The 72,089-nt window shown below is 43.0% G+C and overlaps 3 protein-coding genes across 5 annotated transcripts; all 3 read left to right on the top strand.

The window, feature by feature from the left end:
- The first annotated feature begins 20,554 nt into the window (after positions 1–20,554).
- Positions 20,555–22,576, top strand: LOC125521599 (7-deoxyloganetin glucosyltransferase). Of its 2 annotated transcripts, none has more exons than XM_048686659.2 (2): positions 20,555–21,216; positions 21,405–22,576. In XM_048686659.2, exons 1-2 carry the CDS (start codon positions 20,685–20,687, stop codon positions 22,337–22,339), a joined length of 1,467 nt encoding a protein of 488 aa, XP_048542616.2. In that variant the 5' UTR covers positions 20,555–20,684; the 3' UTR covers positions 22,340–22,576. The 2 variants fall into 2 exon arrangements, with proteins under 2 accessions (XP_048542616.2, XP_048542615.2); XM_048686658.2 differs by having other exon boundaries at positions 20,563–21,216; positions 21,402–22,576.
- A 24,207-nt stretch (positions 22,577–46,783) lies between these two features.
- On the top strand, positions 46,784–48,988 carry LOC125524429 ((R)-mandelonitrile beta-glucosyltransferase-like). Of its 2 annotated transcripts, none has more exons than XM_048689484.2 (2): positions 46,784–47,639; positions 47,884–48,988. In XM_048689484.2, exons 1-2 carry the CDS (start codon positions 47,099–47,101, stop codon positions 48,816–48,818), a joined length of 1,476 nt encoding a protein of 491 aa, XP_048545441.2. In that variant the 5' UTR covers positions 46,784–47,098; the 3' UTR covers positions 48,819–48,988. The 2 variants fall into 2 exon arrangements, with proteins under 2 accessions (XP_048545441.2, XP_048545440.2); XM_048689483.2 differs by having other exon boundaries at positions 46,789–47,639; positions 47,881–48,988.
- Positions 48,989–51,533: 2,545 nt separating this feature from the next.
- On the top strand, positions 51,534–57,094 carry LOC147957416 (uncharacterized). Its single transcript, XM_087531688.1, has 3 exons — positions 51,534–52,217; positions 52,575–52,874; positions 56,924–57,094. The coding sequence occupies exons 1-3, from the start codon at positions 51,534–51,536 to the stop codon at positions 57,092–57,094; spliced, it is 1,155 nt and encodes a 384-aa protein (XP_087387814.1).
- The last annotated feature ends 14,995 nt before the right edge of the window (positions 57,095–72,089 follow it).

Genomic DNA, 72,089 nt, shown 5'->3' with positions numbered 1-72,089 from the left:
AAACAAATTAAAAGCAGCTGAACACTGATAGTCATAATAGGTATGCACTTTGAAATGACGTTTTCATCATGCCAACGCTGCTAGTTATGTTTATGTACAGAGACAAATAAGACTTACTAAGGTCCGATTTGAAAGAGCAAATTGCAAACACGCACTACATCCTACATCATGATAACCCACAAGTATAGGGGCTCGCAGCAGTTTTCGAGGGTAGAGTATTCAACCCAAATTTATTGATTCGACACAAGGGGAGCCAAAGAATATTCTCAAGTATTAGCAGCTGAGTTGTCAATTCAACCACACCTGGAAACTTAATATCAGCAGCAAGGTATTTAGTAGCAAAGTAATATGATAGTAATGGTAATGGTAGCAAAAGTAATATTTTTGGTTTTATAGTGGTTGTAACAGTAGCAATGGAAAAATAAATAAGCGAAGAACAATATATGAAAAGCTCGTAGGCAATGGATCAGTGATGGATAATTATGTCGGATGCGATTCCTCATGCAATAGTTATAACCTAGGGTGACACAGAACTAGCTCCAGTTCATCAATGTAATGCAGGCATGTATTCTGAATATAGTCATACATGCTTATGGAAACGAACTTGCATGACATCTTTTGTCCTACCCTCTCGTGGCAGCGGGGTCCTATTGGAAACTAAGGGATATTAAGGCCTCCTTTTAATAGAGTACCGGACCAAAGCATTAACACATAGTGAATACATGAACTCCTCAAACTACGATCATCACCGCTAAGTATCTCGATTATTGTCACTTCGGGGTTAACGGATCATAACACGTAGTAGGTGACTATAGACTTGCAAGATAGGATCAAAAACTCACATATATTCAAGAAAACATAATAGGTTCAGATCTGAAATCATGACACTCGGGCCCTAGTGACAAGCATTAAGCATAGCAAAGTCATAGCAAGATCAATCTCAGAACATAATGGATACTAGGGATCAAACCCTAACAAAACTAACTCGATTACATGATAAATCTCATCCAACCCATCACCGTCCAGCAAGCCCACGATGGAATTACTCACGCACGACGGTGAGCATCATGAAATTGGTGATGGAGGAAGGTTGATGATGACGATGGCAAAGGATTCCCCTCTCCGGAGCCCCGAACGGACTCTAGATCAGCCCTCCCGAGAGAGTTTAGGGATCGGCGGCGGCTCCGCATCGTAAAACACGATGAATCCTTCTCTTTGATTTTTTTCTCTCCCCGAACACGAATATATAGAGTTGGAGTTGAGGTTGGAGGAGCGTCAGGGGGCCCATGAGGCAAGGGGCGCGCCCCCACCCTCGTGGACAGGGTGTGGGCCCCCTGACGTGGATTCTTTCGCCAGTATTTTTTATATATTCCAAAAAATTTCTCTGTTGATTTTTAGGTCATTCCGAGAACTTTTATTTCTACACAAAAATAACACCATGGCAACTCTGCTGAAAACAACGTTAGTCTAGGTTAGTTCCATTCAAATCATGCAAGTTAGAGTCCAAAACAAGGGCAAATGTGTTTGAAAAAGTAGATACGTTGGAGACGTATCAACTGCCCCAAGCTTAAACGTTTGCTTGTCCTCAAGCAATTCAGTTGATAAACTGAAAGTGATAAAGAAAAACTTTTACAAACTTTGTTTGCTCTTGTTGTTGTAAATATGTAAACCGACATTCAAGTTTTCAGCAAAGATTGTGAACTAACCATATTCACAATAACATTTAGGTCTCATGTTTACTCATATCAATGGCATAATAAACTAGCGAGCAATAATAATAAATCTCGGATGACAACACTTTCTCAAAACAATCATAATATGATATAACAAGATGGTATCTCGCTAGCCCTTTCTGAGACCGCAAAACATAAATGCAGAGCACCCCTGAAGATCAAGGGCTGACTGGAAATTGTAATTCATGGTAAAAGAGATCCAGTCAAGTCATACTCAATGTAAACTAACAATAATACATGCAAATGACAGCGGTGCTCTCCAATTGGTGCTTTTTAATAAGAGGATCATGACTTCAACATAAAAGTAAATAGATAGGCCCTTTGCAGAGGGAAGCAGGGATTTGTAGAGGTGCCAGAGCTCGGTTTTGAAATAGAGATGAATAATATTTTGAGCGGTATACTTTCATTGTCAACATAACAATCAAGAGATCTCGATATCTTCCATGCCACACACATTATAGGCGGTTCCCAAGCAGAATGGTAAAGTTTATACTCCCCCACCACCAACAAGCATCAATCCATGGCTTGCCCGAAACAACGGGTGCCTCCAACTAACAACAATCCTGGGGGAGTTTTCTTTGCAATTATTTTGATTTGATTTGAGCATGGGACTGGGCATCCCGGTGACCAGCCATTTTCTCGTGAATGAGGAGCGGGGTCCATACCTCTTGAGAATAACCCGCCTAGCATGGAAGATACAGACATCCCTAGTTGATACATGAGCTATTCGAGCATACAAAACAGAATGTTTATTTGAAGGTTTAGAGTTTGGCACATACAAATTTACTTGGAACGGCAGGTAGATACCGTATATAGGAAGGTATGGTGGAGTCATATGGAATAACTTTGGGGTTTATGGAGTTGGATGCACAAGCAGTATTCCCGCTTAGTACAAGTGAAGGCTAGAAAGAGACTGGGAAGCGACCAGCTAGAGAGCGACAACAATCATGAACATGCATTAAAATTAATCAACACTGAATGCAAGCATGAGTAGGATATAGTTCACCATGAACATAAATATCGTGGAGGCTATGTTGGTTTTGTTTCAACTACATGCGTGAACATGTGCCAAGTCAAGCCACTCGAATCGTTCAAAGGAGAATACCACCCTATCATACCACATCACAACCATTTTAATAGCATGTTGGCACACAAGGTAAACCATTATCAACTCCTAGCAAATTAAGCATGGCATGAGCAACTATAATCTCTAATTGTCATTGCAAACATGTTTCATTCATAATAGGCTGAATCAGGAACGACGAACTAATCATATTTACAAAAACAAGAGAGGTCGAGTTCATACCAGCTTTTCTCATCTCAATCAGTTCATCATATATCGTGCATTTCACTTGCATGACAGAATGGTGTGGATAATAATAATAGTGCACGTGCATTGGACTAAGCTAGAATCTGCAAGCATTCAATTCAAGGGAGAAGACAAGGTAATATGGGCTCTTTGTTAGATCAACAATAATGCATATGAGATCCACTCAACATTTTCATCGTGGTCTTCTCCTCTCGACCCCCAAAGAAAAGAAAAGAAACAAAACTGTTTACACGGGAAAGCTCCCAACAAGCAAAAGAAGAACGAGAAATATTTTTGGGTTTTCTTTTTAATTACTACTACAAGCATGGAAAGTAAACTAAATAAAAGCTATAACTATTTTTTTGGTTTTTCTTAAGGTTTTTTAAACACACAAGAAGAAAGCTTAAAAAGAAAATAAACTAGCATGGATGATACAATGAAAAAGTATGAGCACCGACAACTGGCATGAGTGTGTGAGCATGAATGTAATGTCGGTGAGAAATACGTACTCCCCCAAGCTTAGGCTTTTGGCCTAAGTTGGTATATGCCCAAGGATCAAAGTTGTAGCTGGGGTCGTACTGAGAGGCAGCGGCAATTGCCTCATGAGCTGCAGCTTGGAGGCGAGCTGCCTCCGTCCTCCTCTCATACTCACTCCCTCCTCCCTGGTTATAACATATCTCCCTTTTGCCTGAAAGTCAAAGAAAGAAGGAGCAGGGAGAGCAACGTGGAAGGTGCGCCATCTGTCAAAGATTAGTCGGTACTGGAGGAACTGATCGTTCCTCTCAACAAACTGATGACGAACCATAGCATTATAATCTAGAAAAGCAGGAGGCAACTCAATATCATCCCCACGTATGGGTATACCAAGAAAGTTAGCTACACGAGTTGCATAAATTCCACCAAACAAATCTCCAGTTAAACCATTAAGATGCAACCTACGTGCAACAATAGCCCCAAGTTATATTGTCTATCTCCTAATACAACACTCTTGAGAACACTAAGATCTGGAACATACATATGGCAAGCCTCATCTTTACCGTTAATGCATCTACCCACGAAGAGAGCAAAATAATGTATGGCAGGAAAATGAATGCTCCCTATGGTAGCTTGTGTTATTTCTCTAGATTCCCCCACAGTGATACTAGCAAGAAATTCTTTAAATTCAGATTTGCGAGGTTCACTAGCACTACCCCACTGCGGGAGTTTACAAGCAGTATTAAAATCTTCTAAGTCCATAGTATAAGATTTATCATAAAGATCAAATAGGACAGTGCGAGAATTGCGCGAGGATGTAAATTTAAACCTTCTCACAAATGAATCAGTTAAGTAGAGGTATTGCCGGCACTTATCTGCCTCGAAGCTCTCGAGATTAGCGTTACACACATATGCATCAAATTCTTCCTTGATGCCTGCCCGAACCATGAAATCCTCTGACGGCCATTCACAAGGCCACACTTGAGCCTCCCTTGGTAGTTCATTGTCCGGCTCGCGTATTGCAGGCCTTGCTTCCTTGAGGAACCACCTTGGTACATTTTCCTAAACATATTTCTTCCTCTGAAAATTTTCTGAAATTTTTAGTGACTCAAAATAAAAGTGAACCAAACTCAACAAAATTGATAGCAACTACTCCTACAAGTGCCTAGAGGCCATATCATGCATTAAAAATACTTTTGACCACATAAATTTGACATACAAGCTCAAGAACAGGGTCACCTAAGCAGCAAAAATTTGCAATAAATAAAGCACTAGAACAAAAACTAATTGGACCATTGGAGGAGTCACATACCAAAGAACAATCCCCCAAAGCAGTTTTGTGAATGGAGCTTTGAGCAAGGAGATCGAAAATGGCAGCAAGATGAGCAAGAACTCGGGTTTGAGCTGGTGGGTGATTTTTTCTGGAGCAAGACGAAGTGTGTGGGTGCAAGGATAAGTGGAGGGGACCCACGTGGGGTCCATGAGGCAGGGGGCGCGCCCTCCACCCTCGTGGGCACAAGGTGGGTCCCCCTGGTGTGTTCTCAGTGCCAAAAATTCATAAATATTCTGGAAAAAAACATATTTCATTTTCAGGGCATTTGGAGGACTTTTATTTTCGGGGTATTTTTTATTGCAAGGATAATTCAGAAAACAGACAGAAAATACTATTATTGCTTTATTCAATATAAATAACAGAAATTAAAAGGAGGGTACAGAAGGTGGTGCTTTCTAACTTCATCCATCTCATGCTCATCAAAAGGAATCCACTAACAAGGTTGATCAGGTCTTGTTAACAAACTCATTTCGAATAACATGAAACCGGAGAAATTTCGAATAACACTAGGTTACCTCAACAGGGATATGCACATCCCCAACAATAAGAATATCATATTTCTTCTTGACAGTAGGAAGAGGAAATTCAAAACCTCCAATAGTGATTGTTGAAAATTTTCCAATATAATTGATACTGTGGACTTGAGGTTGTTTCCTCGGAAAGTGTACCGTATGCTCATTACCATTAACATGAAAAGTGACATTGCCTTTGTTGCAATCAATAACAGCCCCTGCAGTATTCAAAAAGGGTCTACCAAGGATAATCGACATACTGTCGTCCTTGGGAATATCAAGAATAACAAAGTCCGTTAAAATAGTAACGTTTGCAACCACAACAGGCACATCCTGACAAATACCGACAGGTATAGCAGTTGATTTATCAGCCATTTGCAAAGATATTTCAGTAGGTTTCAACTTATTCAAATCGAGTCTACGATATAAAGAGATAGGCATAACACTAACACCAGCTCCAAGATCATATAAAGCAGTTTTAACATAGTTTCTTTTAATGGAGCATGGTATAGTTGGTACTCCTGGATCTCCAAGTTTCTTTGGTATTCCACCCTTACAAGTGTAATTAGCAAGCATGGTGGAAATTTCAGCTTCCGATATCTTTATTTTATTAGTAACAATATCTTTCATATACTTAGCATAAGGATTCATTTTAAGCATATCAGTCAAACGCATACGCAAAAAGATAGGTCTAATCATTTCAGCAAAGCGCTCAAAATCCTCATCATCCTTTTTCTTGGATGGTTTAGGAGGAAAAGGCATGGGTTTCTGAACCCATGGTTCTCTTTCCTTACTGTGCTTCCTAGAAATGAAGTCTCTCTTATCATAACGTTGATTCTTTGATTGTGGGTTATCAAGATCAACAACAGGTTCAATCTCTACATCATTATCATTGCTAGGTTGAGCATCAACATGAACCTCATCATTAACATTATCACTAGGTTCATGTTCATTACCAGATTGTGTTTCGGCATCAGAAATAGAAATATCATTGGGATTCTCAAGTGTGTCAACAACAGGTTCACTAGAAGCATGCAAAGTCCTTTCATTTTTCTTTTTCTTCCTTTTAGAAGAACTAGGTGCATCAACAGTAGTTCTCTGAGAATCTTGCTCAATTCTCTTAGGGTGGCCCTCAGGATACAAAGGTTCCTGAGTCATTTTACCCCCTCCAGTCATAACTCTAACATCATTATCATTTTTCTTATTATTTAATTCACTGAGCAAATCATTCTGAGCCTTAAGTACTTGTTCTACTTGAGTGGTAACCATAGAAGCATGTTTACTAATAAGTTTAAGTTCACCTTTAACTCTAGACATATAATCACTCAAGTGTACAAGCATATCGGCATTGCGTTTCAATTGTCTACCAACATAAGCATTGAAGTTTTCTTGTTTAACAATAAAATTATCAAACTCATCTAAGCATTGGCTAGCAGACTTATAACGAGGAATATCACCTTCATCAAATCTATAGAGAGAATTTACCTTTACTACCTGTGTCGGGTTATCAAAACCATGTATTTCTTCAATAGGTGGTAAATTCTTAACATCTTCAGCTTTAATATATTTTTCTTTCATAGATTTCTTTATCTCTTGCATATCTTCAGGACTGAGGAATAGAATACCCCTTTTCTTCGGAGTTGGCTTAGGAGTTGGTTCAGGAAGTGTCCAATCATTTTCATTACTCAACATATTATTCAATAGCAATTCAGCTTGATCAACAGTTCTTTCCCTGAAAACACAACCAGCACAACTATCCAGGTGGTCTCTGGAAGCATCGGTTAGTCCATTATAAAAGATATCAAGTATTTCATTTTTTCTTGAGAGGATGATCAGGCAAAGCATTAAGTAATTGGAGAAGCCTCCCCCAAGCTTGTGGGAGACTCTCTTCTTCAATTTGCACAAAATTATATATTTCCCTTAAGGCAGCTTGTTTCTTATGAGCTGGGAAATATTTAGCAGAGAAGTAATAAATCATATCCTGGGGACTACGCACACAACTAGGATCAAGAGAATTAAACCATGTTTTAGCATCACCCTTTAATGAGAATGGAAACAACTTAAGGATAAAGTAATAGCGAGTTTTCTCATCATGAGTAAACAGGGTGGCTATTTCATTTAATTTAGTAAGATGTGCCACAACACTTTCAGATTCATAGCCATAAAAAGGATCAGATTCAACCAAAGTAATTAACTCAGGATCGACAGAGAAATCACAATCATTATCAGTAATAAAGATAGGTGAAGTAGCAAACACAGTGTCATATTTCATTCTAGCATTCAAAGACTTTTCTTTAAGCTTAGCTAATAATTTCTTAAGATCAGATCTATCATTGCAAGCAAGAAAGTCTCTAGCAGTTTCTTCATCCATAACATAACCCTCAGGCACAATAGGCAATTCATATCTAGGGGGAGAATCTTCATTATCACTTTCATCAATATTATCAGTTTCAATAATTTCATTCTCTCTAACCCTAGCCAGTTGTTCATCAAGAAATTCACCTAGTGGCACAATATTATCAAGCATAGAAGTAGTTTCATCATAAGTATCATGCAAAGCAGAAGTGGCATCATCAATAACATGCGACATATCAGAATGAATAGCAGGTGTAGGTGTCACAAGTTTACTCAAAACAGAAGGTGAATCAAGTGCAGAGCTAGATGGTAGTTCCTTACCTCCCCTCGTAGTTGAGGGAAAAATCTTGGTTCTTTGATCTTTCAAGTTCTTCATAGTGACCAGCAGATATAAATCACAAGTGACTCAAAGAATAAAGCTATGCTCCTCGGCAATGGCGCCAGAAAATAGTCTTGATAACCCACAAGTATGGGGGATCGCAACAGTTTTCGAGGGTAGAGTATTCAACCCAAATGTATTGATTCGACACAAGGGGAGCCAAAGAATATTCTCAAGTATCAGCAGCTGAGTTGTCAATTCAACCACACCTGGAAACTTAATATCTGCAGCAAGGTATTTAGTAGCAAAGTAATATGATAGCAATGGTAACGGTAGCAAAAGTAATATTTTTGGTTTTATAGTGGTTGTAACAGTAGCAACGGAAAAGTAAATAAGCGAAGAACAATATATGAAAAGCTCGTAGACAATGAATCGGTGATGGATAATTATGTCGGATGCGATTCCTCATGCAATATTTATAACCTAGGGTGACACAGAACTAGCTCCAGTTCATCAATGTAATGTAGGCATGTATTCCGAATATAATCATACGTGCTTATGGAAACGAACTTGCATGACATCTTTTGTCTTACCCTCCTGTGGCAGCGGGGTCCTATTGGAAACTAAGGGATATTAAGGCCTCCTTTTAATAGAGTACTGGACCAAAGCATTAACACATAGTGAATACATGAACTCCTCAAACTATGGTCATCACCGGTAAGTATCCCGATTATTGTCACTTCGGGGTTAACGGATCATAACACATAATAGGTGACTATAGACTTGCAAGATAGGATAAAGAACTCACATATATTCATGAAAACATAATAGGTTCAGATCTGAAATCATGGCACTCGGACCCTAGTGACAAGTATTAAGCATAGTAAAGTCATAGCAACATCAATCTCAGAACATAGTGGATACTAGGGATCAAACCCTAACAAAACTAACTCGATTACATGATAAATCTCATCCAACCCATCACCGTCCAGCAAGCCTATGATGGAATTACTCACACACGGTGGTGAGCATCATGAAATTGGTGATGGAGGAAGGTTGATGATGACGATGGCGACGGATTCCCCTCTCCGGAGCCCCAAACAGACTCCAGATCAGCCCTCCCGAGAGAGTTTAGGGCTTGGCGGCGGGTCCGTATCGTAAAACACGATGAATCCTTCTCTCTGATTTTTCTCTCCCCGAACACGAATATATAGAGTTGGAGTTGAGGTCGGAGGAGCGTCAGGAGGCCCACGAGGCAGGGGGCGTGCCCAGGAGGGGTAGGCGCGCCCCCCACCCTCGTGGACAGGGTGTAGGCCCCCTGACATGGATTCTTTCGCCAATATTTTTTATATATTCCAAAAATATTCTCTGTTGATTTTCATGTCATTCCGAGAACTTTTATTTCTGCACAAAAATAACACCATGACAATTCTGCTAAAAACAGCGTTAGTCCGGGTTAGTTCCATTCAAATCATGCAAGTTAGAGTCCAAAATAAGGGCAAAAGTATTTGGAAAAGTAGATACGTTGAAGACGTATCACATCACCATCACAAAGTTGTGTGTCCGTCCTTGGCAACATAGGTTAAGTTGGATTTTTGTGTGCACGGCATATGGAATTAGATGGGTCATTAGCATTGTAGTTAAGAACCAACGATAGAGAACTTGTACGCCTTGAAGAACTACAACCTTACTTGTGAAATCTCATGCGTGGACGTATGCTTAGTTGCTTAACAATGCGTCCATCGTTTAACATAAAACTGATGCACATATGTCTTGTCATTTTATGTACCTTGGGACTACGCTTGGACACATGGGTCTGGAATATGGAGATACGATGCAACACATCTGCAGATTATTTTTGTCAAGCCGGTGACTCCAGTGATTGGCCAAAGTAGACTCGATTACCAAATTATGTGGCGCCGCAATCAGTGTATACTGGAGACAAATTGGAGAAGATGAGAGGATAATAAGCATATAGTACTAACTAAGGAGAAAAGTAATCATGACCGAGTTGCTATTTTCACCATAATTTTATTAACCACAAAGATTGCTTATTCACGTGATCGTTCTGAGGCGCCAGATTGATGTATTACCCCACCATCAGTCTGCATTGGTCATGGTTTGGATACATTCTTGAGAATGGTTCCATGTATAGGTACGTGAGACATGAAGGCCATAATCCGAAAGAGATGGATGCACCGTTGAAGAAACCCTAATAAGAAGATTGTTTTTCTCTAGATGAATAAGATTTCTACCTTCACCTGTGATGTTGTTCTTCGAGAACGCCACGCTGATGTACCATAAGGGCAGGTCGACCGCCATGGTTGCCGATGGACGTGAGACATAAAGGTTGTATTATCTGAAAAGAAAAGTATGCACCGCTGAAGAAACCCTAATAAGAAAATTCATTTTTTTCCCAGATGAATAAGATTTCTACCTTCATCTATGATGTAGTTCTTTGAGACAAGCACGCTGCTGTACGATAAGTGCAGTTCGACTGCCGTGGCTACCGATGGATCAAACCTCCCGCAAGGCAGCGCCCCCGGCAATGCGTACTGGCTCGACCTGATGGTGGATAAGGCCAAGAGAGCACCTGAGTTGCCAGTAAGAAATTTCTTGGGTGAGCTGGTAAAAAGATGGAAGCTGATGGGATTCAATTGCACTATCCGCAAGCTTTAGGAGGAATTGGTTCACATGAGATGGACGCTGGCTAGGATCGTACCCTGTTTTTAGGTTGATTTTCATCGAGCTCTCTCAAATCACGATGATGTGCCAGTCAATAGGAGGTGGTGACGTGAAGCCTACTTTGGGAAGGAGAGCCAACAGTTCTTCTAGGTAGCCTGCGGGGGAGCTGTTTCCACGATTGGTTTCTGTTTGTTTACGTGATTGACTTTTGGTTTCAATTAGTTGGAACATACAGATCTCATGCCATGTGATTTGATTCAGTTTTTTTAACGGCGGTGGATAGGAGATGGCCTTATCTCTTTATAGGCTTGTTTTTTAAACATGTATATACCCTTCAGCCTGTAGACAGATGCGTGAAAGGATTATGGGCGCTGAAAGAAAAAAAAACTAACTATAGGTTAATCAACACCGTAAGAACTTGGTCCCACCAGATTAACGGCTCATAATTATTGATTAACGTGGGAATTTCTAAGAAGTCTAGAATTAGTATAGGTATAGATAGATAGATAGATAGATAGATAGATTTTTCTTGTTAATTCTGGTCATCCACATGGGCGAGGGCCCTACAATTCGGCCTTTTTATTCTTTGGGCTGTGGCCTTTTATAGTCTATTGATTTTCTATTTTCAGCCATTATATATTCAAACTGGCCCCACTAATTAGATGGGTCCCACTTGTCATGTTAATCTCTCAAATTGGTCCCACATGTCAGAAATGTAAAAATTTGACAGATTATTTTCACAAGTGGCCCCACTGGTCAGGTTTTCGTTTCACAAGTTTTCAAATCACATACATAATCAATATTTCAAACAGAACAAAGAACACATAAAATTTATCAAATATACCACTCAATAAATCTATTACAATCTTTACAACACAGATATGCTACAATATGCTACTCTTTACTGAGTAGGAGTTCACAGCTTCACACTTGGCTTCACACTTCACGGCTTCACACTTGCTTCACACTTCCCATTGGAGCTTCTGTAAAAGAGGAACCACCACAATTTTATGTATACACATTTAACATTTTCCTAATACACGTTTTATGTATACACTTTACACCGAAGCTTCTGTTTTTTGTAAACACGTTTAACATTTTCCTAATACATGATTAGAAGTTTTTAAAACATAAATTTTTTTATGTCCACATTTCCATATGAATTCTACTCCCTCCGTTCCGAATTACTTGTCACAGGTATGGATGTATCTAGATGTATTTTAGTTCTAGATACATGCATTTCTGCGGCGAGTAATTTGGAACGGAGGGAGTACATTTTTTGTATACATAAGGAACATTATTTATACATGTTTAACATTTTTAAAATACATGATTAACATCTTTGATATAGATGAGTAACTTTTTTAAACATATATATTTTGATGTCTAGTTTTTTCCAAAACACATTGTACTATTTGGTATACATCATAAACATTTTATACACATTTAACATTTTTAAAACACACAATTAGCATTTTTAATATACATGATCAACATTTTTAAAAACATATATTTTCTTTGTCTAATTTTCCATATGCAATGTACATTTCCTATATACATAAGAAACGTTTTTTTATACATGATTCTAATTTGTAAAATGCATGATAAATGTTTTCCATTTTTGTATGTAAACTTTTTTATAATAATATATTTAGATATTTTCGGAATATAAGCAAAAGCAAAAATGTGAAAAAGAAGAAATAAGTACCTACCTGGGCCGGCCTAAGGCAGTCGTGAGGATGGCCCAGTCTCCCACGGAAGTCGAGGCCCAACAGATGACTAAGTTACTATAAATCCATTTGTGTGAGAATTCAACATATGTGGAGAGCTGATGGTTAGCGCAAGCTCTGCCCACGGCGAGGTCGCGGGGTCGAATCCCAGCGCTTCCTCTTTTTATTCTCCGCCTACAAATATTTCTGTTGATTGGAGCCCTTCCCCATTCAAGTATGGCCGGTCCCACATGTCATTGGGAGCCTTAGTGTTATTGGTCCCACACGTCAGGTTGGTTCGGCGGACCCACACATCATTGGTGGCCATTGAGAGATGTTGGTCCCATGCGTTAGGTCAGTGGGCCGGTATGCGTTGTAGGCCCCACACGCCAGGTCGGTAGGGTGGGTCCTACGCGTCATTGGGAATCTGTTAGTGGTGCGGGTCCCATCGGTCAATGGGGCAGGCCCCATACGTCATTGTGAGTCTGTGGGTGGTGTTGGTCCCGCGCGTAAGGTCGATGGGTCCTACCTGTCAATGATAAAAATAAAGTGCTAAATAGTGACATGCAAGTGAGAATGACACCTAAATACGCCATGTAGATGAAATTGCTGAGGTGTCTGCCAAGTCATGCCAAATCAAATCATCGTAGAAATTACGACTAACTAAATTGGTCATAAGTGACAAGAAATAAAATTGTAAATCATGTTCATAAATTTACGACCATTTCATGTAAGGCAATTACGACCTTTCTGGCCAAAATGGTCGTTATGGTTTAGGGTTTGGACCTCCCAAATAGCTCATGACCAATTGATTTGAAATGGTCATGGATTTACGACCAATTCACCCACGGTCACTGAGAGAAGGTCACAAGTTGACATATTTCTTGTAGTGTCTTCTCTCTCACAATCTCGATCATCTCTTTTAGCTTCTCTCACCACACAAGAACACACATGCATACACACATACACCAAGAGATAAAACACTCTTGCTTTGCAAAGAGACACTACTCCTTGATGACTACAGAAACTACATCGCTATTGCAGCCCTCACAACTTATTCCCATTCATCTATTCGAAGAGACTCGGACACACACACTAACCCAACCACCACACTCAGCCACTAACCCAACTAATTCCATGCACTAACTAACTACGAGGTACATGCAACATGTCAGCCGCTCTGCAACTGCACCGATGCTAGCCAAAACCACCCTGCAGCCCTCGCCAGCACCCCCTCCCGTACCGCAGACCCCGACTTCACCCAGACCCTCTCCCAATCGACCGTCAGCGCCTGCCTTCGCCCTGATTGGGTGGATCTAGCTGTCAGCCTTTGCTGCACAGAATCAATGAGGACGCAACCATAGGGCCACCCAGCCACCCCGAGCATCCATCGGCGTGACCCACTCATGATCCATGTCCAACTTGACTCCGCTAGAGAAGAAGTACCATAGTGTGCGACAACGGGTATGGAGAACGTGGGTGTCTGAGCTTCGCGATCTGAACACGAGGGACAAACATTGGCTCATGCCTACGACGTGGCGATGGCCTGCATCCTCAGGGGCCAGGCGAAGGTCAATTTTCCCTTGGGCAGCCACGATGTCCCATACCTCATTGTTGTTGACCGCCAAGTGGTCTCGTGCCACCAGGTGTGGCAGAATCGAAGGACATCGAGCAGATCGAGGCCGAGTGCATCGACGAGGCCTACATGGCCAAGCTCTGAGCGAAGCACTCGGAGCTTGTTAGAGAGGAGCTCCAAGTCCATGAGGCCTACAAGAACCATGCCGATGAAGCCGGCCCCTCCGTGATCGAACTTTTGTCCGGCGACTCAAGTGACGACGACGTGGATTAGAACAAGCTCATGGCGTAAGACGATTAGGACTATCTAAATTTATGTTAATTTAGTCCAAATTATCAAATTTATGTTATGCAATGTATGATGTGCTACCTTTTTTTTAAGTTTGAGTTTGAATAGAGTAGTTTCAATTTATGTGTTTGTGCGTAATTCTTTTAGAGAGTTAAATTTAAGACTTCGGCTAGAAATCATTTCTTTTCTTAAGGTTCAAGGACACTTTTGAGGGTATAAATTATAGGGTTCAGCTAGAGATGTTGTAAGCTTGTGTGGTATCTACAGCCAAGATCTAGAGTCCGTCAACCTTTCTAGTAACCATTACTTTTCACCTCTTGTCACTTACCGTTGTTGTCGCTGTTTGAGCTGGATGGTTGCTGCGGCATGTATAGCCTCGAATCCCACAGTCCACAGGTCTACCCATTGTCCAGGTATGATATACTTTTCGCCCGGAACCGGACAGAGAATTTCCACGTTGATGTGCGTACTCTCTCCGGCGGTTTTGATGCTGACAAACATGAGCATGTGGAGTGGTTTACTAGTCTGAGGTTCTCCCTTTTCAGTTACGTTCTTTTTTTGGTATCTGCGGATATGGCTCGATCCTCTCGGTTCTTTTGGTTGGATTAGCGGGTCAAGTAAACACGTCTCTATTTGATGTATGCCAACTTGACTTTGAGTGGCTGATATGTGAGCTTTCTACCCAGCGGGCCACATGTCAGCTGCACTAACTCAGGTGGGGTACGATTCCAGCCGGGATAAAATGTCCACAATACCAATTGTAGTAAATAAATTTTGTGAAATATCATATCATTGCCATGATAAAAAAGAAACAAAATAACAAGATTATAAAAGGAAAATACTAATCTAGAATGATAATGTAATGTAAAACTTAAATTACATATAGTACACGACGCGCGACTGGGCACGGCGAGGCGGGCTGGCGCCGGTGGAGGCGACGGCAGCGCGTGGGCTCGTGGTGGCGTGCGGTTGGATGCGGCGCGGCGAGCTAGGCGGGCGCGCGTGACCGGGCATGGCACGGCGAGCTTGTGCCGGTGGAGGCGGCGGGCGCCCAAAGGCGCGCGGATGGACGCGGCGCGTGGGAGCGCTCGGCTGCAGGAGAGCACGGCGAGCGGTGGTTGCGACATGGCGCGGCAGCCAGATCCGGGGAGTCGCATGTGCATGGTGCTCGAGCGTCGCCCCCGTGCGGTTCTGTGGCGCGCCAGTCGCGGGAGGAACGCGGACGGCGCCCCCAGCGCAGATCAGCTGGGTGGTGGCCTGATGGCGCCAGTGGACTGGCTGGTGGCTCCGATTGGCGGTCCGGCGGACGGGCGACCGGTATGTTGCCGCCTCCAGTGCGTGCTTGGGGGTGCCCTGCGTGAGGAGGTGCCTGCGGTGGCTCCGGGGCCGCCAGAGGTGTCAGATCCATAGGTGGCTTGAGCAGCATGGATCTGGTCTCCAGCGAGATGTGTAGCCCGCATGGGACCCGAGGATGCGTGGAAGGTCGGCTACGTGCGGCGGGCAAGCGCGGGCGGTGCTGGAGCAGAGAGGCTCCGGCCGTGGTTGGATGCGGGGTGCAGGACCGATCTGGTCTCTGCAGACCCGCCGGGGAGGCTTGGTGGTGGCCCTGCGCAGTGGTGGCGCGCTTGCTGGGTGGGGTGCGCGATTCAGTGGAGGCACAGGTCGACCTCGACTTGCTGCGTGGGAGTGGATGTCCCGGGTGAAAGCCTGGTCGGTGCTGGCCGGCCGGCGGCGACGGCGCCTGTGGGCGTCGCTATTCTCCTTGGAGGCGTCGTTGGGATTCACACAGCTAGATCTCCCGGATCAGGTCCTTCGGGTGAAAACCCAGATCCTGCTACAGGATCGGGCGGTGGCATCGTCTTGAACGTCGTTCCCCTCTTTAGGGCACTGTCTTGAAGACTTTGATCCCTTTGGTACTTCCTACAACTGGTCGTGCAGGGTGGCTTCTGTGGCAACGATGTCGGCGGTGTGCAATGTCGGAGGTGTGGCCTTGGTCGTGGTAGTCGGCTCTTCTTCTTCGACGTGTCCGTGGTTGTGCCTCGACTGCCTGTTGCTGCGAAGTTGAAGCCGCGGTGGGGGGCTGGTGGTATACGATGACGCGTGACAGATGGCTCGTTCGGTGATCCTTCGTGACGCCACCCCTGTCTAGTTTCTTCAGTAGTACATCGTCGGAGTTGGAGCTGTGCTACCTAGTGTGGATTGTATGGAGTGTTGTGCTGCAGCTATTAGGGCTGTTGTTATTTTTTTTGTTTTTCTTTGATCTTCGGATATGTTCTTAGGACCTTTACCATCTTGTTGTCTTCCGATACTTCCTGCTATTATCAATGAAATGCCACGATGCTGAATCTTAAAAAAAACAGGATGCAATTAACTTATTTTTCGAACACCGTACAGACACACACGCTCATGTATCTATATCTATCTATCTATACTTATACTAATTACAGACTCTTAAGAAATTGCCACGTTAATAGGAATTTATGAGCCGTTTACTTTGGTGGGACCGAATTATTACGGTGTAGATCAATCCAAGTAATCCTATGTCATACCTTCAAAGCCTTAAATTCGATTAATACTGCAAAAAAAAAACAGATACAATCCAATCTCTTAAAAACAAAAAAATGTCATCTCTTTTCTCCCGTACAATAATAAATCCCATGTCTTTCCTCCCGTAATGAAAATCTCATCTATTTCCATTACTATTCCACCGTCCCTTCTAATCTCTCGACTCTCTCTCCCTCTCTCTCTCGCTCCCCCAATGGAAACCCCTCCCTTCGTCTCTCTCCATTCTCTCTTTCCCTCCATGGAAACCCGTCCTTTCCTCCCTCCATTATCTCTCTCAACATCAGCATTAAAGAGCCCCCAGTCGGTTGTCAATCGTCGCCCCTGGTTCGTGTATCTCCTGCCAATCTGCACTCCAATGTTTGTCCTGATCACATCGATCCCATGGCCTCCATATGAAAAATAATGTCAATTGCCTCGGCTGGGAGGGAATACGCATATTCCACCTGATAAATAAGTCCAGGTGCTCACCGACCTCAGCCTAGGCCACACATGTTCAAAGACATTGATACCAGCACTGTAAGCTGTAAGTACGATGACCTAGGATTTTGGTTTTACATGTCTTACATGTATTTTCTTTTGTTATAGATCTGGTGAGGATGAGCATCACAATGATGGTACATACCTGAGGCTACATATATGCTCAACACAGCTGCATATTAGATTCCGTCAATAATGTAATTAGATGACGAGACCCGGTAATCTTTCTATTTCTTCTATATTGTGTTATTTTTTCCGTCAGTTCTTCCAATCTTTCTAAAGATGGCAGGTTTAATTGGTTCCTTGTTTGACCATATATACTATATAGGAATCTTTTGGATTCTCTACAAACTTGATCTGCTTAATCAAAACGATATTTTGTTGTATACCAATTTTGGATCCATAAGGGCATCAACATCGCCTTGCTTTTCCCAAAGAAACCTGCTGGCACCGACTCCATGTCGCATGGCTGCATCTGCATGCTAGCTAGCCGAGATCTGCTCTTCGGCCATGCCCATGATATCAACTAGAAATCTCATTACATGTGTCACATAGGCTTGAAGATCGGATAAAAGCAGTGCTCATCTTTTAGGTTCTCCAAAATGACTGATAAGTTGGATCGGGAGGTGTTGGAATGCTGACCCTGGTCTTTGGTGATTTATTTTCTTTGCCTTCATTGATGATGTTAATTATATATGTATCTGATCTATATTTCTCTCCTTAACAACCCAGTTTGTCTTGAATATTTTTTTGCTGATGGCTGGAGATATGGGTATCAAGATGGTTCGGTGTCCGGAAGTAATACCAGAAAGTCAACAACGAAAAAACAACTCCAACAGTAAAAAGTAGTTCTTCTAAATAAGTAGTAAAAAGTAGCTAATCGCGTATTAAAGGATCCTCACAAATTCTTCTACCGTCCCTTTTGTACTCCCTCCGATCCTTTTTACTCTGCATATTAGGTTTGTCCGAAGTCAATCTCATCCAACTTTGACCAAGTTTATATAAAAAATTATAGACATTCACATAACAACACCAATATCATTAGATTCATCTTGAAATATATTTTCATATTATATTTATTAGATATTATAGATGCTAATAATTTCTAATATAAATTTGGTCAAACTTAGCAAAGTTTGACTTTCGGCAAATCCAATGTGTAGAGTAAAAAGAACCGGAGGGAGTATTTTTTTTCTTCCATATATACTGTTATATATGCAGATCTCAGACCCACCTTAAAAAGGCATATGTGTTCAGTAGACCAAGGAGAGGATCATGTTGTAAAAAACCAGCACCCTGGCCGCAAGAGGGAAATTGTGAAGACCACAATCAACTAGGCTGATTGGCGAGGCAATTTCTGAAAGAAAAAAGACCTACTAATTGGGATTAAGATTGTATTCAATGGGCAACGGCATGGACCGGCACCATGACGAAGATATCTAGATCCCTAATGAGGTTAAGTTGCTTCTATCGCCCTCCTATATATATATGGCGGTTCAATCCCTCGCCCCATGCATCTGATCGCAGCTAGCACCCAAGCTGCATTGGAGAGATATCAAATCGAATAGTGAAGAGCAGATAGCCAATAATACGATGTTCGCCTATGTATAGGTGTTTCACTGAACACTTTGTATGCATGTGTAAATTTTGCTCTTTATGCCGCGAGATGGAATAGAAAAGAGATGTAGAAGAAGATGGAACATCAAAGGGAGGATGCTGTCTGGAAGATGAGCATCAGGTATTTTTGGGTTGGCGGTTGTTGTCTACCGTGATCAGTAGGTTTCGCTTTCATATATGTGGGTCGTAAATAAACATAGTTTCCCATCTAATTTTCTAACTGTGCCATGCAAGTTGTTGTCCTTTGAGATTTCCTATTCAAACTTTTCTGTTCACCGAGATTTCTCATCCGCCTTTACATGAATTTCTATATGTGAATGACCTGAACTCTAGGATTTAAAGATTTAGATATTTATGTTTCATCTTCAGAATAGAGAACTGCATGCAGTACATTACTGATATTAGAAAAATACACTGTGTTAGAACTGCATCATGCCGAGGTACAGTGATGATTAGGGGTGCTTCAAATAATAAAAATAGTGATGGACAACAAGTGGGAATTAACCTGCTTTCAAAACAGGCCATGTATCCTGTGTAAGTATAACATGGATGCCATGAAGAACTGTGTTCATATATAGGAAGTAGAATTATGTGTTAGCACAACAATACTATGTTAGGTAGGATACAGATGAGATAAGAAAGTGTGTATGTTATTCTTAAATACATGCAATGAAACTTAAGTTAGTAGTTTAAGTTTAAAAAAAATTAATTCAGGAGAATATATGTCTCAGTATCCACTAGCATAAGAAGTTTGCTACCAGCGTGCAACTATATGTTGCTACTGTTTATTGTGTTTTTGTTCAGATGATATACAAACTGATGAGACAGTTCGTATAAAAGAGACTGGTAGTTGCATAATTTATTCTATAATGATCTAGAAAACTTGATGGTTAGTGCACATTAGATTTATGCTGGCCACATTTTTGTCATGATGCGAAGTGTTCTGTCAATAGGATTATTATTAGATCGTGCAATATACTTTATATGCAGTGCCACCACTCAGTAGACTCCCACATTATTAAGATTCTGATAAGGTTTACTGTTTGTTAATTAGTACTGCAACAGTAACTTTGTAAGAGCTATGGTTTTCAATATCTTAGCCAGCAACAGAAACAAAAAGAAAATTATTTATATTACTTGATATCTTCAAATTGCATGTGAAACGGCTAACGTTGGGTGTTTTATGTAATGTAGATCATATCGATCATTCTTGGTACTACTTTGGTAGTATTTTACGGCATAGTACTATGACATTATCATTTGTTTTGGAGTATATTTTGAATGATATTGTTACTTTAAACAAGTCAGTTTATATAAAAGATATTATATACTAGCCCGTGTGAATGCACGAGTTGACGGCTAGTGCAATTAATTTATTGGAGTTGAGATTAGCATGAAATGACGAGTGATCAGAAATTAGCAAATCCACCAAACTATTCGCCCTAAAAAAACGAATGGACGTGCGGATCTCATGCATGGTCCCGTCGTCCTCCCAAACATCAATAATTCATGAAGCCAACGACAGCAACCAGGCGGCCATTGAAGTGGAGATGGACTGATCCAACAACCTGTGAGCACGCCGAGCACGCCTCCAGGCCCGCCAGCCATGTTATATACCAGCACGTCAGGAGCTCATGGCCGGGAACACGGTCACACGCACAAACACAGCGTTGCGGCCTCTGAGTAAGAACTGAAGCAACAAAGGTGAAGCGAGCTTGCTAGGGAGGAAGCCATGGAGATCGGGTCGCTGGCGCCGGGTGAGAGGCCGCACGCCGTGATGATCCCCTACCCGGCGCAGGGCCACGTCACGCCGATGCTGAAGCTGGGCAAGCTGCTCCACGCCAGGGGCTTCCACGTCACCTTCGTCAACAACGAGTTCAACCACCGCCGCCTGCTGCGCTCCCAGTCCGCCGACACGCTACGTGGCCTGCCCGCGTTCCGGTTCGCCGCCATCGCCGATGGCCTTCCGCCGTCCAACCGTGAGGCCACGCAGGACATCCCTGCGCTGTGCTACTCTACCATGACCACCTGCCTCCCCAGGTTCAAGGAGCTCATCGTCAAGCTCAACGAGGAGGCCGGGGCCTCCGGTGGCGCGCTGCCGCCTGTAACCTGCGTGGTGGCGGATAGCGTCATGAGTTTTGGCCTTCGAGCGGCGCGGGAGCTCGGCCTCCGCTGCGTCACGCTCTGGACCGCCAGCGCATGTGGTTTCATGGGCTACAACCACTACAAGGATCTACTCGACCGTGGGCTCTTCCCTCTCAAAGGTATATATGCATGTCTCTCTCTTTATGTATTATACACAAGAAAATCAAATTTCTTCAAGTAACCCATGTTCTTTGGCTGCCTGTGTGCACGTCGAAATTAAAATGAGGTAACATTTCTTTTCGACAAAGGGTGAATTTTATTGACTCAGAGGCCACATGCTCTAATTTATTTGCTGTTGGTGCAGAAGAGGCGCAGTTGAGCAATGGATACTTGGACACGACCATCGACTGGATACCGGCGATGCCCAAGGACATGCGGCTACGTGACCTCCCGACCTTCTTGCGTGCCACGGACCCCGATGATATCATGTTCAACTTCTTCGTCCATGAGACGGCGGCCATGTCACAGGCCTCGGCGGTGGTCATCAACACATGGGACGAGCTCGACTCACCCCTGCTCGACGCCATGTCCAAACTCCTGCCGCCTATCTACACAGTGGGGCCGCTCCATCTCACGGTCCGCAACAACGTACCGGAGGAGAGCCCCCTCGCCGGCATTGGGTCCAACCTGTGGAAGGAGCAGGACGCGCCCCTTCGGTGGCTCGACGGCCGGCCGCCGCGCTCCGTGGTCTACGTCAATTTCGGGAGCATCACGGTGATGTCCAAGGAGCATTTGCTGGAGTTCGCGTGGGGGCTGGCCAACACAGGCTACACCTTCCTGTGGAACGTGCGGCCTGACCTCGTCAAGGGTGACGACCAGGCCGCACTTCCGCCGGAGTTCTCTGCGGCGATCGAGGGGCGGAGCATGCTGTCGACGTGGTGCCCACAGGAGAAGGTGCTAGAGCATGAGGCCGTAGGGGTGTTTCTCACACACTCCGGTTGGAACTCATCGCTCGAGGGCATCTGCGGCGGCGTTCCGATGGTGTGCTGGCCCTTCTTCGCGGAGCAGCAGACCAACTGTCGCTATAAGTGCACGGAGTGGGGCATCGGGATGGAGATTGGAGACGACGTGAGGAGGACCGAGGTGGAAGCCATGATACGGGAGGTCATGGAGGGGGAGAAGGGCCGAGAGATGCGACGACGCGTGATTGAGCTCCAGAAGAGTGCAGTGGCCTCCGCACAGCCTGGCGGAAGGTCCATGCGCAATGTGGATAGGCTCATCCACGAGGTGCTGCTGGCTTGAAATAAGCAAATTAAAGTGGTAAATAAATGTTTTGGAGAGCCTGAAGCACGAGCGACTCATGTTGTTCACCCGCTCACAACAAAATAATCAATCCCAAGCCAATGAGCATGGTCATCACACTCTAGCACAGGGCTTTCATGGGCCCCTCCCTACATCATCTTGTAATTCTGTGGACTTGTAATGATGATGAGCACCTCCGTCTCATCTAGCATATAATACCCATGTGTTGTTGCTACAGGGAAATGGTGAAGAATGCCTCCGCATGTCTGTTGACCACTATGTGATTCACCAATCCACCAAGGTCGGCGGCGGCGTGCACCTTAGAAAATCCAATATGGATCAATGACAAAGAGAAATCAAGTCATGGTCCCCTTTTCTCTCTCTTATTGAATTAACTAATTTATTTTATTTTTATTACTTAGACCATGGATTTTTTTTAATTAGATCATGGTAGTTTTATTGTTTGTGGCATGGCAAATTTATTTTACACACCATGGGAAATGTGCTTCCCACTACATGACAAATGTACATAATTTTACTTCATTTTACAAGGCAAAAATATACCTTTTCGTGTCCAAAATTATGGCATTCTTATAAGAAATATTTTCTGCTCACATGGCGAATTCATATTTGTTTTGCCCCCGCAAAGTTGTGTGAACTATTTACAAAGGTGCAATGTCACATGGAAAATTTATGATTTGTTTTTTTCAAAATTTTGGCAAAACTTATTTTTGTGTAATATGTAACTGCAACATGTCAAACTTTTATAATTTTTTGTACTGTCACATGGCATTTTGTATTGCTTCATGGAAAAATGGAGAGAAAATGTAGTCACAAACATGGAAATTCATGAATAATGGCATATGGCATGAAACTTTCACTGCAAGATTTATAAAGTCTTTTTTAAATCAAATATGTCACTCGCAATTTTTTGAAAACTTTTTGAAGAATAAATGTGTTTTTTGGTGATGGCGATTATTTAGAGTAAAATTAGAAAACTTTATTTACATATCTGAAAGTTGAATCTTGTGATATTTCAAATTAGTTGTTGTTTTTAAGATGGAAAACTTTTGGAATATTTTGCAATCTTGATCGTGCTGGGAGGGATACTAAATGGGTTTTCTCGGCCTAGTTTGGGGTGGTTCTTCTAGCGAACAAAACAGTTCGGTCGACCCGTGGGAAAGATAGTTCACAGGTGCCTATTCCGAGTTTGGGCCGGACCACAGTCGCTTCGCTGTTTCTTCCCCTTTTTGTTTGTTTTTCTCATTTTTTGTTCTATTTATTTTCCTTTTTTATTTTTATTTCCTTTTTTCTATTATATGAAGTTCATTGTATGTTACAAAAAAAAGGTCATCGTATATACATGAAATGTTCACAGTATACTACAAAAAGTTCACCATGCATTATAAAATTGATCATCCTATATTTGAATTTGATTAATGAACATACAATTTTTTGCTGTGTGTTTTTAAATTTGTTCAGGTATGTCACTCGCATTTTTCAACGTGTACGTCACACACAGCAAACGTCCAATGTGTATGAAACAATTGTTCAACGTATATTACATAATGTTCAATAGGTATAAAAAATTGTTCAATGTATATATTCCTATTTTATAGAAAATGTTAATCACCTGGCATTTGGAATAGGTTCATGGAGAAAATAGAGAGAAAATGTAGTCACAAACATGGCATAAAATTTTTTACTGCATAATTCATAAGTTCTTTTTTGTAATCCAATATGCCAGTCACAATATTTGAAAACATTTTGTAGAGTAATATTTTGTTTTTTGGCGATGGTGATAATTTCGAGTAAAATTGTGACACCTTATTTAGGTATACAAAACCTTGATCTAGTGATAATTCAAATTAGTTGTTGTTTTTAAGATGGCAAAATTTCGAATTTGTTTGCAAAATGTTGATCTGGGAGGCATACTAAATGGGCAAAAGAACGGTGCCCCAGTGGGGAAGATAGTTCACTAGTACCTCCTACAAGGGGTGATTCCTATTTGTGGCTTCGCTGAAGCACGACCTCCTGACGCCCCAGTTTGGGCCAGCCCACACTCACTTTGTTGTTTCTTCTTTTTTATGTTTCTTTCTTTTTTCAGTTTCAGTTTCTATTGCTTTTTTCAGTTTCAGTTTCTTTTTCTTTTTGTAGTAGTTGTATTGTTGGTGGCGTGACAAATTTATTTTACATGCCATGCGAAATGTGCTTCCCACTACATGGCAAATGTACATAATTTTACTTCATTTTACATGGCAAAATTATACCTTTCTGTGTCCAAAATTAAGGCATTTTTATAAGAAATATTTTCTGCTCACATGGAAAATTCTTATTTTTTTCCCCCGCAAAGTGGTGTGAACTATTTATAAAGTTGCAATGTCACATGGAAAATTTATCAATTTTGTTTTTTTCAAAATTTTGGCAAAACTTATTTTTGTGTAATATGTAACTGTAACGTGTCAAACTTTTATAAATTTTCGTACACTCACATGGCATTTTGTATTGCTTCATGGAAAAATAGAGATAAAATGTAGTCACAAACATGGCAATTCATGTATAATAGCATATGGCATGAAACATTTTATTGCAAAATACGTAATGTCTTGTTTTTATCAAATATGTCACTCGCAATTTTTTGAAAGCTTTTTGCGGAGTGTATTTGGTTTTTTGGCGATGTCGATTATTTAAAGTATTATTGCGAATCCTTATTTAGGTATCTGAAACCTTAATCTTGTGATACTTCAAATTATCTGTTGTTTTTCAGAAGGCAAACTTTTGGAATATGGTGCAATCTTGATGGTGCTGGGAGGGATACTAAATGGGCTGTCTTGGCCTAGTTCGGGTGGTTCTTCTAACGATCGAAACAGTTTTCTCGACCCGTGGGAAAGATAATTCATTGGTGCCTCCTCAAAGGGGTGATTCCTATTTGATGCTTCTGAGCGGTAGTTTGGGCCAGACCATGGTCGCTTCCCTATTTCTTCCTTTTTATGTTTCATTTTTAGTGTTTCTCTTTCTATTAATTTTATTTTATTTTATTTTCCTTTTTATTTTTTTTCATTTGTTTTTTGTTTATTATTTGAAGTTCATTGTGTGTTGCAAAAATAATCATCGTATATAAATGAAATGTTAATGGTATACCACAAAAAGTTCACCGTGCATTCTAAAATTGTTCATCGTATATTTGAATTTATTCAATGAGTATACAAATTTTCACTGTGTGTTTTGAAATTTGTTCAGGGTATATTACGCGAATGTTCAATTTGTATGGAAAAATTGTTCAACACATATTACAAAATGTTCAATGGCTATTAAAAAGTTGTTCAATGTGTATATACATATTTTATAGCAGGTATTAATCACATGGAATTTGGTATTGGTTTGTGGAGAAAATAGAGAGAAAATGTAGTCACAAACATGGCATCCGTATGTCATGAAACATTTTACTGCAAAATTCATAAATTCTTTTTTTAATCCAATATGTTAGTCACAATATTTTTTTTGAAAACTTTTTTAGAGTAATATTTTGTTTCTTGGCGATGGCGATAATTTAGGGTAAAATTACGACACCTTGTTTAGGTATCCGAAACCTTGATCTAGTGAGAATTCAAATTAGCTATTGCTTTTAAGATGGCAAAATTTTGAATTTGTTTGCAAAATATTGATCGTACTGGGAGGCATACTAAAAATGGGCAAAAGAGCGCTTCCCTAGTGGGGGAGATAGTTCACTAGTGCCTCCTCCAAGGGGCAATTCCTATTTGTGGCTTCACTGAAGCGCGGCCTCCTGAAACCCCAGTTTGGGTCAGCCCACACTCACTTTGTTGTTTCTTCTTTTTTGTGTTTCTTTTTTTCAGTTTCAGTTTCTATTTCTTCTGTGGCTTTTTTTTATGTTTCTTCGTGGAGACATAATGTTGAGGACTGAGGGGATGCATCAATGTCGGCCGCACACACCTTAGGAAAATCCAATATGGAGCAATGACAAAGAGAAATCAAGTCATGGTCCCTTTTTATCTTATTGAATTAACTATTTTTTACTTAGCCCATGGAAATTTCTAATTAGACCATGATTTTTTAGTTAGATCATGGCAGATTTATTGTTGGTGGCGTGGCAAATTGATTTTACACACCATGGGAAATGTGCTTCCCACTACATGGCAAATGTACATAATTTACTTCATTTTACACCTCAAAATTATACCTTTTGTGTCAAAAAATATGGCATTTTTATAAGAAATACTTTCTGCTCACCTGGCAAATTCATATTTGTTTTTCCCCCGCAAAGTGGGGTGAACTACTTATAAATTTGCAATGTCACGTGGAAAATTTATGAACTTTGTTTTTCAAAATTTTGGCAAAACATTTTTTTTTAATATGTAACTGTAACATGTCAAACCGTTATAAGTTTTTGTGTAGTCACATGGCATTTTGTATTGCTTCATGAAAAATAGAGGTAAAATCTAGTCACAAACATGGCAATTCATGCATAATGGCATATGGCAAGAAACATTTCACTGCAAAATTCATAGTCTTTTTTTAATCAAATATGTCACTCGCAATTTTTTGAATTTTTTTTGCAGAGTAAAGTCATAGTCTTTTTTCAAAACTGCATATGGTGATTATTTAGAGTAAATTACAAAACCTTAGGTATTTGAAACCTTAATCTTGTGATAATTCAAATTAGCTATTGTTTTTAAGATGGCAAGATTTTGGAATATTTTGCAATCTTGATCGTGCTAGGAGGGATACTCAATGGGCTGTCTTGGCCTAGTTCGGGGTGATTCATCTAGCGAACGAAATAATTTGCTCGACCCGTGTGAAAGATAGTTCAATGGTGCCTCCTCAATGGGGTGATTCTTATTTGCGCTTGTGAGCGGCAGTTTGGGCCGGACCACGGTTGCTTCGTTATTTCTTTTTCTCGGTGTCTATTTCTATTTATTTTCTATTATTTTCCTTTTTCCATTTTCCCTTTTTATTTGCTTTTTGTCTAATATATGAAGTTCATTATGTGTTACATAACTGTTCATCGTATATAAATGAAATGTTCACGGTATACTACAAAAAGTTCACCATGCATTATAAAATTGTGCATCATGTATATGAATTTGTTCGATGAATATACAAATTTTCACAGTGAGTTTTCAAATTTGTTCAGTGTATATTATGCAAATGTTCAATGTGTATGAAACAATTGTTCAACGTATATTAAAAAATGTTCAATGGGTATTAAAAAATTGTTCAATGTATATATCCCTATTTTATAGAAAATGTTAATCACGTGGCATTTGGTATTGGTTCATGGAGAAAATAGAGAGAAAATGTAGTCACAAACATGGCATGCATATGTCATGAAACATTTTACTGCAAAATCCATAAGTTCCTTTTTGTAATCCAATATGCCAGTCACAATTTTTGGAAAACCTTTTGTAGAGTAATATTTTGTTTTTTTTGGTGATGACGGTAATTTAGAGTAAAATTACGTCACCTTATTTAGGTATCTGAAACCTTGATCTAGTGATAATTTAAATTTGTTGTTGTTTTTTGTGGCACACCGGCTCAGAGAAAACCGGAATGCTCCATATTCTAGCCCAGTGATCGAGGTGAAGTCTTCTGAAATATGGCACTGCTTAGTATAGAATAAACCAACTCTCTATTACAACACGAATATGAGTACAAGGGTTCCGATATTACAATGAATAACATCGGCACAGCGACATTACGCTAACCACGGTTGCTCTATACAAGCAACATAACAACTCGAAGCAGCGGAACAACTACTGGCAGCGGAACAACGAACGATGATGATGGACTCCAATCCACAGGGACTCTGGCTGGAACGTTTATCCTAGCTCGCGAACACGGGAACAACACTAACCAAGCAAGAAATCCAGGCACGACCTGCAAACTGGCATGACACGCCGGATCAGTACATTGAATGTACTTGCAAGCTCACAATAACCATAAGCATTCAATACAAACAACAGCATCACAATTACAGGTTAAGGAGGAATTATCATGAGATCATCAGGATAATATGGCATGAACAACATGAACATGATATCGCTAGAACAATATGATCATGGCATGAACATATAAATTTGATGATACTAGCATGCAACATGATGACACTATATGCACCATTTATTCTGCTTGGGTTACCTCGTAACCATCACATGCATCACTTACCAACCTCGGACATTACACAATCATCTCATGATCAAATCAAGCTTGGTATAAACAATACTGTAGTAATCATCAAATGACCACAGGAAGCTTGATTCTTACCCACGATTCTCGCACAACATCACGAATATCCAACAGCTCGGTATCCTCGATACCACGGTGATCATTCCGGCGATCACAACCCTGACCAACACTTGGTCTCAAACGGCGATCTTTCCGGCGATCACAACCAACTTATCTCATCATCGAACCGGGGTTGTTATTAAGCACATTATTATTATTACTGTTGACTCACAGTGTGACCGACTATGAACTGGGCCCTTATCCACGGGCACGACTATCGATAGATTTAGTATACACTCTGCAGAGGTTAGCACACTGTACCCACACTACGGAACCCATGGCCTCGCACTCCCATTCGGGTGGACCAACGGCGTTCCGACAAAACCGATCTACTGTCATGACACTCTCTCGGCCACTCCGACTCACTCTCCACTGGGCTAGTCCTGGGTGGCCCCGTGTCTACCAAAGACACAACGACCACCGTCGTGACCAAACATAAACGGTCCCAAACAGGGACCTGAATCCATAACAACAAAAACGGGCACACAAGGTTATGTCTGCTTACCGGGCCAGGGTACCGCACGCCCATAACCTTCCCTCGTTGGAGGCACCGGCGAGAGGCACGACAATAGACCCAGTTAGGACCTTCCCATAAAAGTAAGCATGGTTGCACTGGTCAGTTCGATATGGTGGCACCATGACTCAGCCAACAGTTGTTCAAGTTCAATTTAATCCGGTTAAACTTGAATGCAAATATGTTGATCCATGATAAAATACATGATGCAGCTACAATGCATGAGCATGATATCAACATAATCATGAGAGAACCACATAACTATCCACCATATCAACAATGAATCATATCCAACTAAGCATGGCATACTGACTAGCATGAACATCATAAGTAAATACTTCTCCGAAACATAGCATGACCACTAGCATCAACAATAAATATCATGCAAGAACATATCAACAATGCCATCATGCAAGCATTTAACCAACTGTATGCAATGGAACATGCATAACAACGGTACTCGGGACAGATGGTAATCATGCACCGAAGACCATCACCAACATCAACATGCACTACTAGCAAGCATAAGCAGATGAGAGGAATACTAGCAACTAGCAAGGCATGCTAACCAGGTGCATAACAACATAGCAAGAAAGTAAGCACTAACCAAGAATCATTACCGAACAAAGATAACCATATTTTAAACAAGCAAACATTTAATAAATATTCAAGTTGAAAACCATGGCTACTGCATGACTATCATGCAAGTGGGTATTGTGGCTTGCCTGGGGTGACGGAGACTCCAGGAAGAAGTGCGGTGAAGCCGCGGAATGAAACGTCGGACGGTTTTCTCTCGGAGGGGGCTGATTAGAGGCAAGGTCATAATGGTCATTTTCACTGTGAAACCACCTAGTGAAAATGTTACCAAAAGATAGAGCTCGACGATACGAAGAAGTGAGCGTTGGTTTCACCTTGATCGGAGTTACGGTTGAAAAGTTGTTAAGGTTGGAAGAAGAAGGACCAATCTGTGAAGATTTTATCACCAACGGGTCCCTGAGTGGATAAGGCAGAAACAAATTTGAGGAAATACGCTTTCTGACTTAGAAAACGTACTTCAGGCCGAAGTAGAAATAGAATACGCTTTCAGAGAGAAGAAAACATACTCTGGGAAATGCGCTTCCACTTGCCACGTGGGATGGAGGGGGTGAGACACTGGCGCGTGGGGCCCAGGGAGCAGGGGGAGGGGCCAGCGCTCGTGTCTTCTTACTCCTCGCTGATCCCCCGTGCGGGACAGAGGAGGCAGGGGAGGGGGTCAGCTGCCGGCAACGGGGCGGGCTACTCCGGCCGTCTCCCGCCCAGCCGAGGACACCGGCGAGACGGCAGAGCGGACCCACGCCCGTTCCCCGTGAAGGGCGGCGTTGGGGAGGGCTAGGGCGGCCGCGGTGAGGGGCACCCGAGAGGAGCGTCCGGCGGCGGCTGAGCTTGGGGCGAGGGGCTCCGGTCCTCCGGCGACGAATGAAGGGTGGGGGAGGGTGCGCAGGACTCCGGTGAGGCTGTTGGCGCGGTCGGGAGGGAGAGGGAGGGCTCGGATGGCTCGGTTGAGGTGGAGGCCGAGAGGAGTGGGCGGCGGCCGAATGTGGAGACCACGACCACGGTGCACTCCGGCAAGGGGCGAGGTGGTGGGGCGGCTTAGTGTGACAAGGGGGTCGGTGGACATGGTAGGCGGAGGAGAGGAGGCTCGGGTTGGTCGAAACTAAGCCGAGGCCGAGGCGGTCATGGAGGAAAACGACGGACTCCGGCGAGATGGGGCGGTCTTGGTGACCAAATGAGGCGAGGGAGAGATGGGTGAGCTGCGCGAGGACTCGGGGCACGCTTATATAGACGAGGGGAAGGCTCTGGAGCTCACAAGCGAGCTTGAGCAGTGCTCTAATGGAGGTCAGAGGCTGGGCATGGCACGGGCATTGTTCTAGCGGCGCATTGATGGCGAACCACGACTAAGCAGCGACGCAGGGAGATGCAGTCGAGCACGGGCGAGCTCCAGGACATGAATGGAGGTCGAGACGAAGAGGGAGGAGACGAGAACAGTGGCCGGAACAAGCCAGAGCACGCGTTCAGCCATGACGCAAACGTGATCACCACGCGCACTGGCGCAAGCGGCGCTCTTTGGTGTGGCCGACCATGTCCGGTAGATTGACCTTGGTTACCTTAGTCAAAATGAGGAAATAAATCGGTCCAGGGGCAAAGAAGAGATTTGCACTTAGCTCCAAAGTAAATTAGTAAGAAGGTGCTTGTAACTTTCTGTGGTTAAACCAGCTAGGTAATGTGGTAAAGAGTTTTTCTGGCGATGATCACACACTAAGGTGATGCTGATCGCCAAAAATCAGACTAAGAAGAGGAGTTTAGATGAGGGTTGCTGTAGAAAGTGCAAAACTGGCCAGAATTAGGGATTTGGATGATACACTCACATACTTGATTGTCATGAGCTGAAATTTGGCATAGAGGGGTTATATAATGATATGAAGCTTCTGTAAAAGTTTCACGCCATTTGGAAAATACCAAAGTGGCACTTGCTTCAGAAAGCTTCATTCTGGACAGAAACTTGGAAAAATTGCACAGGGCAATTGGAATAACTAATTGGGGTAAAACTTCATGGAGGGAGTTGATATGGGTTAAAGAACGCCGTGGTAAAGTTTCAGCTCAATTGAAGCAATATAAAATATAGTTGCTTCACAAACTAAAAATCTGACCAGAAACTAAGATTTGGAGCTGGGCTCACATAGATGAGTTACATGAGCTCATATTTGGTGGAAAGTCATTATTTGACCATAGGAAGGACCTTGCAAAATTGCAACTCATTTGGATATGCCTAGCTTGCACGTCCTTCACAATCACTTCCCTCAGACAGGAACTTTGAAAAATTGCTCAGGCAAATTGAGTTGAATTTTGGCATGAGCCAATGATATGGACAGGAAAAGCTGTCCAAGAAGTTTGGGTTGAATTGGGCAAAGATAAATGGCACTTGCTTCACAATGTGCCATTTAGGGCAGAATAGAAAATGAATTTATTGAGCATGATGGGAAACATGGCCAATGATATATCTTGCCATATTTGAGGAAGATATTACCCAAAAAATTTATGAGAATTATTTGGGAATTTTAGGAGTTACAAAAATATAGGTTGCTTCCCATCCTAGGGTTTTAAGGGTTATTCCTTTATCAGAAAAGGAATATTCCCAACAAAAGAATTCTGGGTTTGGTCAAGGATGGAAATGACATGATCTTGGGATGATTAAGAGAGTGACAAGCCACTATAAAACCTAGGAAGACACGATCTTCCCAAGTTTCAGAACCACATAGCCATGGAAAAGCAAAACAAAACAGGAAATCCAAGAAGATCAAAGGAAAAAGAAAAGGGCAAAATCCAGGCTATTACAAACCCTCCCCCCTTAAAGAAATCTCGTCCTCGAGATTTGGTTGCTCAGGGTTAAATAATATTTCTGGCTTGAGGAAACCGTTTCCAACTCAGGTTTCTTTTATTCATTCTATTTCCACTGAATTGGATCTGACTGACTGTCTTGATCTGGGGTGGTTTGCTTTGTCGTATCCGACATTCTGACAGGACGTACCTTATATGTTCCTGTTTATACTGACTCAAATTTTCTTTTCATATCTGTTGGCTGAGCTAGCATCCGAAATATTATTTTTACGGACATACCTGTCCTTCTTGATATTGATACTTGCTGGAAATGTTATTCTAGTATCGAGTACCGAGAATATTCCATGGAGTTGGGGAACATATCTTCCCGTGGAACAAAGAATCTCTTTTATCCAGGCATCGGGTTCCTCGAATATAGACATGCCTTCTGGTTCCAAAACAGTGATGTGGATCATATCTGTTTCTGCTAACGGATGTTGTCATCTTGCAGGAGTTTCTGACTTATCTTGACTGGCTTCACAGTCTTGAGTATCCAAGTTGTACCAAAGGTTTGACTGTCGCTTGTTGTGACTGATAGAAAAATGCACCATCTCTTGATGATAAGATTTGCATATTCGACTGGCGGTGATCTTGGCAAAGAATCCCATGCACACATGCTATTTTTTTAATTGCTTCCCCTATGCGAGAGATAACAATCCTCAAAGTATGTGTTCTCACATTGATTCTTCATTTTTGCCAGTATCTCCCTGGGAATAATAGTCCGTGCGATGCTCCATCGCGGGTGTTGAGGTTAATATATTGAGCTGTCCATGAGTCTGACCGGACAGACTTGGGTATTCAATGTTGACAGTTCTGAGCATACCGCGGACTGAGCTGGTTGCCTCGCTATGAGGTCCTTACCACAATGGAGTATACCTCTTAGGTGGATCTTTGCTTGGGTTGCCGTGGAATAATACGGTCTTGGGCATCCACATTTTTCACATAATAACTGGCATACCTGTATTGTGGGTCTTGCTCTTTCATTATCACTTTCTTCATCTGGATCCTCAACTTGGTCCGGTTCATGTTTTGAGCCTTGGTATATTTATCCGGCTCACGTGTGGTTATACATATCTCAATTATGCCGGACAGTGACAGGGTTAATAACATCATATTGTTGGATGTGCGGGACTGATCTTGATAATCACTGCCAAGATTATTGTCTCAATGTTTTCTTTCCTTCAAGACTTGTTGATTATGGCATCACCCACTAGTTTTTGTTTCTTGAATAACCGGTGAGGTTGTCGGATGTGTACCATGAATTCTTCCTTATGCGAGAGACTTGCATGGAACTTGGCAGCATACTGAATTAATATCTGATTCTCGAGGCATACCTCTGACCGATTTTTGTTTCAGACCAACTGTTGCAGATCTGCCACTTGGAAAACACTGCCATATGCTGACAATTCATAATTTAATGTCTTGTACTAGTGCCGTATAGAAGAATACTGGGGAGCTTGCGTTCGGAAACAACCGGGGTATCGTGTTGAGGAAGACTGGGTGGCTTGTGCTCGAAGCCATCGGTGGATATCTTATTGAGGAAATCGGGGTACCGTACCTCATAAGCTTCCCACCTTAAAGACTTTGCTAGGGAAGACTCGGTACCTTATGCCAGAAGCTTTTGCAGTATTTTATCGAGAAGACTGAATATCTTGCATGGGAATCCATTCATACCCTATCGATGCAGACTGGGAACCTTGTCTTTGTACACTTCGTCAATAAATTGTGGAGAAGGACAAGACTGATTTTCTTGGTGAATGGAAATAGTTATTCTTCACCCCCTCTCTATTTTGATGTCAATGCACCGTATTTTTAGGTTCCATAAATTTTGCCTTATTTCATACGTAAAAAGAGAATGTAAGAAAATATATACTCACCGTAAAAAATATTTTATGTTACGTAAAATTACGAACGTAAAAACATAGTGTAAAACATACATAAAATGCAATATTTCTGGTCTTATAACCTATTTCTTTGTTTTCTTATACCAAATTTTATGTAGTGAATCAATATGAATGTTATTATTTGTATTTCAAACGTAATTTATTTATGAAGTGATCGTAAAATTACCTCGTGTCAAGAATAACTTATTCTGCATCCTGGGTGATTAATAGTATTACTATATATATATATATTTGTCAGTCTGGCAACTGATTATTTGTATGGCAAGAATTGTCTGACTGTCCTTACTGAATTCACTATGCATTTGGACTGACTTCTGGGTGTCGCACTGTTTTAATTTTGACTTATGGCAGATTCAATCATTGTGCATAGCCCATACCTCTGACTTGAAATGCATTGTTGATTCAATTTTGTTCTCTTGCTGATTTAATCTTTGCTGTGATAAAGGGTATCTCTGGCAAGTACTTGTTGCTGAAAGTCTGATCATAATACAATTTGTATCCGTACGGATGTCTGCAATACAATATTGTCGGCTGAAAACCTCATTGCTTTTAACTGAATTTCTTGGTGTATATCTGTACTTCTTACGGCTTCTTCTGATCCAGTGTCGGTCGAGGAATAGTTTCCATAAGGGGGTAACACCGAGGATTCAAAACAAAGAAGCATGAGAAAACGATTTATTGCAACAAAGCACAAAGCAAACAAGCTACAAAGCTGCTCACACGGCACATACAAGCATGATACTACAGCAGATGCACAAGCACTACGCGAAGGACTACATCCTACGCTTGGGCAAATGCTCGCGAATTGATGAGGAAGCTAAGGGAGTAGCGAGTGGAACTACTGACTCTAAAACTCCGGATGGACGAGGCGGAGGAGTTGGAGAAGCTGGCGGAGATCGAGGTAAAGCGACACCAAGTAATCTCCTGGCCCGAATGGCGTCTCGGGCTAACTCAGAAATAAGAAGACACTCGGCCGTCATGTAACGAGACATGTCGAGGATAGCCGGGTCATCTTGAGGGTTGACGGAGGGAAATTGGATTCGCCTAGGATTCTCGACGATGGTGGGATAATATGGATAAGCACGGTTCTCTTGCACCATGCTCTCTTGATGACGAAGACCGGTGACTCCTGCCATTGCGGCAAGCTGAACGACACGCTCAGGAGTAGCGCCGTAACCACCGTGGAAACTGTAGGTGTGCTTACCGACAGGAATCGGGGCTGACAGATGAACATGAGCAGCATATTACCGAATTCTTCCTCCGGCAGAAAACTGGAATACTTGATAACGAGGTGGATCTCCGAGGGGATAAATATTACGCCACATGTCGCCAAGGAGGGCGGCAAAGCTGAGAGGTGCAGGAGTGGGACTGAACTCAATAGGAACAGCACCGGGAGCTAAGGGAAGGGCACTGAACTCATGGAAGTTGACTGCCATCTACGCATGAAACAGGGGTTAATGGTAACCGAAATAAGACTATATGCAGCAAACAAATGCAACAACCAAATGCAGGAAGCAAGGGCAACAACCAGACCCTATACTACCGTTTTCTAACGTTCCAGCGAACTAGGGCACTCAACAGCCAGACCTGCTCTGATACCAAGCCTGTGGCACCCCTGCTCAGAGAAAATCGGAACGCCTCGTATTCCAGCCCAGAGATCGAGGTGAAGTCTTCTGGAATACGGCACTTCTTAGTATAGAACAAACCAGCTCTCTATTACAACACGAATATGAATACAAGGGTTCCGACATTACAATGAATAACATTGGCACGACGACATTACGCCAACCATGGTTGCTCTATACAAGCAGCATAACAACTCGAAGCAGCGGAACAACTACTGGCAGCGGAACTACGAACGACGACGATGGACTCCAATCCTCAAGGACTCTGGCTGGAACGTTTATCCTAGCTCGCAAACACGGGAACAACAGTAACCAAGCAAGCAATCCAGGCATGACCTGCAAACTGGCATGACACGCCAGGCCAGTACATTGAATGTACTTGCAAGCTCATAATAACCAGAAGCATTCAAGACAAACAACAACATGGCAATTACAGGTTAAGCAGGAATTATCATGAGATCATCAGGATAACATGGCATGAACAAAATGAACATAATATCGCTAGAACAATATGATCATGGCATGAACATATAAATCTGATGAAACTAGCATGCAACATTATTATTATTACTGTTGACTCACAGTGTGACCGACTATGAACTGGGCCCTTATCCACGGGCACGACTATCGATAGATTTAGTATACACTCTGCAGAGGTTAGCACACTGTACCCACACTACGGAACCCATGGCCTCGCACTCCCATTCGGGTGGACCAACGGCGTTCCGACAAAACCGATCTACTGTCATGACACTCTCTCGGCCACTCCGACTCACTCTCCACTGGGCTAGTCCTGGGTGGCCCCGTGTCTACCAAAGACACAACGACCACCGTCGTGACCAAACATAAACGGTCCCAAACAGGGACCTGAATCCATAACAACAAAAACGGGCACACAAGGTTATGTCTGCTTACCGGGCCAGGGTACCGCACGCCCATAACCTTCCCTCGTTGGAGGCACCGGCGAGAGGCACGACAATAGACCCAGTTAGGACCTTCCCATAAAAGTAAGCGTGGTTGCACTGGTCAGTTCGATATGGTGGCACCATGACTCAGCCAACAGTTGTTCAAGTTCAATTTAATCCGGTTAAACTTGAATGCAAATATGCTGATCCATGATAAAATACATGATGCAGCTACAATGCATGAGCATGATATCAACATAATCATGAGAGAACCACATAACTATCCACCATATCAACAATGAATCATATCCAACTAAGCATGGCATACTGACTAGCATGAACATCATAAGTAAATACTTCTCCGAAACATAGCATGACCACTAGCATCAACAATAAATATCATGCAAGAACATATCAACAATGCCATCATGCAAGCATTTAACCAACTGTATGCAATGGAACATGCATAACAACGGTACTCGGGACAGATGGTAATCATGCACCGAAGACCATCACCAACATCAACATGCACTACTAGCAAGCATAAGCAGATGAGAGGAATACTAGCAACTAGCAAGGCATGCTAACCAGGTGCATAACAACATAGCAAGAAAGTAAGCACTAACCAAGAATCATTACCGAACAAAGATAACCATATTTTAAACAAGCAAACATTTAATAAATATTCAAGTTGAAAACCATGGCTACTGCATGACTATCATGCAAGTGGGTATTGTGGCTTGCCTGGGGTGACGGAGACTCCAGGAAGAAGTGCGGTGAAGCCGCGGAACGAAACGTCGGACGGTTTTCTCTCGGAGGGGGCTGATTAGAGGCAAGGGCATAATGGTCATTTTCACTGTGAAACCACCTAGTGAAAATGTTACCAAAAGATAGAGCTCGACGATACGAAGAAGTGAGCGTTGGTTTCACCTCGATCGGAGTTACGGTTGAAAAGTTGTTAAGGTTGGAAGAAGAAGGACCAATCTGTGAAGATTTTATCACCAACGGGTCCCTGAGTGGATAAGGCAGAAACAAATTTGAGGAAATACGCTTTCTGACTTAGAAAACGTACTTCAGGCCGAAGTAGAAATAGAATACGCTTTCAGAGAGAAGAAAACGTACTCTGGGAAATGCGCTTCCACTTGCCACGTGGGATGGAGGGGTGAGACACTGGCGCGTGGGGCCCAGGGAGCAGGGGGAGGGGCCAGCGCTCGTGTCTTCTTACTCCTCGCTGATCCCCCGTGCGGGACAGAGGAGGCAGGGGAGGGGGTCAGCTGCCGGCAACGGGGCGGGCTACTCCGGCCGTCTCCCGCCCAGCTGAGGACACCGGCGGGACGGCAGAGCGGACCCACGCCCGTTCCCAGTGAAGGGCGGCGCTGGGGAGGGCTAGGGCGGCCGCGGTGAGGGGCACCCGAGAGGAGCGGCCGGCGGCGGCTGAGCTTGGGGGCGAGGGGCTCCGGTCCTCCGGCGACGAATGAAGGGTGGGGGAGGGTGCGCAAGACTCCGGTGAGGCTGTTGGTGCGGTCGGGAGGGAGAGGGAGAGCTCGGATGGCTCGGTTGAGGTGGAGGCCAAGAGGAGTGGGCGGCGGCCGAACGTGGAGACCACGGCCACGGTGCACTCCGGCGAGGGGCGAGGTGGTGGGGCGGCTCAGTGGGACGAGGGGGAGTCGGTGGACATGGTAGGAGGAGGAGAGGAGGCTCGGGTTGGTCGGAACCAAGCCGAGGCCGAGGCGGTCATGGAGGAAAACGGCGGACTCCGGCGAGATGGGGCGATCCTGGTGACCAAATGAGGCGAGGGAGAGATGGGTGAGCTGCGGGAGGACTCGGGGCACGCTTATATAGCTGAGGGGAAGGCTCTGGATCTCACAAGCGAGCTTGAGCAGTGCTCTAATGGAGGTCAGAGGCTGGGCATGGCACGGGCACTATTCTAGCGGCGCATTGATGGCGAACCACGATGAAGCAGCAACGCAGGGCGATGCATTCGAGCACGGGCGAGCTCCAGGACATGAATGGGGTCGAGACGAAGAGAGAAGAGACGAGAACAGTGGCCGGAACAAGCCAGAGCACGCGTTCAGCCATGACACAAGCGTGATCACCAGATGCACTGGCACAAGCGGCTCTCTTTGGCGTGGCCGACAATGTCCAGTAGATTAACCTTGGTGCCCTTATTCAAAATGAGGAAATAAATAGGTCTAGGGGCAAAGAAGACATTTGCACTTAGCTCCAAAGTAAATCAGTAAGATGGTGCTTGTAACTTTCTGTGGTTAAACCATCTAGGTAACGTGGTAAAGAGTTTGTCTGGCTATTATTAAACACTAAGGTGATGCTGTTCACCAAAAATCAGACTAAGAAGAGGAGTTTAGATGAGGGTTGCTGTAGAAAGTGCAAAACTGGTCTGAATTAAGGATTTGGATGATACACTCACACACGTGATTTTCATGAGCTCCAATTTGGCATAGCGGGGTTATATAATGATATGAAGCTTCTGTAAAAGTTTCATGGCATTTGGAAATACCAAAGTGGCACTTGCTTCACAAAGCTTCATTTTGGACAGAAACTTGGAAAAAATACACAGGGCAATTGGATTAACTAATTGGGGTAAAACTTGGTGGAGGGAGTTGATATGGGTTGAATAACTCCCTGGTAAAGTTTCAGCTCAATTGAAGCAATATAAAATATAGTTGCTTCACAAACTGAAAATCTGACCAGAAACTAAGATTTGGATCTGGGCTCACATAGATGAGTTACATGGGCTCATATTTGGTGGAGAGTCATTATTTGAGTATAGGAAGGACTTTGCAAAATTGCAACTCATTTGGATATGCCTAGCTTGTACTTCTTTCACAATCACTTCCCTCAGACAGGAACTTTGAAAAATTGCTCAGGAATATTTACTAGGAAAATGGAGTTGAATTTTGGCATGAGCGAATGATATGGACAGGAAAATATGTCCAAGAAGTTTGGGTTGAATTGGGCAAAGATAAATGACACTTGCTTCACAATGTGCCATTTAGGGCAGAATAGAAAATGAATTTATTGAGCATGATGGGAAACATGGCCAATGATATATCTTGCCATATTTGAGGAAGATATTACCCAAAAAATTTATGATAATTATATTTTAGGAGTGACAGAAATATAGGTTGCTTCCCAACCTAGGGTTTTAAGGGTTATTCCTTTATCAGAAAAGGAATATTCCCAACAAAATTTTTTTGGGTTAGGTCAAGGATGGAAATGACATGATCTTGGGATGATGAAGAGGGTTAGAAGACACTATAAAACCTAGGAAGACATGATCTTCCCATGTTTCAGAACCACATAGCCATGGAAAAGCAAAACAAAACAGGAAATCCAAGAAAATCAAAGGAAAAGAAAAGGGCAAAAATCCAGGCTGTTAGATTTTTAAGATGGCAATTTTTTAAATTTGTTTGCAAAATATTGATCGTACTGGGAGGCATACTAAATGGGCAAAAATGCGGTTCCCCAGTGGGGAAGATAGTTCACTAGTACCTCCTACAAGGGGCGATTCCTATTTGTGGCTTCGCTGAAGCACGTCCTCCCGACGCCCCAGTTTGGGCCAGCCCATGCTCACTTTGTTATTTCTTCTTTTTTATGTTTCTTTTTTTTTCAGTTTCAGTTTCTATTTCTTTTGTGGCTTGTTTTTTTATGTTTCTTCGTGGAGACATAATGTTGATGAATGAGGGGATGCATCGATGTGGAGCAATGACAAAGAGAAATCAAGTCATGGTTCCCTTTTCTCTCTTATTGAATTAATTTTTTTTTCTATTTTTACTTAGAGCATGGAATTTTTTTAATTAGACCATGGATTTTTTCATTAGATCATGGTAGTTTATTGTTGGTGGCGTGGGAAATTTATTTTACACACCATGGGAAATGTGCTTCCCACTACATGGCAATCGTACATAATTTTACTTCATTTTACATCTCAAGATTATACCTTTTGTGTCTAAATATATGGCATTTTTATATGAAATATTTTCTGCTCACATGGCAAATTCATATTAGTTTTGCCCCCGCAAAATGGTGTGAATTATTTATAAATTTGCAATGTTACATGGAAAATTTATGAATTTGTTTTTTTTTCGAAATTTTAGCAAAACTTAATTTTGTGTAATATGTAACTGTAACATGTCAAACTATTATAATTTTTTGTATTGTCACATGGCAATTCATGCATAATGGCATATGGCATGAAAAATTCACTGCAAAATTCATATTAGTCTTTTTTTAATCAAATATGTCACTCGCAATTTTCAAAAAACTTTTTGTAGAGTAAATTTGCTTTTTTGGCGATGGCGATTATTTAGAGTAAATTACAAAACCTTAGGTATTTGAAACCTTAATCTTGTGATAACTCAAATTAGCTGTTGTTTTTAAGATGGGAAACTTTTGGAATATTTTGCAGTCTCATGCTGGGAGGGATACTAAATGGGCTGTCTTGGCCTAGTTCGGGGTGGTTCTTCTAGCGAACGAGACAATTTGCTCGACCCATGGGAAAGATAGTTCACTAGTGCCTGCTCAATGGGGTGATTCCTATTTGATGCTCATGAGCAGCAGTTAAGCCGGCCATGGTCGCATCTCTGTTTTGTTTTTATGTTTCTTTTTCTCTGTTTCTCTTTCTCTTTTTTTTTCTCTTATTTCCCTTTTTCCTTTTTTCACATTTATTTATTTGTCTATTATATGAAGTTCATTGTGTGTTACTAAATTTTGCCATCGTATATAAATGATGTTCACGGTATACTACAAAAAGTTCACCATGCATTATAAAATTGTTCATCGTATATTTGAATTTGTTCAACGAATATACAAATTTTCACTATGTGTTTTGAAATTTGTTCAGGGTATATGACGCAAATGTTCAATGTGTATGAAAAAATTGTTCAATGTATATTACAAAATGTTCAATGGTTATTAAAAATGGTTCAATGTATATACATATTTTATGGAAAATTTTAATCACATGACATTTGGTATTGGTTCATGGAGAAACTAGAGAGAAAATGTAGTCACAAACATGGCATGCATATGTCATGAAACATTTTACTGCAAAATTCATAAATTCTTTTTTTGTAATCCAGTATGATAGTCACAATTTTTTGAAAACTTTTTGTAGAGTAATACTTTTTTTGGCAATGGAGATTAGTCTGAGTACAATTACGGCAGCTTATTTAGCTATCCGTAACCTTGATCTAGTGATAATTCAAATTAACTGCTGTGTTTAAGATGACAAAATTTTGAATTTGATTGGAAAATGTCGATCGTACTGGGAGGCATACTAAATGGGAAAAAGAGCGGTTCCCCCATAGGGAAGATAGTTCACTAGTGCCTACTACAAGGGGTGATTCCTATTTGTGGCTTTGCTTAAGCGCGGTCTCCCGACACCCAAGTTTGGGCCAGCCCATGGTCACTTTGTTGTTTTTTTGGTTTCTGTTTCTGTTTCTATTTCTTTTCTTTTTCTTTTTATTTTTTTCTTTTATTTTTTGTGTATTATATAAAGTTCATTGTGTGTTACCAATGTTTTGTGGTATAATAAGAAAATGTACACGGTATACTACAAATAGTTAACCATCCATTATAAAAATGTTCATCGTATATTTGAAATTGTTCAATGAATATAATAATGTTTATTGCGTGTCTTCAAATTTGTTCCGGGTTAAGTATTATGAAAATGTTCGATGCGTACTCTAATAAATTTCAACGTATATAAAAAAATTCAATGCATATTAAAAAATTGCTCAAGTATATATTCATATTTTATGAGAAAAGTCACTGTATATTAAACATACTAATATAATAAAAAGGCATTGTGTATTAAGAAAATGTTCGACGGATATTAAAAAAATATATTCAATGTGTATATTCAAATAAAATAAAAACCAACCAAAAAACCGGCCTGATATATTAAATTTTTTTTCAATGAGTATTTTCAAATAAAATAAAAACCAACCAAAAAACCGGCCCGATATAGTAAACTAGATGATACCGTATGGGCCGCAGCAGGCAGAATGGACTGGGCCAGCAGGCGCGTGCCTCTGTGAAGCTCCCTTCTTTTATCCGAAATCATTAATTAAGGAGTACTTTTTGCAAAGGTCACTTCCACCTCCTCAGGTTGCGACAAGTGGCGCACTGCTTGCAATGCTACTTGTCGCAATCAGTGCGCCACTTATCGCAATATAGATATTTTCGTAAACCGTGCATCCAAATCCGGAACCGTTTTCACCGTTGTATTCATGACGTCAAGATCTTCAAAACTAGATCACATAGTGATAGGTTTCGATGAATTTTTTTCACGAAAAAATGGATAAAAAAGCCGAACAGGGAGCATGTTTTTTTTCCTGAAGAGGCACAACTGTGCCTCTCACGGAAGCAAATCCATGCGTCAACGAGAAGTAAATTTGTGCCTCTTGTGGAAGGAAAAATATTTTCCCTTTTTCGAGAGGCACCATTATGCTTCTCACCGAAGCAAATCCGTGCCTCCACGATAAGTAAATCTGTGCATCTTATGGGGAAAAAAAGAAAACATAATTTTGCCCTTTTCCGAGAGATACGACTGTGCCTCTCGTGAAAGCAAATCCGTGTCTACACGAGAAATAAATCTATGCCTCCTTTTTCGAGAGTCAGAGCGGAAGCCAAACAAAGAAAAATAATCTAAAAACAGAAAATGCGTACAAAAAGTAAAGAAAAGAACATTCGAAGGGAGAGCCTAGAGCACGTCATGTGCCGACGGTTGAGAGTGCACCAAGTCCGCAAAAAATGACCCTTGTGAAGGCTTCCGAAGAAGTACTCGATCACTGATTAGTTGGTCTCCCTTTTAATGCACGCGGACAGGGGTCTCCCTCCCGAGGGAACGAACGTACGCCGGTTATTGTGGTCCAATGAAAATGCAAAACTTGTCGACATATATAGAGTTTCCATAATACTGTGGGGGGAGAGGCTATCTCGCGCGCGCGGGGCAACTTGCGATTTCAGACAGGGCACACTTGCCCTTTTGAGCAAGTTTGGGGATACTGTTTGAGGTAAATCCGGGCCCCACCCGAGCCCCACTCATTGAAATCAAGGCGGGTGAGATTAGGTTTTCTTTTTTTTGAGACAAGGCGGGTGAGATTAAGTTTCACAGGAGAGAGAGTATGGAGAGTATGTGGGCTGATGGGTAAACGTGGGCGGGCCCATCTGTCCTAGGCTTCCGAAACGAGATCTTTTGTTGCAACTCTCGCTCGCGAAGGAAAGCTTCCTTAATGTAGGTGCGAGAGCAAGAAAAATAGAATGTAACTTTGTATTTTTGAAAGAGATGAGATTTTTATTAGAAAAAGGCCAGTTGTCTAAGAGCATCTCCCAACAGCCGTGTTTCGCCTCGGCGCGATATAATTCTTTTACAACGTCAAAATAGTGTTCTTGTGCGTGGGAGCAACAAAGAGGTTTTTCAGATGCACAGAAACACGACGTCCAATCCGATAACCCCACCTACAGCAGTCAACATGCACAATCCAGCGCCCCAAATTTGCAGCCCAGGAAACCGCTTTTAGCACGTGCGCTAAAGTTTTTTGTGTGCGCTCTATTTGACAACGCCTACTTGAGCGCTGTTTTTTTATCTCCAGCGCACAAAAATGATGGCTTTTAGCGCGGCAATTTTTGGGCATCTGTTGGAGATGCTCTAAGAGCAACTCCGACAAGCGCGCGATATTAGCGCCGCGCTGGAAAATTGGCTTTTTTTTGCGTGCGCAGCCGTCCTGGACGCTTAAGCGGAGGCGCAACAAACGTGCGCGCGACATAAGTGGTTCAGCGCACGGAGTGAAACGGCATCGTGCGCCCGCTCCCGCGCGTTGCACACTCGAGCGCCCGCGCCGCGACTTCCACCTACCGCCATATCCAGGCGCTGGCGCCGCCTCCCGCACCACCCTATTTGCTCCGGCGACCCCAAAGCGCTTCCCCGGCCTATCCCCACACCACCGCTGCTTCCTCCGCCTCTCTCTAGTCGCCGCCGCCCCTCGCGCGCACCATTCCTCCGACGAACAGCGCCCGGCCGCCCACTGCCGCTCGGCGCACACAAGGTGTTCGACAAAACGCTTGCAAGGTATGTATTGCTTCAACTTCACATTTTTTTCATGAATTTGGTGCATGTTGTTTGTAGTGTTTATAGATTAGTTTAAATTTAATATTGTAGATGAGTTAGTCATATGATTCTTCTGAAGAAGAATTTGATATTGAAGAGGAGGACCTTGCAATGATCCTATCTATGCACATAAATAAAAAGCCGAAGCACGGTAGTTCGGTTATGGGCCGACAGAAAATTTGGATGGATAAGATCGATGCCGACAACAGATTGATGATGCACTGTTTTGTGGAGAATCCCACATACCCCGAGTCATACTTTCGGCGCCGTTTTAGGATGAGCACCGAGTTGTTCAGGCGCATTGCAGAGAAACAGGCGAGCCATAATCGATTTTTTCAGCAAAGGAGGAATGCCGCCGGAGAACTCGGGCATTGCTCCTTTTAAAATGTGACAGCCGCTTTACGTATGTTGGCATACGGTATTCCGGCTGATCTAGTTGATGACCACTTGGCCATGGGTGAGAGTCAAGCCATCATGTGTGTCAAGCACTTCGCGGTCGGAATTGTGCAAGTGTTTGGCTCGGAGTATTTGAGACCTCTCCCAATGTTGAAGACGCCGCAAGGCTTTTGGAGATGAACAAAGCTCGTGGGTTCCCAGGTATGCTTGGCTCAATAGATTGCATGTATTGGAGTTGAAAGAACTCTCCTAAAGCATGGCATGGACAATTCCACGACCAGAAAAAGGGTTTCACTATAATCCTTAAAGCGGTGGCCGATCAAGAGACTTGGATTTGGCATGCTTTTTTTTGAATGCCTGGATCTTTGAATGACATCAATATTGTTAATCGGTCACCACTCATGAATAAGATGCAAATGGTGAACTGCCACCGGTGCAGTTTGTAGCAAATGGTCATACATACAACTGTGGCTATTATCTTGCGGATGACATCTATCCAAAGTGGCAAACATTTGTGAAGCCGTTGAAAAAACCCGAAGGTAAGAGAAATCTAGATTTCCACAATGCTCAGGCGACGGCTAGGAAAGATGTGGAGAGAGTTTTTGGGATTTTCCAAGTCCAATTTGCTATTGTGAAAGGACCAGCTATATTTTGGGATCAAAAGATCCTTTGATACATCATGCACGATTGTGTGATCATGCATAACATGATCATCGAGAATGAGCGTGGCCAAGATTTAGACTACTCTCAGTATGAGCTTTTGGGACATCTCGTGTGAGTGCGGCGGAGTGCTGCGATGGTGGCCCGATTTGTTGCCTTCTATCATGCCATTTGACGTGCCGAAGCGCATGATAATCTTCAGAAGGATCTCATCGAGGAGTGGTGGGCATGAAATGGCCGACAAAACGTATGATGATTTGTATGTTTGATATTGTATTGTTAAAATATTTGTTGTATTGAAAGATGAACTATTTGTTTGAGTTATAATAAAATTGAACTATTTATTATTGATTTATTTTTTATGCATTTGATCTTCTTAATTTTGTTTGGAGTGCATACGTTGTTTGTGCAGGGCGTGCACGCCGTTTTTTTGCAGCATCTGCTGAAGCGGCTCGCACGCTATATTTTACAGCGGTTGCTGGAGCCAACGCTCAGCTGCGCACATTGGCTATTTCAACGTTGTAAAGACATTTTTTGCGCGCCGCGCCTTGGAGATGCTCTAAGTTACCAAATGCGCCAAACTATTCCAGGCGGCCGGTAGGCAAACGGAAGGACGTGCGGATCAGATGCATGGTCCCGTGTCCTCCTCCCACAACATGATCAGATGCACGGTCCCGTATCCTCCTCCCACAACAACAATAATTCATCATGAAGCCAACGAAAGAGGCCATGCAGCTACTGAGTACTGACTGATCCAACAACCTGTGAGCACGAGGATAGGTTTACGCCATGTTATATACCATCACGCCAGGAGCTCATGGAGCACAGAGCTGCATCTTGTGGCCTTGTGGGTGAGAGAGCCAACTGAAGCGCGCAACAGCAAGGCGAAGCAAGCTCGGTAGCTAGGATGGGGTCCCTGCCGCCGGCGGGCGAGAGGCCGCACGCCGTGATGATGCCGTACCCGGCGCAGGGCCACGTCACGCCGATGCTGAAGCTGGCCAAGCTGCTCCACACCAGGGGCTTCCACGTCACCTTCGTCAACAACGAGTTCAACCACCTCCGCCTGCTGGGCGCGCAGCAGTCGCAGGCCGCCGTGGACAGGCTCTGCAGCCTGCCGGGGTTCCGCTTCGCCACCATCGCCGACGGCCTTCCGCCGTCCGACCTCGAGGCCTCGCGGGACACCCCCGCGCTGATCTACTCCACCATGACCACCTGCCGTCCCAGGTTCAAGGAGCTCGTCGTCAAGCTCAACGAGGAGGCCGAGGCCTCCGGCGGCGCCGTGCCGCCTGTTACCTGCGTGGTGGCCGATAGCATCACGAGCTTCGCCATTAGCGTCGCGCGTGAGCTCGGCCTCCGCTGCGCCGTGCTCTGGACCGCCAGCGCATGTGGTTTCATGGGCTACTACCACTACAAGGATCTACGCGACCGTGGACTCGTCCCTCTCAAAGGTATGTATGTATGTCTCTCTCGACATGCACGACAAAAACAAAAGCTCTCCTCAACTACCGAGGTCTGTTCTTGCTTTTGTTGAAGTGGAGTATGTACCAAGTCTAGCATGTCGTTGTGCACTCCTAAATCTGTTGCATCTGAAGAATTTAAATTAGTTGCAGACATAGTATTATCTATTATAGAACAATTCAATTGATGGCAACATTACATACTGGTATAATTAATTTGTTGTTGGTGCAGAAGAGGCTCAGTTGAGCAATGGATACTTGGACATGATCATCGACTGGATGCCGGCGATGCCCAAGGACCTGCGGCTGCGTGACCTCCCGAGCTATTTGCGCATCACGGACCCCGAAGACATCATGTTCAACTTCTTCATCCACGAGGTACCCGCCATGTCGCAGGCGTCGGCGGTGGTCATCAACACCTGGGACGAGCTCGACGCGCCCTTGCTTGATGCCATGTCCAAGCTCCTGCCGCCCATCTACACGGCGGGGCCACTCCATTTGACGGCTCGCAACAATGTGCCGGAGGAGAGCCCTATCTCCAGCATTGGGTCCAACCTGTGGAAGGAGCAGGACGCTCCCCTCCGGTGGCTCGACGGCCGGCCGCCGCGCTCCGTGGTGCACGTCAATTTCGGGAGCACCACGGTGATGTCCAAGGAGCATATGCTGGAGTTCGCGTGGGGGCTGGCCAACACTGGCTACGCCTTCCTATGGAACGTGCGGCCTGACCTCGTCAAGGGCGACGTCAAGGCCGCACTTCCGCCGGAGTTCTATGCGGCAACCGAGGGGCGGAGCATGCTGTCGACGTGGTGCCCGCAGCAGGAGGTGCTGGAGCACGAGGCCGTAGGGGTGTTCCTCACACACTCTGGGTGGAACTCATCGCTAGAAGGCATCTGCGGCGGCGTGCCGATGGTGTGCTGGCCCTTCTTCGCGGAGCAGCAGACCAACTGCCGTTTCAAGTGTACGGAGTGGGGCATCGGGATGGAGATTGGGGACGACGTGAGGAGGACCGAGGTGGAGGCCATGATACGGGAGGCCATGGAGGGGGAGCAGGGGCGAGAGATGCGACGACGCGTGCTAGAGCTTCGCCAGAGCGCCGTGGCCTCCGCACGGCGTGACGGAAGATCCATGCGCAATGTTGATAGGCTCATCAAGGAGGTGCTTCTGGCTTGAAACAAGCAAATTAAGCTGGTAAAAATAAATGGTTTGGCGAGTCTGAAGCGTTTATTAAGACGTAACCAACTCCTCTCCATTTGAAAGCTTAAGCCACGTTTTGAGTGATAATTTACATGGATTACCAAGATTTGCTACAAAGACGATTGAAATACTTTGGATCGTGATCATGATCATGTATCGCCGTGCGCCTTGAATCCCATATAGAACTAAGATGCACACGACAGTTTAGAGACGATTTTTGGACGATTCGTGTTGATTTCTAGCATAATGCGATCTAATGGATGCTTTTATCTCCCCACAAAAAAAAGGATGCTTTTATCTATCGTGCAGAAATTGTGCACATAGCCGTCGTCTCTCTAGCACTGCTCAATCCCATATGGTCCAAAGTGTAACCAAAATGATCACGAAATCAGCATGCGGTACAGAATCTAGCAGTAAGAAAATACTCCCTCCATCCAAAAATACTTGTCCGAGAAATGAATAAAATAAAAGTATCTATAATTAAAATAACTCTAGATACAATCATTTTTAAGACAAGTATTTTCGGACGGAGGGAGTATGTCGCTTTTCATATGGCTCTGTAGTTCTGTTCATTGCTTTAACCAAGTCTGGATCTGCTATCTCCGATGCATAGTGTGACATATAGTAGAATAAGAGCAAGTGCATCCAAGATCCCATCGATCCACATAGTGCACAGTTGGCCGTCGACCCCATGTTGCGTGCGTTGAGATGAGCACAGAGAACGTGCGACTGGCTTTGTTAACAGAGATATGCGGAAAGTGCGGTTGTAATTCTCGATGTAGGGCCTGTGTTTTTTGGAGGCTTCACGCATGTGCCACCCACTTCGCTGTTTCTCCTATAGGTCACTTCCTTCATTTGAGATTCTAAACTAATTATAGATGAACTAGCTTAGAAACCGAAAATTAGGGAACGCAGCTTAGAGCAAGTACAATAAGGTGACATAAGCAGGTTATAAGGACTAGAATATTATATCTTTGCTTAGTTGAAGAAGAAAGAAGAGGAGAGAGAAGAGAAGTGAGCTCTTAGTCAGTAGTCCGCTGCAATACGAGACCCAAGACGCTTTATGAGGTTGTAAGGTGGGCCAACTTCTAATAAAATAGTGTCTTCTCCCCCTAGACTGGCATTTGCATCCCCTGGCGGCTACGCTAGGGTTCCCCTTATCCCCTGACGGCTACGCTAGGGTTCCCCTTGATCCACCCAACTCCACCTAAAACTCACGCCAGATCCTTGCATAAAGGCCTCCGGTGTGATCCCCCGTGTCTGCGCTCATCGAGGAGGCGATTGCATGTCGACTGCAGGGAAGGAAACGATGTCCTCGGAGGCCGCGGCGGCGACGGCGGCGGCAGCGGAACAGGCATATGGAAGTTTCAATGACGATAGGGGCCGCGATCACGGTGCAGTACTAGAGGACAGGTTTGCTGGACTTAACCTCCGTGGGGAGGAAGAAGAGGAATTAGACTTGTCTGGAGAGATTGAAGATCTGATTGCTGAGACAAGATGGGTGGCGATCTTTAGGGTTCACACCCGAAAGCCATTCAGCCATGTGGCTCTGTTCAAGGCTATGAGAAATGCATGGATCCCTGAACAGGGGGTGATTTTCAAGGCTAAGAAGGATAATCTCTTCCTGGCTCAGTTTATGTGCTTGGGGGACTGGAATCGTGTTATGAATGGTGGCCCATGGATATTTAGGAACTCAGCTGTTGTTCTGGAGGAGTATGATGGACTGACGAACGTAGAAGAATACAAATTGGATCGTATCCCGGTATGGGCGAGGATTATGGGCCTCCCAGAGGGCCTGATGAAAAAAACTGAGATCGCGGAGAAAATTGCAAAGAAGGTTGGTGTCCCCCCCATCAAGGTCGTTGTGAATGAAGGGCGCATTAACCCAACGAAATATTTGCGAGCTCGAGTGTTTGTTAAACTAGAAACATCCTTGGTCCGTTTTGTTCCTCTTGCTCTGAAGGAGCTTAAGAGATATCCGGTGGAGTATGAAAAACTCCCCGATTTCTGTGATTTTTGCGGGCTGATTGGTCACGTAGTAACTGAATGCGGTGATGGCATCCACAGGCCTGAAGAATGTGAATGGGGAGAATGGTTACTTGTTAACTTTGATGCCCCCAATGGCTGAGGCAGGGGGTCACGCAGAGAGGAAAGGACTGCAGGAGATGGGAGGGGCTTTGACAGAAGGGATAGAAACCCACGAGAGCAGAATCTGAATGAGGACAGAGATATGGAGATGGACTCAAATCAAGGGGCTGTTATACCCAGTGCTCGGAAGAGGTTAATAGGACAGGATGGCAAAGTTAATAGTCCAAATGGTGGCACATCTTGGCTTCCTGGTGCCCCCCCACCACCGGGTTTTGTCAATGACAAGGTGCAATTGCCGGAAGGCAATGGAAGTGAGACTATTGATAAGAGCACGATGAGCACCCCACAGAAGATTCACGATCCTAAGCGAAGGAGAGTAGATCATCAGGAAGAGACAGCTACAACCAGTATATCGGCGACACCCCTAGAGGGTGTTCGCCGGGACCAATGAAAATAATCAGTTGGAACTGTCGGGGCATCTTGGGGGCCCCGACAGTTCGCTCGCTTCTGGATATACAGAGGCGACATGAACCCGATGCGTTTTTCTTGTCCGAGACGCATTTGGATGATGCTAGGGCAGAGGTTCTGATGAAAAGGCTGCGGATGGACCATAGAATTACGGTCCCTAGTGTAGATGGAAGAAAGGGTGGCTTGCTTTTAGTCTGGAAGAAGGAGGTAAGGATCTACTCCCAGGCTGCCACCCTAGATTTCATTGATGTTTCTGTTGAAGAGGATAATGGGGATGAGTGGAGGTTAACTGGGATTTATGGCGAACCAAGCTGGGATAACAAGACTCGCACGTACCAATTACTTCGAGATCTACACGCCCAATCCAGGTTACCACGGGTTGTGATCGGTGATTTTAATGAGATCCTTCTCTCCTCAGAGAAGGACGGAGGTGCTCCTCGACAACAATCTCATCTTAAAGCCTTTCAGGACGCCTTGTCTGATTGCGCGCTAGAAGACTTGGGGTATGAGGGTGATGTTTTCACGTGGTTCCGTGGAGGACTGCGAGAAAGACTAGATCGGGCAGTGTCAAATGCAGAATGGATGAGGCTACACCCGTGGGCAGGCCTGTGCAACTTGGAGCTAGGTAAATCAGACCACAGGCCGATATGTTTGGACACTAACCACCTTGTTGGAGTGGCAGAACATGCACCATCCTACGGAAGAAAATTTGAGGCAAGGTGGCTAGCTGAGGAGACTGTGGAAGAGATTGTTAAAACGGCGTGGCAAAAGGCTGCCGCCCGTAACATTGGACCGGGAGTGGGTGCTAAACTTTCTGCGGTGCATCAGGATATGCATGCCTGGGACCGAAGGGTGCTAAAGGAGCCCCGCTCAAGACTCAGGAAGGCATAGAGAGAGCTCGAATCGCTCTCAAGGGCAATCCCGACTCCTGACGTTCGTATACAGCAGAAGGAGTTGTCTCTATTTATAGAAAATTTGCTTGAGCAAGATGAAGTATATTGGATGCAGAGAGGCAAGGTTAGCTGGCTCCGGCGAGGAGACCGTAATACTGCTTACTTCCATCAATCTGCCTCGGCACGTCGACGGAAGAATTTAATTAAAAAGTTGAGAAGCAATAGTAATAATTGGGTAGAAGGAAACGACAACTTGAAGCCGTTGATTCGTGATTACTTTCAGGGTCTATTTACATCAGATATGGGGGAGGTAGATCAGGGCTTGCTAAATTCTATAAAACCTGTGGTGACAAATGATATGAATAATATGCTTTTGGCTGAGTATACCAGGGAGGAGGTTCGCAAGGCTTTGTTCCAAATAGGTGACCTGAAGGCCCCGGGCCCAGATGGACTTCACGCTATTTTCTTTAAAAGATTCTGGCACATTGTGGGAGAGGAGCTAACAGATGAGGTGCTGAAAGCTATATGGGATAGGAAAATCCCTACAGGTTGGAACTCAACGACTGTGACTCTCATACCTAAGGTAAATTCCCCCGAGGTGATAACACAGTACAGACCAATAAGCTTGTGTAACGTGGTCTATAAAATTATTTCAAAAATGATTGCAAATAGACTTAAGAGGATTCTCCCTGACATTATTTCAACAACATAAAGTGCCTTCGTACCGGGAAGGTTAATCACTGATAACGTGTTGGTAGCTTATGAATGTTTTCATGCAATCAAGAAAAAAATGCATGGATCAAATGGGCTCTGTGTGGTAAAGTTGGATATGAATAAAGCTTATGACCGTGTTGAATGGGGTTTTTTGGAGAAGATAATGCTGCAGATGGGGTTTCATGCGCAATGGGTAGAACTCATCATGGAGTGTGTGTCCTCAGTAACCTATAGAGTCAGATTTAATAACACCGAAACTGATGAGTTTTCTCCTACAAGAGGCTTGAGGCAAGGTGACCCTATATCACCTTATTTATTTTTATTATGTTCTGAAGGTCTCTCAAGTCTGCTTGCTCATGAACAGGAAATAGGAGAACTAGAGGGTGTGCGAGTGTGCAGGAATGCCCCCTCAATCTCACACTTGCTATTTGCAGACGACTCTCTGATTCTTATGAAGGCGGATACCCATAATGCAGATACTTTAAAAAGAGTTTTGGAGACATATTGCTCTAGTTCAGGGCAGGTGATCAGTAATACAAAGTCAAGTATATATTTCAGTCCGAATACAAATGTTCAAGTCAGGGAAAATATTTGCAGAGAATTGAACATCATGACAGAAGCTTTATCTGATACGTATTTGGGCTTACCGACTATGGTCGGGGTGGACAGAAGCGATTGCTTTCAACACTTGATTGATAGAGTTTGTCAGAGGCTAAAGGGGTGGAAAGAGAAAACACTCTCGATGCAAGGTAAAGAGAATTGGTAAAATCGGTTGCCCAAGCGATTCCTTCCTATGCAATGTCAGTTTTTAAACTTCCAAAAGGAATCTGCAAATCTATTACTGATGAAATCGCTGGTTTTTGGTGGGGAGATGATTAAGAGAAGAAGAAAATGCATTGGTTTGCCTGGTGGAGGTTATGCATACCGAAGAAGGAAGGGGGATTAGGGTTTAGAGACTTGCACAGTTTTAATCTTGCTTTACTAGCAAAACAGTGCTGGCGACTAATCCAGAACCCGAATTCTTTATGTGCTCAAGTTCTGAAGGCAAAGTATTACCCGGACGGTGACATTTTGAGGGCGGGACCCAAGAAGGGCTCTTCTTACACTTGGCAGAGCATTGTGGCTGGCATTCAGACCTTTCAAACGAGGTTGCATTTGGCGTGTTGGATCTGGAGCTAATATTGATATTTGGAGTGACCCCTGGATACCATCTAGTGTTACTAGAAAACTGATTACACTAAGAGGTGCAACTATGCTATCAAAGGTTGAGGAGTTAGTAAATCCACATATGGGGCAATGGGACGAAGAACTAATCCGGGATATATTTTCACCGGTCGACGTCCATAGAATACTACAGATCCAGCTAAACCCCCACATGATAGAAGATTTTGTAGCATGGAATTACACACGGTCGGGTACATTCTCCGTACGATCGGCCTATCATAGAGAATTTGAGCATCAATATGGTTCGCGGTGGCGGCGAGGGGATGGGCAAGGCTCAGAATATATCAACTCGGTGTGGAAGGATATGTGGAATTTGAAGGTTCCTGGGAAGATAAAACACTTTGGTTGGAAAGTCCTGCACGGTTCCCTACCTTGCTTTGGTGTATTGGCAAATCGCCATATCCCATGCACGGGACAATGCCCAGTCTGCTCAGTTGGAGTAGAAGATATACAACACTGCCCGTTTAACTGCCCACGAGCAAGATCGGTTTGGGAACAACTTGGCTTGGCGCAAAGTGTGCAAGAGGTGATGGCTGAGGACAGATTAGGTTTTATCACAATGGAAATCTTGTCGAAGCTTCAGGGTAATGACCATGAACTACCAAGGGCAGAACTTGCACTAGTGGCGGCCTGGTACATTTGGTGGCAGCGACGGCAGATCGCCAAAGGTATTGAGGTCCAAGATTCGTCGAGAACGGCTCTAGTGATTAGAGTTCTGACAACGAATTACTTGCGATCAGTGTCTCCCAAGGGCACATCAAGGACAGTTGATCATATTTGGAAGAAGCCAAACCGGGGGATAGTGAAGATTAATGTTGATGCCGCGTTCCAATATGAAACACTCTCGGGAGCGAGTGGGGCTGTGGCCCGGGATGATCGAGGAGATTTTATAGCGGCAGCAAATTGGTTCTTTCTAGTAGTAACAGGGGTGGACAGCGCTGAACTAATGGCGATCAGGAATGGTCTCTACCTAGCAGCCAATATTGGGTGCAGCACTGTTGTTCTGGAGTCAGATTCTTCATTTGTGGTGGACTCAATGAACCAAATCTATGATTATATGGGGCCGGATATAGCTATCATCATGGAGTGTAAGCAACTAATGACAGACTTCGTGTCAGTATCATTCAATCATTGCTATAGAGAAGCTAACCAAGTGGCGGATGAACTAGCAAAGAACTCTTTCATGAAAAGGGTTTCTGGGTTTTGGGACGTGATCCCTGACTTTATTTCCAATCTCATTGTAAACGACATGTCTATTATTTGAGAAATAAAGTCTTATTTGCGGTCAAAAAAAAACTTCTAATAAAGTAGTAGACATCTAAAGTTTATTATTGTACATGCCGGCTATGTGGTTGGCTCTAGATGACATGGCAACTTCTTATAGCCGACCGTTGGCTGTATTATTAGAGCAAGTATAATAAGGTACAGTCAGCAGGATGTAAGGATTAAAATATTATATGTTTGCTGAGTTGGATGACAGAGAAAAAGAAAGAGAAGGAAGGCGGACTGGAGATTAATAGCCGGCCACAGCACGTGCTTCAAGAAACAATGTGAGATGTATGGTGGGCCATACATTAATGAAATAATACTAATTAGTAACTAGCTATTATACATGTTGGCTATTAGGTTGGCTATAGATGATGTGACAACTTTATATAGCCGATTGTTGGCTATACTATTAACCATGCTCTTAGGGCATCTCCAACGCGGACCCCACCGGCATATGTTCGGAACGTGTGGTCCGGACTACTTTTGCCATCCAACATGGACATGTATCAGTTTGCTCGGCAATCTGGACGAACCTTTTCCCGCAAAACAGAGATAAAGTGGGGGAGGGGGTGTTTGCGTGCGTCCGGACCGCTGCTACATTTGATTTTGACTGCACTGGTCCAACCCCCTCCCTCGCTTGCGCGTGCTTCGCGTCGAAAACAGCCAACGCCGCTCCAGAGCGGCAGTACCACATTCATGCCCGACCAGAGCGGACGCGACCTTTCATTGCCGCCGACATTGAAGTAGCGTGCCAGCTGGGAGAGCGCCGCCCATGCCGCTTTCCGATGCACACGACTACTCTGCGCTCAAACGACACCATGGCCGTCCATCGCCCTACATTAATGCATGTGGTTGCCGAGAAATCTACTCTGGCGCCACCCGTCCATCTGTCTGCCGCCCATCATTGCCATCCACCCGCTATAAAAACTACAACCCCGGTCATAGCTGCAATCATTCTTCTCTGGTCCCTTCCTCCTCACTGCACCACGCCCACCATGTCCTCCTAGTGCTTCAAAACCCTCTGGGACGGACTCTCGTCCGAGCAGAAGAAGGAGATAGCCGCCATTGCTACCGGCTAGCAGGACGGCAGGCAGACGAACGTCGCGACGTCCCAATGTAGGACACGGCTGAGGACGAACGCGCGCTACCCTCCTCGCCGGTGCATGCCGGTATCACCATCGATGAGGCACGTTCCCACTATATGGACATGGCGCGGGAGGAGCGGGAGGCCAAGTTCTGGAGGCACAGGCCGACCAGGCCTAAAACCTTTGTCTCCTCAACGAGCACCGGCAAGCAGAGGAGCAACTCGCCGCCTGCATGGCCATCGCGTCGGACGCAGACATGGCGGAGAAGGCGTCGCTGCTCGAGTCCTACCGCTCGGCCTGCGACATCTGTCGTGACCACTAGCGGTACCGCCATTATCAGGTGGAGCTACATGCCGCCTATAAGGAGGCGGACAAGGTGGCGGATGAGGTGTTCGGCAAGAGCGACGACAATGACATCCTCGACTCTGCCAAGGCCGCACCCCGCCGCCATGACCACAAAGCCGTCACATCTGCGGGCTCCACCGCAGCAAGAAAGAGTAGTGCATGGTAGGTCACCGCTGCTTGGGTCCCAAGAAGGCCACCGCTCTTTCCCTATGCTAAAGCCAAGCTTGGCGGGCTTACTCGGCCGATTAGCCGCTCAGGCTTCGGTGGTGGAGGCTGCGGACGGAGAGCTAGAGAGCGCCGAGGCGGAACTGGAGAAGGCAAAGGCAACAACCGGAGTTTCAGTTCTCGGGGCTCATGTCGAGCATGAGGATGGGCGCCGGCGATCATTTAGATTAGGTTTAGAATAGGGTTTAGTTAAATAATTGTCCAAAATATAATGAATTTTGTCTGATTTATATGAAAAATATCTGAATTATAACGAATGTGCTTCAATTTATATGTAAATCTGCCATGTTTGCATAAATTTTGCCTGGTCTATTGAAATGCAGTTTGAAATGTGTGCAAACAATATTGGATGACCGCCTCCTGCATCCATATCGACAGACTCGCAATCCAGTCCACATACAGATGCGGAAGAGGATTTATGGGGCAGGGTTAGGCCAACTCCACCGCGCGACCCCAAACGGACATCCGATTTGGCCGGATTTTGTACCTTTAGGTAGGGCAATGTGTTCGTGTCCGGGCCTATCCTGGGATGCGGTGGCCGTGTGGCCAACGCGCGGCCGCATCCGTTTGCCCCATCCTGTCCGCCAGGGCCAAAATGCTCATATTTTCATATCAAAACTAGTTTGCACGTCCAAATATTTGTCTGAAAATAAAAATAGTTTTACAAGCTAATTGAAATTGTTTTTAATAAAATAGTTTTACAACCAAATCAAAATTGCCTTGACTGAACATAAAATGAACCAATACATCTATTGGTTGCCAAGGTGATCCCACACGTGCTTAACCAAGTCATTTTGAAAATCCAAATGAGTGTCCCAACCACGCAGCTCACGGTGAAATTGGACAAACTGTTCAAATATGGCCGGTTCTTGGTGCAGGGGCTCAATATTTTCACCTTGATAATCAAATCCTTGGTCGAAGATACTCTCATCACGCTCATCCTCGATGATCATGTTGTGCATGATCACACAAGCAGTCATCACCGCCCAAAGCTTCGTTTCATCCCATGACAGTGCATGGTTTCGAACGGTACCCCATCGGGATTGAAGCACAACAAAAGCATGTTCCACATCCTTTCTAGCACTCTCTTGCATTTTGGAAAATCTCTTTCTCTTCTCACCTTGGGGTTTCGAGGTTGTCTTCACAAAAGTTGACCGCTGAGGATATATACCATCAGCTAGATAGTATCCCTTGTTGTACTGGTGGCCATTGATCTCAAAGTTGACAGGTGAGGAGTGGCCTTCTACAAGCCTTGCGAAGACTGGAGAACGCTGCAACACGTTGATATCATTGTGAAAACCTGCCATGCCGAAGAAATAATGCCATATCCAAAGATCCGGCGAAGCCACCGCTTCTAATATGACAATGCACGCTTTGACATGCCCCTTGTACTGGCCCTGCCAAACAAATGGACAGTTCTTCCACTCCCAGTGCATACAATCTATGCTGCCAAGCATGCCTGGAAAGCCTCTAGCTGCGTTGGTCGCCAACAATCTCTTTGTATCAGCGGCACTTGGCTGCCTCAAGTACTCCGAGCCAAACACCTCGATCACAGCCTGACAGAACTTGTACATTGACATCAGACATGTTGTCTCACTCATACGCACATACTCATCCACCAGATCGCCTGGAATTCCATATGCAAGCATGCAGATGGCCGCGATGCATTTCTGGTAAGAGGAGAATCCAAGCTTGTCAAGGGCACCACATGAAACATGTGGTAAGCAACCCAAACAATTCAAAAAGCTTGTCAAGGGCATCCATCTTGCACTCGAAGTATGGGTCCTGAGCAACCACTCTCTCTCAGATACGATTGAACACATGCCTTGTCATTTGAAAATGGCGACATAATTTATCCGGCTTGAAGAGCGGGGTGTTGACAAAGTAATCGACATATAGTAGGGCGTGGCCTCTCTCCCTGTTGCGGTTCAGGTTGGGAGCACGGCCAGGGAGTGACCCCCTGTACCGAGGAAGCTGCCGTTGAATGTGGTCGTGAACAACCAGTGCAGCCACCACAATATCTTCATCATCCGACGACGAATCGTCCCATGAACAAATGAAGTGGTGGAAGAAAAACTCATCTCCACTGTCCATATCTTTGTGGGCAAAGTGTCGAACACCTTGCGGTCGTGGTGGCAAAGAGGCCGCAATGATCACATCGACGCAGCAGGGATGGTTGGCGGCCGACTACTGGCCGCTCTGGAGCTCTCGTCGGAAGCTGCCGCGGCCGCCGTGGTACGTCGCTGGCGGTCGTATCCCCTCTGCCACCGGCTACGACGGCGACGGCCAAACCTCCTCCGATCGACGGCCAAAACTACGGCGAAAGCGCGGGGCGTGTTGGCGGCCATGTCGAGACGTGGTTTGGTATGGACGGCCGTGGCTTGCACAGTGAGGAGGCGGCCGGAGAATAGCGTCGGCGGGAGGTGGGGCAGGAAGAGGGGGTGGAGGCGTTGAAAGCGAAGGGACTACTAGTATCCCCGACTGGCGGGCCACGGAAGGATAAGGGCGTGCGGCAAGCCCGTCTGCGTGATGTCCGTTTCACCTCAAACTCGGCGCAAGTTTGGACCGGGAATAGATCGAAAACGGACGAAATCCGAATATTTGTCCGTTTAAAGTCGCGCGTTGGACATTGCTATTCGTATGTTCTACCTCAAATGGACGCACCCGGACAAGCGTGAAGCTGGCCTTAGAGATGCAAGAAGCTGCTGAGGAGGGGACAGACGCCAAAAGAGCCAGTGTTCAATCGGACCAGTGCCGGAGGGATCGAAACCCAAGCCGACATCGTCGTGGGCCGGCTCCACCACCGCCGCATTTGGCGGGCAGCGGGCACGTGCAGCATCATTTAATTTGCTATCTACCATTGTAGCCGCCAGCCGGAGATAGCAGCCCACGGGGTTTGGTCTTCGGGCGGTTGGACCCAGATAAAAAGGTTGCAAAGTGATAAAACTACTCTCAGCTTAATAAACATGCAAGTGGAGGAGTAGCACCTAGGTCTGAAAGATTCGATTCATCAATGTTAGATCACATAATAATTACAAAGTCTAATCACCCGTAAACGAATCATTTCAATTTATATCAGAATATTTAATCATGTTTGATATCAAAAAAGATTCAGATTTTTTTGAACTTTTTTAGCTACTATTTTTTTTTGCATATAGGGTGCGCTGGTATCAGGTTCTCCTTTGTATTTTCTCATATGCAGACGCTAATTTAATTTACACCTCACTATAACTAGCCTAAGTCATTGCAAGTGTCTCGAATCTCGATTGAAAAATTAATGCGTGCAGTTATTGATGTGTGAGTCTGAGTCGATGTTCAGATTTAAAAAGATGCAATTCCGACAAGGTTAGACTGAATTATAATTAAGAAGTCTAACCTGTCAGAGACGAATCATTTCACTGTAAATCAGAATAAAGAATCGATTTGGTCGAACCAAGTGCATGAAGGCGCAGTGTATTTGCAGCCTGATTTGTTTTTTCTTTTCTTACTTGTTGACATAGTGTCCGGGATGGCCGGATCTCATAGGAATCACTGATTTGTGAAATTATTGCGTGAGCAAGATGGAACAAATAACATGGGCATTAAGAAAAGCCCGAGTCCAGATCTAATAAGCTTGAATAATTCAGCCACACATGGTTAGACTGCACCATAATTAAAAAGGCTAACCACCCTTATACAAATCAGTTCATTTTTACAACATAATAAATATTGAAATTGATGGACATAAGTGCTTCAAGTGGCAATTTACGTGCAGCCTGACTTCTTGTTATATTCACCACTGGAATCGACGAATTTCCTGATTGCCACCTACACTCCTCGAGCAAAATATGCTTGTCCACGGCCACATGGTGCTCGAGGAGGTGCTGGCCTGAAACAAGCAAATTAAGCCGGTAAATAAATGGTTTGGAGAGTTCGAACTTCGAAGCGTTTATTAAGACAACCAATCCTTCTCTATTTTAAAACTTCAGTCATGTTTTGAATGATAATTTACATAGATTACCAAGATGATGGAAATACCTTGGACATTTCTAGCTTTATTCACATATATGATTACACTACAGAAAAATATTATATGCATGTCAACTATCAAAAAATACTATACCCGAAAAAATAATAATATCAAAAATACTCTGCAAAGCTCCAAATATACTCGGCAACCTCTTGCCGAGTGTTGCACTTAGTGAAGAAATCGGCTTACATCATGTGGGCTGGATATTCGTCTGTAAATAGCATTCTACAAGATCATGCTTAAACAGGGTCCTGCTACAGACATCATTTTTTAACCTTTTCTTGTTGTTTGCTCGACTGCATCCCTTGTAGTATATTGTAATGTTAAGTGACCCGCGCGTCATGACATGATCGCTGGAGTCACGAGATTGACACCTTAATGTTAATATCATAGAGATAAATGGTGGCAAGACATACACGGAGGACCCCAACGAGGAGAAGGTGTACCCAGGCGCGGGATGAGGAGCTATAATTTCGTGCCACGGCGGAATTTCAGATTTTGGTGCCATGGCAACATTTTCTGAAACGGCCACAAGGACAACATTTTCTAAGATTCCTGCCACGGCAACATTTTTGAAACGGTTGCCATGGCAACAAAATATTGGCTGTCATGTCGCTTCAACTAGAGATTGAAGGCGATCATGGAGAACCCCTAGTGTCCAGGGCTATACCATATCATGCTATTATGAATTGCCTGAGATGTTTATCCCTTTGTTGTTTGCACCATTTGATTGCGTTGTATTCAATTATTAGGCTGATCTCTCACAGTAAATATCAAGTTAAAATGTGCTCTCCCCAGTGTTGAAACCGTCTATAACACGTAGCATTTCAGAGTGGGTCATGTACACATGAGTATAAAAGGGATGTGAGGTGTAAGACGAGGATGGTCAGAACATGCTTGCAGATAGCACTCACTTGTATTGAAGTTCGAGCAGAATCGTTCTGAGCTCAGAGGACGAAGCATCAAAAGATGAACAAGAGTCATATGGAGATATGATCAGCAAAAGTATGCGCACCGGTCAAAATTCTCGTCATCAGTGATGTCCACATCAATGACTAAGAACTAGACGGGATCTTGAATCACTCACTATCAATTATGAGAGATATTGGTTTGAGTGAGAGCACTATTATGTATTAATTAAGTTTAATAACTAGTGCAAATTAATTATGAACAATGTCTATGTGTAGTTTACATTATAGTTGTAGGATTATGGCTCACAGTTCCACCTTTGTTGTTGAAATTGATTGACTGTTATTTATCTGGTTAAAACATTATGTTTGAGAGGACCATCCTCTAAAAGTGCCAACAAGGATTTTGTCCTACTGCATATTTACAATACTCTCTTGCTGATGCTATGGATGATGAGACTCACGTCCTTCGATCCAAAAGCTAGAATTGTGTTACGATCTACTTGCTTTCGAGAAACCCAAACTTTAAAATGTTTGGGATAGTTATATGATATTCTTGGAACTGAAAAATTGTTTTCATAAACAAACAAAGACCAAAAGATATGCAATATCTAAAGAAGTGTTTTGTTTGAAAGTTCTAGTGAAGCATTCAACTATGTTTAAGACCGAAATGCATAAGATCCAAAAGAACACTAGTCATATGTTGACAGTGAGAACTCATAGAGAAAGAACAAAACCGAACGATGTAATGAGGTTTAGACGCCTAGGGAAGTTCAGGGCTCACGCTACTCTTAAAGTTGACGTTTCTTTTGAGAGTGAGAGAAATATTAAAGTAAAACCATAAATTTAAAAGGCAGAAAGAAAAGAGGACAGGAATGTCCGGCTCAGGTATGAATGGCATACGAGTTCTGAGATGTAGAAATGTTTGGTCAAGTAAAGTGTAGTTCTTGGGAAATATGATCAATTTGTTGATCACTAATTCTTTGGTATTGTGATTAAAAGGTCGATCACAAGGATACCGACTCAATTGCATATTATCGTGAATCGATTGAAGAAACTTCGTACAGCCTAAATGACCAACAAATAATAAGGTTAAAATATTTGATGGATTGTAAAAGGTTACAATACTTACATCAGTGTATTTCCTCTATATTTATTATCATAAATTCATTTTAGAGTTTTTGTACACTCTAGCCCATTGCATAGAAGTTGCAAGGAGGTTGTTCACGAGATAACAATAGTTGTTCGATTTTATGAATGATAGGACATACTCCGATTGGGAATAGGATGTAAGTTATGAATATTGATGATAAGATTGAACATCCATAACACTGACGCTAAATGTCACAAGACTACTAGCAAGATGCCCGTGCGGTGCATGGAACATCAAGATGCATTTGTATGAGTAGTTTATCTTCTGGGAGATAAGGATGAACGAGGGAAGGCCTTATCTACAAATGTAAAGAGTGGTGCGGGTATCTTTTTGCAAAATTGCCATAGTTTCCTTCCTATCTGTCAGATATAGATCAGACGGCCTATATTGTAGGATGTCATGCACACCATCATCACCAACTCTGTCTTTTATAAGAGTAGAGAAAAATACCACATATGTGTGTGGCGCTGCATTTAGTCACATTGGAGAAACAAGAATGGAGAGATTCTGTAGTGATGGATTTTGGAGTCGTATGATTATGAATCATCTGACACTTGCAACTTTCGTCCAAATAGTGAAGTAAACTAAAATACCGTTCATGGGCCATAAAGAGCGAGCAACAAAAATAATTGAAATATGCATATTGATGTATATAGTCCAATAAGTGTTGTTTCAAGAAGTTGATTTATCTATCTTCAATGATCACTCAAGTAGATATTTATATTTACTAACTGAGACATAAATCTGGATCTTTTGAAATGTTTCAAAAATATTTTCAGAATGAAGTAGAAATTATTGTAACAAGAAAATTGCGTTTCTACAATTCAATTGTAGAAAAGAATATTTGAGTTACAAAATTAGCAATTGCCTGATGAGCTATTAAAGAATTTTATAGCTTGCACCTCCTAGAAACACATCTAAGAGTAGACTATTTTGAGTAGATGTAATAAAGCTATGTATGACATGGTGAGATCAGACATGACATTGATTGTTCCGCCAATATACTTTTAGTGTGATGCTTTAGAGACTATGGCTTTTTACACTGAAAAGAGTGCAATCAATTTTTTTGAAATAAGTGCTACTTTGTAGGTTATCCCAAATAGTGGGTATTCCTCTATCACTATGCCAAGGCAAAGTGTTTTGCTAGAGAGTGCAGAAATTTTGAAAAAAATGTTTTCTGCAAAAGAGTGAGTGGGAGGACAGTGCAATTCGACGAGATTATAGAATCTTCGTGACCAAGTCAAAGAAAAGAAATTCTAGAAGTGGTTCTAAAATTTCTTACCACGACTGATATAGAAGCCCCTACATAGGATATAGGTTGGAAAATCCGTACATGCAGCTGAACTATATAGGTTGGAAAATTTGTACAGACCTTTAGGGTATGCAGATGAAATATTGTTGAAACAAACAATGAACCTATAATACACAGAGAAGCGTTGATGGGCCCTGACTCCAGAATTAGCTATACACCAAAATAATCCGAGATAGTATCCATACATATAATTCAAGTTTAGAACTTGATAGACCCTCTGAAAGACTTGAAGTCTAAAGTGTAGTGATGGATCTATAAATTGACAAAGATAAAAATGTTTCATAATGCTTGACTTGTTGCAAATAGTTTATGACAAGATCAGAGAATTGACTATGACGAGATTGTCTCATAATAGCAAGTTCGGGTTAAACTAGCAATTATTAAATATTTCAATTATGAGATAAAATATATGGATGCCAAAATGATTCCCATGAGATGTAAATACAACCAAGGTTGCATATTTGATACGATCCAAGGTAATTTTGTCGATCCAGAGGATGCTAGTAAGTATGCAAACTTCAAGAGATCCTATAATGATCTAAAGTAAGCATAGTGGAGTTGGAATCTTCGTACTGATGAAATGGTCAAATAAATTGATTTCATCGAGTAAAGCGAAGATGCTTGTATTTACAAGAAAGTAAGTGGGAGCATGATAATATTTCTAAACACTATATGTGCATGACATATTGTTGATTGCAAGTTATGTAAATTTCTCGACACAGATTAAGACTTTACTGAAACTAGTTTTTCAGTAAAATACTTAGGCAATGAATAGTCTTGGTATTAGACATAATGATCTATGGAGGTAATAGTATATAACCGGACATAGCCAAAATGCATATTGACAGAACAATAAAGTAGTTTAGTATGAAAAATGTCAAGAAGAGTTTGGTGTGAATGTCACATGGAAGGAGTCAGTATCCTGAAATACTGATGAGCGAAATATGATTCGACCACACTTGTATTGCACGGTATGTAAACAACCAGATATTTCCAGTACTCCAAGGAAGTTGTCAGTAAAAGTTACTAGTTAATATGTCTCCAACGTATCTATAATTTTTGATTGTTCCATGCTGTTATATTATCATTCTTGGATATTTTAAAATCATTTTATAGAAACTTTATATAATTTTTTGGGACTAACCTATTGACATAGTGCCCCGTACCAGTTGCTATTTTTTGCTTGTTTTTTACTTCGCAGAAAATCAATACCAAATGGAGTCCAAATGCAGCAAAACTTTTTGGAGATTTTTTCTGGACCAGAAGATACCTGTTGGGCCAAAGAAGTACCAGAGGGGGGCTCCGAGGGGAGCACAATCCTCCTGGGCGAGCCTGGGGGCCCAGACGCGCCCTGGTGGGTTGTGCCCACCTCAACCGCCTACCGCACCGCCTATTTGCTCTATAAATACCCCAAAAATCCAAAAACCCTAGGGGAGTCGATGAAACACAATTCCAGCCGCCGCAAGTTCCAGAATCACCAGATCCAATCTAGACACCATCACAGAGGGGTTCATCATCCTCATTGGCGCCTCTCCGATGATGCCTGAGTACTTCATTGTAGACCTAAGGGTCCATAGTTAGTAGCTAGATGGCTTCCTCTCTCTCTTTTGATTCTCAATACAATGGTCTCTTGGAGATCTGCTTGATGAATCTATTAAGGCTTTATATGTTTCTATGGATGAAAGTAATAAAAGAACCGCTATGCTTAGAGCTAAAAGAGAATTTTTAGAATGAGCGTTTTCTGGTGATTGCTATCATAAAAATGATGAAATCTTAAAGTGATTGGTGTTTCTTCTATTGATTCCTTGTTTAGTAAAATTAAGATTGATGAAAAAGGGACTGAAGAAGAGTCAACTTTAGCTAGAAGGCGTCCCGATAATTCGGAGGGTGAAAATCTTGTTGAGAAATTTGATAAAAGTGGGTTTAGAGAGGTCAAAACTTTAACTAGTGATGTTCCCACTCTTTTGGATTACAAAGACTTTAATTATGATAATTGTTCTTTGATTTATTGTATTTCTTTGTTGCAATCCATGATAAATTCACCCCATGCTTATGAACAAAATAAACTTTTACTAAACATATCGTAGATGCCATGATGAAAGCTTTAGAAGAAAAGTTGGAAGTAGAGATTTCAATTCCCAGAAATTACATGATGAATTGGAACCTACTATCAAAGTCAAGATTAAAAATTATGAGTGTTTTGCCTTGTGTGACTTGGGTGCTAGTTTTTCCACAATTCCAAAATCTCTATGTGATGTACTTGGTCTTACCGATATTTAAGAATGTTCTCTTAATTTGCACTTGGCGGATTCTACTATTAAAAAGCCTATGTGAAGAATTAATGATGTTCTTATTCTTGAAAATAGGAACTATGTGCCCATAGGTTTTATTGTTCTTGATATTGATTGCAATCTGTCTTGTCCTATCATACTTGGTAGACCGTTTTTACGTACAATTGGTGCCGTGATTGATATGAAAGAAGGAAATATTAAATTTCAAATTCCTCTAAGAAAGGGAATGGAACACTTCCCTAGAACAAGAATTAAGCCACCACATGAATCAATCATGAGGGCATGCTATGGATCTAGAACAAAATATGACAATACTTGATCTATGCATTATGCTTAGCTAGGGGCATAAAACGATAGCGCTTGTTGGGAGGCAACCCAATGAATACAATTTATTTTTTCCCTTTTCTTTCTATTCTTAAGTGTTTGCACAATTATTATACTTTTATGATTGTGTTTTTCATGTTTTAATTAGTGTTTGTGCCAAGCAAAGCCTTTGGGATCATGTTGGGTGATAGTTGATTTGATCTTGTTGAAAAACATAAACTTTTGTGCCCAGTAAAACAATTTTAATAAAACACATAAGCGTGATAAAATTCTGAATTTTCTACACAAGATTGATATACAAATTTCCTAAGTTTTCCTAAGTTTTCAGAATTTGTGGAGTTACAGAAGTATTCGAAGTTTTCAGATTGCTACAGATTGTTTTGTTTTTGATAGATTCTATTTTCTTTGCATTTTGTTCTTATTTTGATGAATCTGTGGTTTGTATTGGAGGGTATGAGCCATGGTAAATTTAGAATACAGTAGATATAATGCAAAAAAATATGAATGGGTTTGCAATAATACTTAGAGTAGTGATTTGTTTTATTATACTAATGGATCTCATGAAGGTTTTGTTGAGTTTTGTGTGATTGAAGTTTTCAAGTATTGGGTGAGATCGCGATGGATGAAGGAATAAGGAGTAAGAAGAGCCTAATCTTGGGGACTCCCCATGGCACCCCATGTTATTATTCAAGGAGAACCAAGTAACTAAGCTTGGGGATGCCCCGAGTGGCATCGCCTCTTTCTTCTAACGACCATCGGTATTTTACTTGGAGCTATATTTTTATTCATCACATATCATGAGTTTTTCTTGGAGTGTCTTGTACTATATGAGTCTTTGCTTGTTTTTATTTTTAGTTTGTGTCATCTATCCTTGCTGGATACACCTATTTGAGAGAGCCAATATTATGCTATGATTTGTTAGAATTGCTCTACGTGCTTCACTTCAATTTTTGAGCTATGGAATCGCTCTAGTGCTTCACTTATATCTTTTTGAGCACGGTGTGCTTTAATATTTTTTGAACGATCTCATGCTTCACTTAGATTGATTTGAGAGTTAGTAAATTTTTGAAGAAATTCTCTCATGCTTCTCTTATATTATTTTGAGAGAAAGAAATTTTTATTCTCATGTTCTTCACTTAAATTTGTTTGAGCTTATGAAAAGCAACATATGAAACTAGTCCCAAAGCGATAGATATTCAAGGGGGTCTGGTGACAACATTAAAGTTTGGGAACACCCATGGATTCCTAGAGACAACACAAGAAAACCAACCACTGTCAGAGGGAATGTTGTAGTCACGCGGGTCTGTGAACTTCTTGATCCGATAAGTCAGTCTTGGGATGAGAAACTCCTAAGAGACTTATTCTCTGAATCTGATGTGCGTGATATTTTGGCCATTTCGGTGAGGCCAGACATGGAGGACGAGGTCGCATGGCACTTTGATCCGAAAGGAAAGTTTACTTTGAAAGGGGCATACCACCTCGCTGTACGTCTGAAAGATACTCGTAAGGGGGCTGATGCTGGGCCATCATGTACTTCTGCTAATGGTTAGGAGGAATGGAAGCGTTTATGGAACTTGGAAATGCCGGGGAAGGTATGCATCTTCCTGTGGAGATTTGCACATAATAGCCTCCCTCTTCGTATGAACATAAAGCGTAAGAGGGTGGAACTGGACACTAGATGTCCGGTCTGTGGTCGTTTGGATGAAGATGGCGGTCATTTATTCATCAAATGCAAAATGGTGAAGCAGCTGTGGAGATCACGGAATTTAGAAGAAGTGAGACTTGGGTTGCTGCAATGTACAGGGCCTATGGAGGTCCTCGATCATATCTGGAGTCTAGAACGCCAGCAGCGCGACATGGCACTAGTTCTACTATGGGAACAGTGGACGGCAAGAAATAAAGATAATGCAGGGGAACAAGTGAGAAGCATTGATAACATTTGCTATGCCATCCTTCAACATATTCAGGACTTCAGTCAGGCAGTTGTTCAGGCCAAGCAAGGCACTAATCCAGTGATGGAAATGTGGCAGCGGTCGCCTGTTGATTTTGTCAAAATTAACTTTGATGCTGCCTTTTATGTGGATACTGGACAGGGAGCCTGGGGATGTGTCTTTCATACAGATCAGGGTCAGTTCTTGGCGGCTAAAGCTGGCTCGATGCAGCACAGGCAATGGCCTGTTTGAGGGCAACAGAGGCGAGTGCTGAATTTGGCTTACACAGAGTAGTTCTCGAATCTGACTCCAAAGTCCTCGTTCAAGCCCTGAACTCTAATGATTATGATCAAGCCACGATTGACATTCTTCTGCGTGATACGCATAGTGTATGTCGTGCAAACTTCGAGTCTTTTAGCTTCAATTGTTGTAAAAGGGATTGTAATAAGGTGGCCCACGAACTAGCCGCTTTTGGCTTTAGGGCGGGAGCTACTGATCTTTCCTGGATCGAGCAAGCCCCAGACTTTGTTTCGGTGCTGGTCGACAGCGACTCTGCTGCGTAGGTTTAGTAATGGAATGTTCTGTTGCGGTTCAAAAAAAAGTTTCATGAAGATCACTGGACAAAATAAACTTGATTCTTTGTAATAGTTTTGAGATATGATGATAGTGATATGTAAGTCATGTTGGTGAGTAATTATGCTTTAGTAAGAATATTGGTGTTAAGGTTTGTGATTCTCTATGCAAGCATGAAAGTCAATAGTTATGCAATGAAATTACATCCTACTTATGGTGCATTACTCGGTGTTAGTTATGTTTAATGCTCACTTATTCGATTTTTCGTTTCTTGGTAGGTTGCTTCTCAATCTATTTGCTAGCATCCACTTGTACTAAGTAGAAATAGTACTTGTGCATCCAAAATCTTTAAACCCAGTTTTGTCGTATGAGTCCACCATACCTACCTATATGCGGTATTTCCACGCCATTCTAAGAAAATTTGTATGTGCCATCTCTAATTTTGAAAATGAATTTCCTTTTTGCGTGCTCGTACCGTTCATGAAGCGGTAGGGGGTGGCCAATATTTTCCATGCTAGATGTGTTATTCTCAAGATGAGTGTTTATTCACTTGTCATTGCACGAGAGTACCACTCGGGGAAATAGGAGATTTGCCGTCAGTACTTTCTTTGTCATCAGCATTTCGTCGGGACAGATGGCAAAGAAAGGGTTTGCCGTCATCAGCAGATGGCAAAGAAAAAGTAACGACAAAATATACTTTGCCGCCTGAAAAAAATACAAACGACAAAGAGCTCACTTTGACGTGTGTAAAAATAAATACAAACGGCAAAGATCTTTGTTGTTTGTAAAAATAAATACATACGACAAAGATCTTTGTCGTCTGTATTTATTTTTGTAGAACTCTTTGCCGTTCTGTAATAAAAAAGGCAGACGACAAAGAGAAAACATAGTCCCACGTATTTATCCCACGGATCGATGAGGTGGCACGATCACAACCACACCCCACTGATAAGTCTCCAACGTACCTATAATTTATGAAGTATTCATGCTGTTGTATTATCATTCTTGGATGTTTTACAATCATTTTATAGAAACTTTATATCATTTTTTGGGACTAACCTATTGGCCCAGTGCCTAGTGCCAGTTGTTGTTTTTTGCTTGTTTTTTACATCCCATGAAATCAATATCAAATGGAGTCCAAACACCACGAAACTTTTTGTGGATTTTTATGGACCAGAAGACATCCAATGGGCTAGAGCAGCACCTGGGGGTGCCCCGAGGGGGCACAACCCACCAAGGCGTGCCTGGGGGCCCAGGTGTGCCCATGTGAGTTGTGGCCACCTCGGTGGCCTCCTGCACCCCCTCTTCACCCTAAAAATTGCCAAATATTCCAAAACCCTCGGGGGTAACCCTAGATCAGAAGTTCTGCCGCCGCAAGCCTCTGTAGCCACGAGAAACCAATTTAGACCACGTTCCGACACCCTGCTGGAGGGGGGAATCATCACCCGTGGCCATCTTCATCATCCCGGCAGCCACCATGATGAGGAGGGAGTAGTCCACGCTCGGGGTTGAGGGTTTGTACTAGTAGCTATGTGTTTAATCTCTCTCTCTCTCTCTCGTGTTCTTGAGATGTCACGATCTTGATGTATGGTGGGATTTGTTAATATACCGGTTCATATGGTGTTTTGCCCTCTCTATCTTGTTGTGATGAATTGAGTTTTTCCCTTTGACATTTCGTTGTTATCGAATTGAATACTTTTATGGATTTGAGAGCACTTGATATGTGTCTTGCATATGAATACTCGTGGTGACAATGGGGGTATCATATTGATTCACTTGATATGTGTTTTGGCACTCAACTTGCTGATTCCCACGGTGACATTGGGGTAATCTATGCATAGGGGTTGCTGCACGTTCCCATCTTTTGTTTCTTTGGTAGAAATCTTGGGGCACTCTTTGAGGTTCTTTGTGTTGGATTGAGTATTATGAATCTGAAATTGTTTGGTGTTATTTTAGTACGAACTCTTGGATAGATCGATCGGAAAGAATAGCTTCGAGGTGGTTTCGTACCCTACAAACGATTTCTTTGTATGTTCTTCGCTAGATAGGAACTTTGGAGTGATTCTTCGTTGCACGTTGAGGGATGGTTATATGATGCAATTATATTAGCATTGTTGAGAGATTGCACCAGCGAAAGTATGGACCCTAGGCCTCATTTTCACGCATTGCAATACCATTTGTGCTCCATTTTATCAATTGCTACCTTGCTGTTTTTTATTGTTCTTATTACAAAAATCAATATCTACTATCCATATTACACTTGTATCACCATCTCTTCGCCGAACTAGAGCACCTATACAAATTACCATTGTATTTGTTGTGTTGGGGACACAAAAGACTTTTTATTATGTGCTTGCAGGGTTGTTTGAGAGAGACCATCTTCATCCTATGCCTCCCACAGATTGATAAACCTTAGGTTATCCACTTGAGGGAAA

Source organism: Triticum urartu, chromosome 7A, assembly GCF_056163025.1.
Source record: "Triticum urartu cultivar PI428250 chromosome 7A, HENAU_Tu73, whole genome shotgun sequence".
Classification (NCBI taxonomy): Eukaryota; Viridiplantae; Streptophyta; class Magnoliopsida; order Poales; family Poaceae; genus Triticum; species Triticum urartu.
Note: the sequence above shows the minus strand (reverse complement) of the source record. Positions and strands in the feature narration are given on the sequence as shown.

Excerpts from the sequence above, each read along its gene's own strand:
- LOC125521599 (XM_048686658.2), top strand. The coding sequence starts at position 20,685 with ATGGAGATCGGGTCGCTGGCGCCGGGTGAGAGGCCGCACGCCGTGATG. Across the intron at positions 21,217-21,401 it reads TGGGCTCTTCCCTCTCAAAG|AAGAGGCGCAGTTGAGCAAT; the intron begins GTATATATGCAT and ends CTGTTGGTGCAG.
- LOC125524429 (XM_048689483.2), top strand. The coding sequence starts at position 47,099 with ATGGGGTCCCTGCCGCCGGCGGGCGAGAGGCCGCACGCCGTGATGATG. Across the intron at positions 47,640-47,880 it reads TGGACTCGTCCCTCTCAAAG|AAGAGGCTCAGTTGAGCAAT; the intron begins GTATGTATGTAT and ends TTGTTGGTGCAG.
- LOC147957416 (XM_087531688.1), top strand. The coding sequence starts at position 51,534 with ATGGACCATAGAATTACGGTCCCTAGTGTAGATGGAAGAAAGGGTGGC. Across the intron at positions 52,218-52,574 it reads TGGGTGCTAAACTTTCTGCG|GGTCTATTTACATCAGATAT; the intron begins GTGCATCAGGAT and ends GATTACTTTCAG. Across the intron at positions 52,875-56,923 it reads CTGTGACTCTCATACCTAAG|GTGGAGCTACATGCCGCCTA; the intron begins GTAAATTCCCCC and ends CGCCATTATCAG.